This window comes from Homo sapiens, chromosome 10 (assembly GCF_000001405.40).
Source record: "Homo sapiens chromosome 10, GRCh38.p14 Primary Assembly".
NCBI classification, from domain to species: Eukaryota; Metazoa; Chordata; class Mammalia; order Primates; family Hominidae; genus Homo; species Homo sapiens.
In genome coordinates, this window is record NC_000010.11 from 131734567 (window position 1) to 131794329 (window position 59763).

At 51.3% G+C, this 59763-nt stretch overlaps 1 long non-coding RNA gene across 1 annotated transcript, besides 8 other annotated features; it reads right to left on the reverse strand.

Moving 5' to 3' along the window:
• Window positions 8634-8733: an enhancer, noted in NCBI's record as "active region_4219". NCBI's record gives its function as "activates an Ori minimal core promoter by ATAC-STARR-seq in GM12878 lymphoblastoid cells {active_cell/tissue: GM12878}" and the evidence as "EXISTENCE:reporter gene assay evidence [ECO:0000049][PMID:35858748]".
• Window positions 17419-18618: an enhancer, noted in NCBI's record as "BRD4-independent group 4 enhancer chr10:133584321-133585520 (GRCh37/hg19 assembly coordinates)". NCBI's record gives its function as "activates an origin of replication core promoter dependent on BRD2, P300/CBP, MED14 and CDK7 cofactors, and independent of BRD4, by STARR-seq in HCT116 cells {active_cell/tissue: HCT116}" and the evidence as "EXISTENCE:reporter gene assay evidence [ECO:0000049][PMID:35650434]".
• Window positions 21530-22030: an enhancer, noted in NCBI's record as "H3K4me1 hESC enhancer chr10:133588432-133588932 (GRCh37/hg19 assembly coordinates)". NCBI's record gives its function as "activates a minimal SCP1, AML or CMV promoter by ChIP-STARR-seq in primed H9 embryonic stem cells {active_cell/tissue: H9 hESC(primed)}" and the evidence as "EXISTENCE:reporter gene assay evidence [ECO:0000049][PMID:30033119]".
• Window positions 22031-22531: an enhancer, noted in NCBI's record as "H3K4me1 hESC enhancer chr10:133588933-133589433 (GRCh37/hg19 assembly coordinates)". NCBI's record gives its function as "activates a minimal SCP1, AML or CMV promoter by ChIP-STARR-seq in primed H9 embryonic stem cells {active_cell/tissue: H9 hESC(primed)}" and the evidence as "EXISTENCE:reporter gene assay evidence [ECO:0000049][PMID:30033119]".
• Window positions 35563-36062: an enhancer, noted in NCBI's record as "H3K4me1 hESC enhancer chr10:133602465-133602964 (GRCh37/hg19 assembly coordinates)". NCBI's record gives its function as "activates a minimal SCP1, AML or CMV promoter by ChIP-STARR-seq in naive H9 embryonic stem cells {active_cell/tissue: H9 hESC(naive)}" and the evidence as "EXISTENCE:reporter gene assay evidence [ECO:0000049][PMID:30033119]".
• Window positions 37832-55633, reverse strand: LINC01164 (long intergenic non-protein coding RNA 1164). Its single transcript, NR_038365.1, has 5 exons — window positions 55511-55633; window positions 55091-55300; window positions 40318-41729; window positions 39291-39639; window positions 37832-39121 (listed from the first exon to the last, which is right to left on the reverse strand). It is a non-coding gene; the product is annotated as a long intergenic non-protein coding RNA 1164 (long non-coding RNA).
• Window positions 38676-39176: an enhancer, noted in NCBI's record as "H3K4me1 hESC enhancer chr10:133605578-133606078 (GRCh37/hg19 assembly coordinates)". NCBI's record gives its function as "activates a minimal SCP1, AML or CMV promoter by ChIP-STARR-seq in naive H9 embryonic stem cells {active_cell/tissue: H9 hESC(naive)}" and the evidence as "EXISTENCE:reporter gene assay evidence [ECO:0000049][PMID:30033119]".
• Window positions 39177-39677: an enhancer, noted in NCBI's record as "H3K4me1 hESC enhancer chr10:133606079-133606579 (GRCh37/hg19 assembly coordinates)". NCBI's record gives its function as "activates a minimal SCP1, AML or CMV promoter by ChIP-STARR-seq in naive H9 embryonic stem cells {active_cell/tissue: H9 hESC(naive)}" and the evidence as "EXISTENCE:reporter gene assay evidence [ECO:0000049][PMID:30033119]".
• Window positions 42740-43939: an enhancer, noted in NCBI's record as "MED14-independent group 3 enhancer chr10:133609642-133610841 (GRCh37/hg19 assembly coordinates)". NCBI's record gives its function as "activates an origin of replication core promoter dependent on BRD2, BRD4, P300/CBP and CDK7 cofactors, and independent of MED14, by STARR-seq in HCT116 cells {active_cell/tissue: HCT116}" and the evidence as "EXISTENCE:reporter gene assay evidence [ECO:0000049][PMID:35650434]".
• Window positions 55634-59763: the final 4130 nt, after the last annotated feature.

A 59763-nucleotide genomic window follows, 5' to 3' on the forward strand; every position in this document is an offset into this window, starting at 1 on the left:
CTCTAGATTGTGGACTCTAATTATGGCATGGAAGCTCTAGATGCTGGACTCTAATTATGGCAGGGAGGCTCTAGATGCTGGACTCTAATTATGGCATGGAGGCTCTAGATGCTGGACTCTAATTATGGCATGGAGGCTCTAGATGCTGGACTCTAATTATGGCATGGAGGCTCTGGATGCTGGACATTAATTATGGCATGGAAGCTCTAGATGCTGGACTCTAATTATGGCATGGAAGCTCTAGATGCTGGACTCTAATTATGGCATGGAGGCTCTAGATGCTGGACTCTAATTATGGCATGGAGGCTCTAGATGCTGGACTCTAATTATGGCATGGAGGCTCTAGATGCTGGACTCTGATTATGGCATGGAGGCTCTAGATGCTGGACTCTAATTATGGCATGGAGGCTCTACATGCTGGACTCTAATTATGGCAGGGAGGCTCTAGATGCTGGACTCTAATTATGGCAGGGAGGCTCTAGATGCTGGACGCTAATTATGACATGGAGGCTCTAGATGCTGGACTCTAATTATGGCAGGGAGGCTCTACATGCTGGACTCTAATTATGGCATGGAAGCTCTAGATCCTGGACTCTAATTATGGCAGGGAGGCTCTAGATGCTGGACTCTAATTATGGCAGGGAGGCTCTAGATGCTATGCTCTAATTATGTCATGGAGGCTCTAACTATCATGGTTTGTTGATGTAATTACTGAATACCAAGAAAATTCCAGAAAATAAGAGGAAAATTTATGAGAATTCATGAAAGACTTCTGTGCAAAGTTGTTGAAAACATGATCATGTAAATAAATCAATAGTTTTTCTATATGGTAGCAATAATCAGTAGAGGGGAAAAAAATCCCAATACCTTTCATTATAGAGGCAGAAAACCTACCTGTCTGGTAGGATTGTTGCCATACAATGGAAAGAGTTATTTGTAGAAAATTACAAGACTGTATGGGGACATACAAAGAAAAATAATAACGGATGTGCCATGTGGAGTCAGCTGAATGACGTCAACCCTGACGGTGTCTGCGTCATCCAACTCAGGGTCCCTGTGCAGGCTGCCTCTCTTGGGTAAAGGGGCTCACAGGTGTGATAAGTGAGAGGGACCTTGAGACTTACCTGGGGGACTCAGGGTCATCGCAAGGGGCCCTGGGAGAGGGAGGCCAGAGGGTCAGGGTCAGAACACAGTGACCGAGGCCAAGATGACAGAGATTCAAAGAGGTGGCAGTGCTGGCTTTGAGGATGGAGGGCGGGGCCCCAAGCCCAGGATGCAGGTGGCCAAGAGGAGCTGGAAAGGCCGGAGGTGGACTCTCCCCGAGAGCCTCGCGAGAAACCAACCCTGCCCCAACCTCCTCCCTCCTGAACATCAAAATAATGTGTGTTATTTGTGGTAATTTGTTACAGCAACAACTGGAAAATAATACATTATGTTTCTAAGGAAAAGAAAATCATAAAACTTAATTCCAAAATTACATCTAGGTTCACCCTATTCAAATCAAAATCCATGCAAGTTTTTGTTTGATATGACAGCATGATTATAAAATAATATTGAATAAGCAGGTAGAAAGCCAGGAAGACTTTGAAAAGTTAAAAGAAAAATAAAGCAATCACGGGAAGCAATGGCCGCCTTGGGGGTGCCAGGCTCTGACCAGGAGGCAGGAAGAGGACGTGGCCCTCGGAGCTCGATCCCGTGGCTGCTCAGTGAAAAGCTCATCCGGTGATCATCGTTCCTAAAACAAAACGCCATTTTTCCTGACAAATCAGTGAAAATGTGAAAGAGAAAAGTGCGTATTTGCTGCTTTGCAGACTTCCACAAGGACTGGCTGTCCGGCCTGCCCCGCCCTAAGGTGGGTGTTGGGCACAGGGAGGGGAGAGAGTGCGAGGACAAGGAGGTGTCACTCACTGGGAGCAGCCCCCACCCCGAGCACCCAGGGAGCTGGGCTTGAGCAGAAATCCCAGGCGGCCGCCCGGCATGGCATGGGTGGGGGCAGCTGTGTTTATTCATCGGGAGCCCTCTCAGGCCAGGGAAGTGGGGCCTGCAGGCCCGGGCTCCAGGAGAGGATCTGCTGTGAACATTGAAGAAGAAATCTGAGGCTGTGGGACCCCTGGAAGCAGGTGGCCCATGAGGCAGGACTTCAGCTCTATCAGAGTCAGAGGAGGGAGAGCCAGGATGGCACCAGCCTCCCACCCTCAAGTCCGGACAGACGGGGTGTCCAGGGCCCAGCAGGGAGTCAGGCTCAGGGTTGGCCCCTGGGGCTTGGGGCAGCCCCTGGTCATCTGGGGAAAATGTGTGGGGCAGTGGGCTATGGGGGACCCATGAATGTCACAAGACAGCAGAAGCCTTGCCCAAGGGGGCTGGGTATGGGGCAAGAGAGTGGAGGCCAGAGGACAAGGATGAGGCCACACCTAAGAAGGGGACCAGGGCATCACCTGCCCTCCCGAGGCTCGGGGGCCGGGGGGGCCAACCTATAAGCAGAAATTGCGTTTCTCCAGCCTATAAGCAGAAATCAAAGAAGCTCCATTACTTATGAAAAATCCAGCTGATGCTTATGTATTTAAATATTAAGCGGGAAGGAAGCCAGATCCTTGAAGTTCAGATCAAGCTGAGCACCCGAAATGAGGAAATGTCAGCGCCGGCGGGCTGGGGGCACGTACCTCCCTCCCCACCCGCCTCATGCTTTCAGCACTTCAGGGTTTTTATATCAAAAACGTGGAACACTGTTTGAAAGCAATGAAAGGTCTGGGATTTAGTCTGTGTAGGGAATGGGTGAACCCAGGCACTGATCCCTGGAAGAGAGTGAACTTCCCACACTGCCCCCACAGGCTGGTGACCCCGACTGCCCTCCTGGTGCGAGGCTGGTCTGTCAGAGACCGGTGGCCAAAGGAAGGATGAGAGAAGTCACCTCCATTTATATTTCTGGAGCCTTTACTACAGGCCAGACCCTGTTCTCAGAGTTTGACAATAATCCTCGCCACAGCCTCACTGCATGAAAAAATCGTGGGAAGGTGAAGTCTTTTGTCCAAGGTCAACCTCCTAAGATCAGCCTCTGGAGGGTTGAACCAGTAGCCAGGCCAGTGCTGGAGCTCTTGGCCTAAACAGGGCCCCGGCCCCACGAGCTTCCCCTGGACACCCCTCTCAACCCCACCCGCACCTGGAAGAACAATGGGCGTGGGATGATCTGTGAGTGTCCCGGGCGACTCTCTGAGTCTCAGGGCATGGAATTCTTAGTGGGGTTCCCCATCCCCCATGGTGGGGAGGCTGCAGAGAGGTGCCTGTCTTTGCTAAGTGAAAGGAGACGACCAGTGACACCCCCCCATGGCACACATGGGAAGGACCTGGAAGACATCTCAACCCATCTGCCAAGTGCAAGTGCAGAGGCAGAAAGGTTGAGAGGAGACGGGATGCAGAGCCTGGGGAAAGGACGGGCTGGGGTAAAGAGGGCCCGGCCCTGCCTCTGGGGGCTGCACACAAGCCCTGTGCTGGCCGAGGACCAGGTAGGCTGGCCGGCTGCCCCATGGAGAGGGGCAAAGGGGCAAACAGAGAGCAACACCTGGCATTTGTCTTCCTCCTGAGAGTTGCCTGGGCTCCATACAGAACGTAGAGGGTGGCAGGGGCCAAGATCACCGCCCACTGGCCCCACAGGATGGACACCGTCCTTCAAGGCTGGGAGGAGGGTCTGAGTGTGAGGGCTGTGGCTTCATTACCCATCATGCACAGCAGCATGTTCATGCAGTCAATCAGCAAACATCTGTGCACCTGCGAAGTGCTGAGAACGCAGCACTGAGCAAGACACTGCCCCTCCATGGAGGAACTCACAGGTGTGGGAGTGGGCAGGCAGGAGGCCGGGCGCACATGCAGTGTGTGAGCCTGAGGCACCCTAGGGCTGAGGAAGGGACCTGGGCTGCTCTGGGAGCCCCAGAACGCAGCTGGAAGGAGGAGGCGACCTTGAGCGAGCCTTGAGGGAAATGCACAAGTTAATCTGGCTGGAGGTACCTCCCCCACCATCATAGCCCACCCTCAACACGCAAGCTCACTGCGAGTGCCACACCCGGATGGGGAACGATCCAGCTCTCACCTCACTTTCTGGTGCACAGTGTCCCTCTGCAGCCATGACCCCCACCCCATGCTGCCACGTGAGCCTGGCCATGCTCGTTTACTTTTATTTCCTTTTAAAACTCTCTACTGGAATAGAATGTGCATTTATCATAAGTGAGCAGATCATTGGATTTTCACAAACCAAATCATCCATGTAACCAGCACCTACACCAAGAGATGGAACCTAACCAGGCACCCCCACAAAACCCACGCCCCTGCCCACTCCCAACACCCCACGCTCCTGCCCCACCCCTGCAAACCTAGGCTCATATCCCACCCTGCCCACCCCATGCTCCCTCCCCACCCACCCCACGCTCGCTCCCCACCCCTGCAAACCCAGGCTCACGCCCCACCCCTGCAAACCCAGGCTCACGCCCCACCCCACCCACCCCGCGCTCCTGCCCCACCCCGCGCTCCTGCCCCACCCCCACCCCACCAGGTAACCACCTTCTTGATTTCTCGCATCAGCGTCTGGCCTGTTTTTTTAATTTTTTTTTCTTTTAACAGCTTTATTGAGACATAATTCACATACCATAAAATTCACTTTTTAAAAGTGTACAGTTCAGTGGTTTTGAGTGTAATCATGGAGTTGCAAAATCATCACGACTGTCTAATTTTAGAACATCTTCATCACCCCCAAAGATACCCGATACCCTCCTCAGTCACTCCCCGTTCCCTTCCTCAGCCCCCACGCAGCAACAGTCACTCCCCGTTCCCTTCCTCAGCCCCCACGAGGCGACAGTCACTCCCCGTTCCCTTCTTCAGCCCCCACGCAGCAACAGTCACTTCCCATTTCCTTCATCAGCCCCCAGGCTGCAACTGCTAATCTGCTTTCTGTCTCTAGGGATTGGCCTGTTCTGGACATTTCATATCCACAGTGCCACCCATGTCTCACTCCAGACCTTGGGGGTCTCCCCCAATACTCGGTCTCCCCCATCGAGTATGACATATGCTATGGGATCTTCATATATGCTGTCCATCACACATCTGTACCACCGAGTATGAAACATGCTCTGGGATCTTCATATATGCTGTCCATCACGCATCTGTGCCATCGAGTGTGACGCATGTGGCTGGATCGTCATACATCCTCTCTATCATGTATCTGCACCATTATGATGTGTGCTGTGAGATCTTCATACGTGCTCTCTGTCATGCATCTGTACCTTCGAGTGTGACACATGCTCTGAGATCTTCATACATGCTATCACACATCTGTACCATTATGACGCATGCTGTGGGGTCTCCATACATGCTCTCAATCATGCATCAGTACCCTGCTGTGGGATCTTCATACATGCTCTCTATCACACATCTGTACCATTATGACGCATGCTGTGGGGTCTTCATACATGCTATCACGCATCTGTACCATTGAGTGTGACACATGCGGCCAGATCTTCATACGTGCTGTCAATCACGCATCTGTACCATCGAGTAAGACACGTGCTGCAGGATCTTCATACATGCTCTCTTTCACGCATCTGTACCATGCTGTGGGATCTTCATACATGCTCTCAATCATGCATCGGTACCATCGAGTATGATGCGTGCTGCAGGATCTTCATACATGCTCCCTATCACACATCTGTACCATTATGACGCATGCTGTGGGGTCTTCATACATGCTCTCAATCATGCATTGGTACCATCGAGTATGACGCGTGCTGCAGGATCTTCATACATGCTCCCTATCACACTTCTGTACCATTATGGCGCGAGCTGCAGGATCTTCATACATGCTCTCTATCATGCATCTGTACCATGCTGTGGGATCTTCATACATGCTCTCTATCATGCATCTCTACCCTTGAGTATGACACATGCTGCAGGATCTTCATACATGCTCTGTATCACACTTCTGTACCATTGAGTATGACATGTGCTGCGGGATCTTTGTACATGCTCTCTATCCCGCATCTGTATCGTTGAGTTTTAAAAATTAATCTCTCTCTTTACTTGTTATAAACCTATGCCAATTTTCTATTTCTTCTTGGATCAGTTTTCATAGTTTATGTCTTTCTAGAAATTTTCCCATGTCATCCAGTTATGAAATGTAGTGACATGCAGTTGTTCGTAATATACCCTGATAATCCTTTTTATTATTTAATTTAATTTTATTTTATTTTGAGACAGAGTCTCACTCTATTTCCCAGGCTGGAGCACAGTGGGACAATCTCAGCTCACTGCAACCTCTGCCTCCTGGTTCAAGTGATTCTCCTGCTTCAGCCTCCCAAGTAGCTGGGATTACAGGTGTATGGCACCATGTCTGTTTAATTTTTGTATTTTTGTAAAGACAGGGTTTCACCTTGTTGGCCAAGCTGGTCTCGAACTCCTGACTTCAGGTGATCCACCTGCCTCGGCCACCCGAAGTGCTGGGATTACTGGATAATTCTTTTTATATCTATAAGGTTGGTTTTTTTTTTTTTCTTTTTTTTTTTTTTTTTTTTTTTTTTTGAGACGGAGTCTTGCTCTGTCGCCCAGGCTGGAAGTGCTGGAGTGCATTGGTACAATCTCGGCTCACCGCAAGCTCCACCTCCTGGGTTCACGCCATTCTCCTGCCTCAGCCTCCTGAGTAGCTGGGACTACAGGCGCCTGCCACTACGCCCGGCTAATTTTTTGTATTTTTTAGTAGAGACAGGGTTTCACTGTGTTAGCCAGGATGGTATGAGGTTGGTTTTCATGTCACCTCTTTCATCTGATTTTATTAATCTGAGCCTTCTCCTTCTTTAGGTTTTGCCCATGTAGCTAAAGGCTTGTCATTGTCGTAGATCTTTTCGAATAACCAATTTTGGTTTTGTTGATTTCCTCTACTGTTTTTATACTCTATATTTTATTTCTTTTCACGCTAATCATTATTATTTCCTCCAACTGGTCTGCTTTGGATTTATTTTGCTTTCCTTTTTTTAGTTTCTTGAGGTAAAGATTAGGTTATTGATTCGAGATCTTTTTTCTTTTTTAGTATGTGTTTGCAACTACAAACTTCCCTCAAAGCTCTGTTTTAGCTGCATCCAGTAAGTTTTTGTATGTTTTGTTTTCATTTTCATTCATCTCAAAGCATTTTCTGATTCCTTTGTGACTCATTTGACACCCGGTTATTGAGGAATACGCTGTTTAATTTGTGTATATTTTTGAATTTCCTAAATTTCCTTCTTTTGCTGATTTCTAATTCTATCCCATGGTGGTCAGAAGATACTTTGCATGAAAGCAGTCTTTTAAAATATACTGAGGACTGGTGCAGTGGCTCACGCCTGTAATCCCAACACTTTGGGAGGCTGAGGCAGGCAGAAACCACCCTGGGCAACATGGTGAAACCTGTATCTACTACAATACAAAAAACATAAGCCAGGCATGGTGACATGCACCTGTAATCCTAGCTACTTGGGAGGCTGAGGCGGGAGAATTGCATGAGCTGGTGAGGCAGAGGTTGCAGTGAGATAAGACCGTGCCACTGCACTCCAGCTTGGGTGACATAGTGAGACTCCATCATAAATAAATAAATAAATATAAATAAAATATACTGAGTTTTGTTTTATGGCTTAAGATATGGTCTATCCTGAGAATAGTCCCTCAAGATCCTTAACTTACTTACATCTACAAAGACCTTTATTCCAAATAAGGTCACATTCCCAGGTACCAGGTGGGCATATCTGGGGTCAGGGGGTTTCGGGCAAGGAGGGCATGTGAGCTAAACGCACAAACACCCAGGAGTGTGTGGGTGTGGGGCTCTGGGAAGTGTGAGGCTCTACCCCTGTCCTCGCCAGGCTGCTTCTCATGTCTCTACCCCCAGTGCCTGGAAAAGTCTCAGGCGCCCATGAGGAAGCCTCTCTCCCAGATCCTGGGCCCCAGCACCTCCCACCTGCAGCATCGCACAGGCACAGGGATCCTCGGCACTGAGTGACCCTCGGCACTGAGTGACCCTCGGCACTGAGGATCGGAGGCCGAGGGACACTTCGCAGCTGTGAGACTGAGACCCCGACGAGCAGCTTAACCTCCAGGGCCTCAGGACGTCTCCTCCAAGCTGGGTTGATGATGGCTGTGCCCAGAGGAACACTGTGCTCCCCACACCTGGCTTTCCCTGCGAGGACACGGCATCTGGGCTGGGCACGCGTCTGGGGCCCCTCCAGGCCTGGCGAACACTGTGCTCCCCCCACCTGGCTTTCCCTGTGAGGACACGGCCTCTGGGCTGGGGGCACGTCTGGGGCCCCTGTGGGCCTGGCAGGTCCTTGTGGGAGGGTCTGGGGACCAGCACCCAGTGCACTTTGGGATAAAACTTCTTTGAAAATTTTCTCGCCCTTTTCTGGCATCATGGACCCTCCCCAAAGACTGAAAGCCACCACAGTGAAGGAGAATCACCAATGATCGGGGCTCATCCTGGAGCCCCTTCCTCCCGAAGTGGCAGAACCATGTCCAGGAAGGAGCCAAGGGGTGCTGGGCTCCCCCACCACGGCCCCACCCTTGCCCTCCCTTCCTCCACAGCCTCCCCTCCACAGACAGCCAGGGACATGGCCAAAATGGGGATCCCTCTCATCTGGCAGTTTCAATTCTGTTCCCATGGAAACTGCTATCTGAATGTGGGCAAGAAAGAGGAGCCATATTCTTTAAAATAACAATCACTCGGAAACTTTCATGGGCCTGTGTTTTCAGTTACCCGTGGTTTCCATGGAAACTCAAGCCAAAAACAGAGCTAAATAAAGAAGGCACTGGGTTTCCCCTGCTACCAGCCCCCCGGGGAACTGTGGAAAGCCACAGCCCTGCCCCACAGGGAGTTGCTCACCACTGCTGTACAAGGATGCAGGACCAGCCCTCCCAAATCAGCCACGGGGCTGCCTTCCTCCTAAGCGCATATGGGTGTGGGAGACGCAGAGAGGGAGGGAAGGAGAGGGGCCACAGCTGCTTCCTGTCCCTGCAATCAGCCTCTCCTACCCCAGACTCACATGGGGAAGGCACACTGGGCTGTGGGTGCCCCAGGCCGCCCATGCCGGCAGAGGTCACTCACTGGGGGGTTAAGGGCCCATCTCAGCATAGTCAAGGCTACCTCACCGCTCCCCTTTTCTGAAAGTCGCCATGGGGCAGGGAGGGATCTGCAGCAGGCGGGGAGGCCTCTGGTGGAGGGCATGTAAGCCAGGCCAGCATCTCCCAGACAGCCCTGCACAGTGAGCCGAGCATGGGCTTGCTTTGACAGGCTCTTGCTGCTGCCCAGAGACCTTGTCCAAGAGCTCCTACACTGAGGGCTGCGGACCCCATGTCTGTTTTCCACCGAGGAAGTGCTTGGGAAATACCCAGGGAACGGACAGCACAGAAAATCCCCTGAAGATGCGACATGCAGGGGCCCCCGTTGCTTCTCCAGCTGCAGTTCCCGAGAAGAGGCTGGTTGTGCAGGAGCCAGGGCAGCTGGGGCCCCCTGGCCAACTCGCTGCCGTCCTGCGCAGAACACTGGCTCAGCAGCCAGACGCAGCCTACCCTGGCGGCCCTGCCCGGCCTGAAAGGAAAGTCATCTGCACATTCTCTCGCATCCTACCTGCTTTCTCTTTCTTCTTCCGTTTAAACAATGCTCAGGACACCGGCTAGACCGTGTTTTCTTTTGTTTTGTTTGTTTTTTCTTTTAATAATGTCTACATTCCTTAAAGCAGTGCTTTTATCTCAAAGCAACTGGACACGTGGTTACGTTACTCTCAATTTCCTGCCACCATCATCACATTTGAAAGATGCTGGAGTCATGAGCCTGTGAACTCTCGTGACACACCCACTCGGGTGCTGGAGTCATGAGCTGGTGAACCCCTGGGACACGTCCACATGGATGCTTCTCAGCTCTCACCCCTTCAGTGCCAGATCTGTGCTGGGCCCTCTTCTGCAGGGCCTCAGACTCTGCGTGGTCCAGAGAGGATGCCGTCATAGCCAAGCTCAGGCGGAGGCCTGGGGTCCGTCCCAGCTGCATCCCCCACTGGAAGGAGACAGGTGGGAAACAGGCTCGGCACCAGCCTGCCCGACTGCAGAGCAGGAATGCTTTTCCCTGCGGAGAACACTCCTCAGACCTCCACTCTTTCACTAAAATTTGAAGTAAACATCTGTATTTAACTCATCAAGCCTCGTCACAGACGCTTCACCTTCAGTCTCCCAGGAAGATACATTTTTGGGGTAATAGGATGGGAAGCACAGGAGGACAGGAGCATGGGAGGACGGGAGGATGGGAGCCTGGGGGGACAGGAGTACGGGGGCACGGGAGGACAGGAGCATGAGAGGACAGGAGTTTGGGAGGACAGGAGCCTGGGAAGATGGGAGCACAGGGGCCACGGGAGGACACTAAATGGGACAGGAGCACGAGAGGATGGGAGCACAGGAAGACGGGAGGATAGGAGCATGGGAGGACAGGAGGATAGGAGCACAGGGGGCATGGGAGGATGAGAGAATGGGAGGATGGGAGCACAGGGGGCATGGGAGGACACTAAATGGGAGGACAGGAGCATGAGAAGACAGGAGCACAGGAGGATGGGAGCACAGGAAGAAGGGAGGATAGGAGCACAGGGGGCATTGGAGGATGGGAGCATGGGAGGACAGGAGCATGGGGAATGGGAGCACAGGAGGAATGGTAGAACGGGAGGATGGGAACACAAGAGGACAGGAGCACTGCAGGACGGAAGCACAGGAGGATGGGCTCATGGGAGGACAGGAGCCCGGGAGATTGGGAGCACAGGGGCATGGGAGGACGGGAGCACAGGAGGCTGCCTGCAGTGATTTTGTTATTCCCTTAACTTAAAACCCAGGACGTGGGACCAGATGTTTGAGAGACACATTAAAACCAGTGAGAATTAAGCATAGGGAGCGTGATCAAAGCTCATGCCTCTCCCAATACCATTTTGGTTCCTAACAGTTAGAAACAAAAAGACGTCCCTATTCTGAGGCATGAAGTATGAATGTGAATTTAGATGAAACTTTTAAATTGATCTTAAAGGACAGACAAATGTCAATGAACAGCAGAGTTTACAAATTGCAAGACAGAGAAGAAGCTTCACCAGCCTGCGGGAAGATGCCTCGGCAGCGGCGGGAGTGCGTTTCCTGCACATATTCACCCATCACTCATCTTTCATCCGTGCTCCCTGAGCAGGTGCTAAGGCAGAGGGTGCTCGCTCAGGGCGAGAGGCAGGCAGAGGCTGCAGTGCCGGCGGGGCAGGGTGTGGCTCCTCTGCAGGGCCACGGTGGACAGAGGTGAGGTACCAGGAGGCTTGAAGGAGGGGTGTCTGACCCAGCCCGGGCACCACAGAGGACTGCCTGGAAGGAGCTACCACTGTGAGCCCTGACAGAAAAGAAGGCCTAGCCCAGAAAAGAGGCAGTGTCGTCGGCAGATCCCAGCCCAGTCAGGCCTGGCGTCAAGAGATGCCTTCAAGATGTAGGCAGCGTAAAGACCTATACACACACACACACACACACACGCAACACACAACACACAACACATACACAGACAACACAACACATACAGACACACACTTATAACATGCACAAACAGCACACACACAACTCCCACACACACATATGGATACATACAGAGGTGGCTCCAACAGGATGGGCTGGCCTGGATCACAGGTCTGTGTGCCCTGCGGCGGGGGGAGCCTTGGGCGGCGGACACAGGGTCTTATTCTCCAGCCACCCGGTGCAGTGGGGACTGTGTGCCCTGCGGCAGGGGGAGCGGCAGACACAGGGTCTCATTCTCCAGCCACCTGGTGCGGCGGGTTGGTCCCTGAAGGATGTGTGACCATGGGTTGGGCTTCCAGGGCTCTCTGCAGGCATCCAGAACAGATCCTCAGGAATGTTCAGCTTCGTATTCCGCCCCCCACCCCCCAAGCCAAAGAGGGGCTGCCGGCTTCACCCCACAGGCCCCCTCAGCCCTGACTTCCCACGGGGGCTGCAGCAGGGTTGCCCGGGACGTTGACTCGTGGGTGAAGAACCTGTCCCCGGAACCCCACTGGGACGCGGCCTTGGCAGAGGACCCTGGACCACTGCTGGGGACAGAGCTGGGGGGAGGGGACAGGGCCATGTGCCCACCGTGGGGGACAGAGCTGGGGGGAAGGGAAGGGGCCGTGTGCCCAAAGCTGTGGACAGGGCTTGGGGGGGATGGGACCATGTGCCCACCACTGGGGACAGAGCTTCTGGGAGGAGACAGGGCTGCTCCTCCTCCTGCTCCTCCTCCTCCTGCTCCTCCTTCTGCTCCTCCTTCTGCTCCTCCTCCTGCTCCTCCTCCTCCTGCTCCTCCTCCAGCTCCTCCTCCTCCTGCTCCTCCTTCTGCTCCTCCTTCTGCTCCTTCTTCTGCTCCTCCTCCTATACTTTCTCCTGCTCCTCCTCCTGCTCCTCCCCCTGCTCCCCCTCCTGCTTCTCCCATCCTCCTACATGCTGTGACCAAGCAGACCAGGTTTCACCTGGTCATCCCCAGCCACTGCTATTACTGAACTCACTGAGGGCCTGGAACTGCAATGAGTGGTCACGGCCCACAGAACAGAAAGGGCCCCTGATACCCACACACTTCCTAGGGATGGAGCAGGGAAAGATATCTTCTTTTACAGCCCTACAATATTAATGAGAGTTCTGAGGAACTTTCCCATTTCTCTTAAGGGACGGGCAACCGTCACCCATCAGCACTGCCTCCTCCACCGGGACAGGAGGAGCTGACTGCTGGGGGCTTTCAGAGCATCTGCCCCGACGGCCTCCGGGCCCAGCCACCACACCCACCGCCCTCAGCGGCATCCTCCAGTGTTCAACACTGTCCCCAGCTGAGGCTGAAGGTCCCATCAAAGAGAAATGGAATCCAAGGGCTGGAGAGGGAGGGAAGATGCCGCTGGGACAGCGTGTGAGTGGCCAGCCAGGGGACGCACCTCCTGATCCGGCCATACACAAGGCCACCATGGGGTGAAATGAAGGCTAACGTGGCAGTCAGAGCCACGAATGAGGAGTGGCTCAGCCACGTACAGACGGGGTGGTCAAGTTTGAATAACTTGCTAAGAAATGGTAAACCCAACTCAGGAAGTCTAAACCAGGAAGGCAGCTGACATCTAACAGGGCGCTCATGGCGGGCTCTGTGCCCTCATTTGCTCATCTGTGAAGTGGGGATGAGGATGACAAGCTTGTGGGCTTGGATGGTTGATTCACTTTCTCCAGCTCACACAGGGCACAGGTGCTGACTGGGGATTCAAGCCCCATGGTCAGGCCCCAGGGTGGGGACGCTGAACCAGGTGCCCTGTGGGTTCTCCGGACAAAGCCAGGGTCTGGGCTAGAGCAGATGTCCAGACGTGGAGTCCAATAAGACGGTCGGGCGGGGCTCTGATGGGGCCACATGGGCAAGCATCTGACCTTTCCTTCCCGGGCCTCCGTGCGCACAGGCCCCAGCCTCCCGCTTTAGCCCCTTCAACTGCCTGTCATTTCTGAAACACACTCCCCTTCCCCGGCTTCCAGCTCCACACTGCACCCCTCCCACCTTAGCTCAGAGAGAGGCTGCTCCCTCAGAGGCCTCCCTGTGAGCCTGCCTGGGGCACTGGCACTTCCCTGCTGGGCCAGAGACCACACAGGCCTTACCAGCTCCTTCCTCCCCACTGGAAGCTGATGTGGAGGACAGGGCTGCGGCCGCCTGGCCCACTGCTGACCCCAGCTCCGCAGGAGGCCTGGTGCAGACATGGCAGGTACTCAGGGAGTGCTGCAGCTGGCACTGGGTGAACCAGGGCAAAAACAGTGGGCACCATGGTGGGTAATACCTAGCAGAGGGCCCGGCACAGCAGCCACGGGGGCCAGTCAGTGGCACAGCCACCGCCATCACGAACCACAGGGCCAGTGGCACAGCCACCGCCATCACAAGACATGAAGGGGACCTGAGTCTCTGCAGAAGAAAACACTGCTCCTCACGCAGGAAATGCCAGGCTCAGCTGGTGCCTTCAGGATGCAGGCAGCGTAAAGACCTACACAAACACACACACACACACATGCAACATACAACACAAAAACACACACATAACATACAACACATGCACACAACACACACATATAACACACAACAGGCACACCCAACACACACAGACACACACACAGGGACACAAACATACCTAACACATATGTGCACACACACTGGACACACACCCTGCATTCCAGGCTGGCCCCTTCTCTGCCAACACAGCCACAGCTCCACGGAGCTCCCACAGGCAGATGGCCCAGCCGAGTCACTCCACCTGCTTCAAGCAGAGGCCGGAGCATCCTCACCAAAGGACAGGAAGGCGCAGGCTGACACCACGCCTGCAGGGCAGGAGGCTGCTCCACAGGACAGGGATTATGCAGGATCAGGAAGGGAGCTGTTTAACACCAGTGGGCGGAACTCGCCGCAGGAATGCAGGACTCTGACCCCCATAATCGGGCGGCAGGTCAGCGGTGAGGGAGCTGCCCCAGGCGTCAGCTGAGGCAGGTGGGGGACTGGGTCAGAGCTGACCTTCACCCGAGCCGAGGGCCAAGGCTTCACCGGGAGCCCAGCGCCCCTTTTGTGTGGCCAAGTCAAGGGCGGGCAGGGCTCTGTGCCTCCCCTTCCCACTCCCAGCTTCAGTGAGTTTTGGGGGAGGGGTATCATCTACAGCTCCAAGCTTCGGAGGGCACGCAGAGCAGCATGCAGAGCAGCATGCAGAGCAACACGCAGAGCAGCATGCAGAGCAACACGCAGGGCAGCATGCAGAGCAACACACAGAGCAGCATGCAGAGCAACACGCAGAGCAGCATGCAGAGCAGTGTTAGCACAAGAGTGTCCCACAGCTCCCCAGGCCATCACCTGGACCCAGGGACAGCAGGAGAAGGAAAAAGAGGCAGCCACGAGGGAGGAAGGGCCTCTGGCTCCAGGTGGCCTGGCCGTCGACCCGCAGGGAAAGCACTCAGAGTGTCACGAGTCCCCTGGGCTTCCTCCTCCGGGAGCAGCCACGGGCAACACAGCCCCGCCCGTAGGTGAACGTGCCCCCGGCTCTGCCTCAGCATCGCACGGAAGACCAGCTCGTCTGCCGCCAGGCCTGGGGAGGAGGTGGGCGCCTGCTGGGGAGGGGCCAGCATGGGGGCACGTCCCACAGCCTTCGAGTCAGGCTTGTGTTCTGTATCCCCTCCTCATCAGAGCAATCAGAGCAGCCTGCTCTGCGCACACAAACCCTGCGTGCGTGTTAGAGGAGAACGTCCCTGCCAAGTGGGAAGTGGCCACCTGCCACCACCTCCCCACAGCTGGGCATCCACTCTTGAGGATGGGCCGCTCACCAGCCTTTCCAGCAGGGCTCTGGGTTCCAGAGTGGCAGCTTGCCTGGCTGTGGGCCTGGTCTCACGTTCACAGCCTGGCGCTGCCACCCACAGGGTCCTGGGAAAGCTGGGATGGGACTCCATGGGGCCTGGGCACATAATGGCATTATACTGGGGAGCCACTTGGTAACTCAGAGCTCTGGCCACCCTCCTTGAAAGTGGACACCCGGCCTTTTCCCCTCAGCCGCTCTCTTTCCCTTTCTCCCTCTAACACACACACACACCAGATTCTGTAAGGAGGGCACACGATTTTCTTTGACTTACTCAGTCTGGTCATCATCTCCTCAAAAAAATATATAAATACCTCCCAACGGCTCCCCAGCCTGGAGCTGAGGCACGACAGGGGGCTGGGGAAGAGGGCGGCCACGTGTTGAGAGTCGCCTGCGCATGGAGAGCGCCTTGCAGCCAGCTGGGTCAATGCTGAGAGACCTCCCTGCAGACAGTGTGCCTCCCACGGCCTGCACCTGGGCTGCCCCACCTGCCCTCCGTGTGCCTGTGCACAGCGGCTCTGTCCGGTGAGGAATTCTGGTGGAACCAAAGAAATCCCTGTTGAAGCTGTGGTTTGACCTTGTGTGGAAAGAGATTGAGCAGAGATCCCAGAGGATCCCTCATTCTGCTTCACTGGGGAGGGAGCAGCCCTGCAATTGTGCAGCGAGTGCCCCACCAGGGCAGGGGCACACACCACGGACACCGACCCTCCCACTAGAGGGACCACCAAGGTGGCAGCAGAATCTGCCCCTCAGCGCACTGGGCCAGAAGCAGACAGCTGGTGGGACACAGCCTGTGTCCAGGAAGTCTGGGGCCCCGAGGCTGGCTCTGTGCCTGGTTGCAGCACTCGGCCCCTGCCATGCAGCCACAGGAGGCTGGCCACAGAGGAGGCCGGTCAAGAGGACGGAGAGAGGGCCTCTCGGTCCCGGATTCCAGGATCAAGAGGATGGAGAGGGAACATCTAGGTCGCGGATCCCACTGTCTTGAGGTCAACTTCATTCCTATCCTACATTCTTGAGACCTCTCTTATAATAAATAAAGCGTCCTTATAATACATGGCTTATTTTGCTTTAGCTGGTTTGGTTTCTAGCACCTGTAGCCAAGAGTCCCAACCAGCACCTGTAGCCAAGAGTCCCAGCCAACCTGCGCCATCCTGACGCCGCCGCCCTCTCTGGCCTGCTCGGCAGTGGCCTCCTCCCTGTCCCTGGAGCCTCAGGATGGAAAGCTGAAGTGGGCTCACCCCCCGGGACCCGGCTGCAGCCCCTCCCCGAGGCCTGCCTGGTCTCCTTCCACCAAAGCTGCACCGTCTGTCAGTGAAGCACAAACAGTTCAGGAGCAAGGCGCTGCAGGCCCATACATTTCCTTCCAAATACTTATTCACTAAAGCACATGAAACAGGAAAAACAGCATCATCCAGTATGTAAAGGTTTATGAAATGATTTTACAATCCTCAGGCAATTCCAGGGTTTCTGTCCACTCCCTAGCTGTTGCCACACGCACAGCCTCTGACCTTCCTCAGCCTCCCACTGGGGCCTAGGGACCGGAGCTGCCCGTGGAGCACCTTTCCACCCTCTCCCACCTGACCTCTGGCCTCCCGGCTCCAGGCTGGCTGACATATGCAGGACCCCAGGGGCTGGGGTGAGCCCCTACTGCCTTTGATGTCAGCCTGTCCCCCTCCAGGAGGCTGCTCTCCCTCTGGCCCTCCCCCACCATGCCCTTTTCTTCCCACATTCACTTACCCTGGGTGCCCCAAGCTGTTCAGACAGACAGCGTGACTCCAACACACCAGAAAAGACAAAGGAGTCACACAGAGCCAGAAAATCCTCCCAGAGCCTCTGCTTCTGACCTCTGGGGCCAACCCAGCCCCACGGGGCTCTGGGTTCTCAGCTGCAGACAGCGGGGCTGTGGTCACACGTGCCCTGCTTGCTAGGGTGCTGACCCTGGGCAGCGAGGCCTCCCTGGTCTCCACCAATGGTGCAAATCCCATAGCAGGGACCAACAGAGCTGGAATCACCACATCCAGGGGCCTGGGGGAACTGCAGGAGGCCCCGCCCTCCATATCAAGAAGCAAAGGAAGCAGGTAGGAGCACAGGCGCTGCGGGGGGAGGTGGAGCATCTGCGGTCGCATTCCCCTACCCGACAGTCCAGGTCCAGGTGACAGACAGGAGCTCAGAACACAGGATGTGAGTGCCCAGGTGCTGGCCAGTGGGCTCTCAAAGCTCAGGGTTACGGGGCCTCAGGGTGGGGCACTTTGGGCTGGCAGCCTCAGAGGCCGGGGGAGCTGTGGGGCTGGGGCTGGAGGTGGGAGCACATGTCGAGGAACCACAGAGGAGTCACCCCAGAAGCCCCCTTCAGTGGGTTTCTCCCGCTCACTGCAGTGGACAAGAGCTTGAACGTCTGCCCGGGGAGTCTGCAGCTTACCTGGGCCCCACCTGCCTCCTGTTTTCATATGACTCACAGCTAGGAATGGTTTTTACACGTTAAATAGTGGGAAAAAAATCAAAAGAGGAAAACTATTTCATGACACTTGAAAGTTAAATTTCAGGGGGGGTGAGTCAGCTTTCCTGGGAGCAGGGCCACAGCCGATGGGTTTTCCACCGACGGAGCGGCTTTCATGCTGCAGGCAGAGTGGAGCTGCCACAGCAGAGACCAAGTGGCCTGCAAAGCCTCCGGTATTTATTCTCAGGAATTTGAAGAAAAAGTTTGTTGACCTTTGCTGAAAACCGTCAAGACCCATTAAAGAGTTCTCATTTTAGAAGCCCAAGGAGAAAACGTGATGTGGAATGCGGCTCCACAGAGAACTCACCACTTCCTCCAAGGAGGAGCGACCAGGCAAAGGGGACCTGTCCTGGGAGTTGTTCTCCAAGTCTCTCTGTCTTTCCTTGATCATTTCAAAGGGGCTCCGGGGCTTTCTGTCTTTGCTGGTGCTCTGTCTCTGCTGTTTATCCGTCTGTCTTCTGTTTCATTTCCGGTCTTTCTCTTGGCCTTATGCATAGCTTAAGACCATAATCCACAGTTTTTACACACAATTCACATCAGGAAAAGCTTTGATATGGTCAGAAAGGTTACTGTGTGTGCTTTCAATGTAGCAGAAGGCATTGAACACTTCCAGGTTGTCTTTGGCTGGGCTGTTTTGCACCTCAGTAAAAATAGACATTTGCCTGGAGAAGGCTGATGATGGTGCCGCAGAGGACTCTTGCATGGAGATGCAGCTGAAGTGTAGACCCATAGAGATACAATTGATTCCTGCCCTACAGAAAAGCGTTTGCAAGCATTACATTGTTGTTCTACAAGATACAGCTTTGTATCTAGCAGCAAATTCATTTCCACATTCCCGATTGTATATACAGTATCTTCCTCCGGGTCTCACTGAAACTGGTTTTTATATTACTGGTTCCTTGTTAACCAATGAGTTAAATGAAAATCTTTGGCATGAATTTATTTTATATTCGACTTATGATTTTGGCTTTTAAAAAGATTATTCATGAACTTCCGTGACCTCAGGTGACGACGTGATACTTACGAGCTCAAGGATGTTGGAGCAGCTGTGTTGTGGACCAGACAGAGCAGTGTGGAGGCCCCACGAGTAGCCACACCTGGGCCACTGGCCTTGGGAAGTGCTCCTTCCTCCCCGGCAAAGATACAGCCAAGGATGCCTCAGAACCCACTGACCTGGTGTCATCTCTCCTATGGCTTCAGATGCAAATTGAAAATTGAGTGTTCTGAAGTCAAAGCAAAATTCAAAAAACTGCTTCTCAGTTCTCCTTAACTTGTTCACACATTGAGATTTGTGACTCGTATTTTACTTAATGCAAAATTGTTCTGCAGTCAGTGACAACTTCTTACAAGCATGCATGCTAATTTGTTTTACATCAACACCGAATAGATGAAATACTTTTAAAATTATAGAATACAATACAAATGCTGGATACAAGTGGATTATGAGCATAGCACCTTTCCCTGACCCTACAGAACTTTTGATACTTTTTTAAATTCAATGCTCAATCAACACACCACTTTAATTTGGCATAGGCCAGTTTGGCTGGTCAGGCTCTTTTGGTAACTATCTGAAGGTCCCAGTGGTTAGAGGCAGGTGGGAGCTGTAGTCCCCTTCTTATCAGTGACAAGGGGAATGGCACAATGAAACAAGTCTTAGACCAGATTTTGCTAAATGTTTCCAAGTATGCACAAAATCCTGTTCTTGTGGCCAGGGGTAGCCCCGCTGTCAGCCCTCAGGAATTCCGAAAAGTGCTTCGCCTGAAAACTTGACTCTGAGGCCACTGCAGTGATGTTCCGGCGGCAAGCACCAAACACGCACGAGTCAAGTCTCAGAATCCTGCCTGCAGCGCAGGGGAGAGGTGGGCAGGACTCACGGGTTCTGCCTGCAGTGCAGGGGAGAGGTGGCCAGGACTCACAGGTTCTCCCTGCAGTGCAGGGGAGAGGTGGCCAGGACTCATGGGTTCTCCTCGCAGCGCAGGGGAGAGGTGGGCAGGACTCACGGGTTCTGCCTGCAGTGCAGGGGAGAGGTGGGCAGGACTCACGGGTTTTCCCTGCAGCACAGGGGAGAGGTGGGCAGGACTCACGGGTTCTGCCTGCAGCGCAGGGGAGAGGTGGGCAGGACTCACGGGTTCTGCCTGCAGCGCAGGGGAGAGGTGGGCAGGACTCACGGGTTCTCCCTGCATCGCAGGGGAGAGGTGGGCAGGACTCACGGGTTCTCCCTGCATCGCAGGGGAGAGGTGGGCAGGACTCACGGGTTCTCCCTGCATCACAGGGGAGAGGTGGGCAGGACTCACGGGTTCTCCCTGCAGTGCAGGGGAGAGGTGGGCAGGACTCACGGGTCCTCCCTGCGTCACAGGGGAGAGGTGGGCAGGACTCACGGGTCCTCCCTGCGTCACAGGGGAGAGGTGGGCAGGACTCACGGGTTCTCCCTGCAGTGCAGGGGAGAGGTGGGCAGGACTCACAGGTTCTCCCTGCATCGCAGGGGAGAGGTGGGCAGGACTCACGGGTTCTAGGCCCCAAGGAATGCACTAAAGGTATCAGGGTGCTGGGCTCTTGAAACTCCAGCTGCTTCCAGGGACTGGCTGGGCCTGAACAATCTTTCTAAGCCTCTGCTTATATTGAATAATCCTCAGTTTACCAGTGAAAAACAATTTCTAACATCTGGTATCTGCACCAGAATTAAACCCTCTGGTATAGATTTCGATAATGACATTGAAAGTGCTAAGTAACCACCTGCACAGTGTGGATCCATGATAGAAGATTTCAAGCAGCTCCTAAGATGTAGATTATGGTTAACTTACACAAGCATTGCAATTTTTATGCATAAGTATGTTTGAAGTTAATTACCACATAGGTAATAATACTGCCTCTTTCTCAGGGGACGGAGAGGAATTCGTACACCAGCATATGAACCTCACCCGAACTCCAGGAGGGACATTGTCATTAGTCACCAGGGTTGGATCCATGCAAGGGGCCTGGCACTAGGAAGGCAAGGCCTGGTCTTAGCCTCTGTCATTGCTGTCTTCAAAGTCTCAATGGTTTTTTATTTTTGTTTTTGTGTTTTATTTTGTTTTGTGTTTTAATGTGTTGTTTTTTTGTTTTGTTTTGTTTTGTTTTCGCAACGTGTGGCAGGCCAGGTCTCACTAACAACTGTTTTAGTACTGACTGAGTGGTTAAGTTAAATATTAAAAGCCAGTGCCCTTATACAAAGGCTAGGCCTTTCCTGGACTTTAAAGGATGACAAAATGACAAAGAAATTTTTAACAGAACCCATTTAGGATTAAATAAGTTTTATTGTGGGTCTGAAGAAACTCTCCAGACCTCCACAAACAAGTTGATTGGGGATCTGAAGGAAATCCCCAAACCTCTGTGATCTCACAGGAGACAAGAATAGACTTACACAGGCATTGTAATTTTTATGCATAAGTATGCTTGAAGTTAATTACCACATAGCTAATAATACTGCCTCTTTTTTAGAGGACAGAGAGGAATTCGTACACCAGCATATGAACCTCACCAGAACTCCAGGAGGGACGTTGGCACTAGGACGTTGGCATCACCCCTGCACCTGGACCCATCTAGATGAAGTAAACTTACTGAGGCTCCAGAAGAAGGTCTTCAGGACTCAGACGTCAGTTATAGATTAGAAGAAGTTAATCACTTATGTCTGTAGACGAATGTACACTTACATGTAGACATAGAGCTTAGAAGGTACATAAGCTCTGGAAGACTTTGTAATTTTGAGTTAGTCTGGCGATAATTTCCAGGCCTTCTCCCTGTAACCGGTTGCAGAAATAAACACCCTCTTCCTCCTCAGTTTTTCTGCGTCTCATTATTGGGCCATGAGAAATAGAAATAGCAGCCCGACCTTTAGTGTGGTCTGGAAACAAAGGGGCCTCCCATTTTCATTTTGCACTGAGCTGTGCAAATTCCGTAGCTGGTCCTGCTAACTACTGTTTCAGCCCAGGAGCTCTGAGCTGACCCCTTCTGCAGCGGCTCCTCGCCACCACCTGCCTGGAGCCAGGGGATTCTGGAATCTCATCAGGGAGGGGCTCATATGGCACAGTGTGGGGTGGCTAGGACCACCCAGCAAAGTCTGAGGCAGTCACACGTACACGTGAGGGGCGGGCACTGGCTGAGGAAAGTCCCCAGAAGGAAAACTGTCTCTGAGGCCTGAGGTGGTGACGGCCGGCTCCCACTTCCCCACCATGCCCAGGGTCTTCCCAACATGTCAGGCAGAGTTCCCCGGGATCAGCTTCTGCTTCTGTAGCTTCTTCTGGAAACCTCTCCCCATGCCTTCTTTCCTCATCCTCTCAAGTCTCCTGCTTTATCTTCTCTTTATTCCCCCACACAAAGGAAAGGCTCTGCTCCCCGTTCACCACCAGCCGTGATGGTGCAACCAGCCCAGAGCTCTGAACCCAGGCAGAGGACCCTTCCCCGAGGCCTGGAAGTGCTTGGTCCTCCAAAGACACAGCAAGGGGAGGAAACTGTTTAATTCTATTCTTCTAATGCAACAAAGAAAAGGAAGAAACACCAACAGGCTGCCATGTTAAACCCACATGGAGGTCTAACTTTTATGTATGGGCACTAGAATCATTCAGACACCTGCTACGAGCACTGGGGAAGTAGTCAGCTTTTTAATTTATTTTTTTTTCTGTTTATCATGTTATCCCTGATCTTCCCTTGGATAGTACATGCTAAAGACCGATCATGTGCATTTAAGAAATGGGGGTGGCCGTACAGGACAGGTGCCACTTGTGAGTCCTTCTCAGAACACTTAGTTAACAGTTTACATTTCTTTGAGGGGGACGATGAATCACAAAAACAACAACATTCTCACTTGCATGTCCTTAAAGGATACGACGTTCATAAAATGGTTACATAAAAACACGTGGCAGAGATTTTATTTAACTTATTAACAAGTGAAGAAATCATAAATTATTACAATTGGTTAAAAAAAGAATTAAACATCTCTACCCACACACAGGCAACCAGGGATGATGACATAGTGTGTGAGTAAATCAAAAACTGGTCATTGTCCAAGGTCAACTGTATGACCCGGATAAAATGTATTTGCAGTTCTACGGGCCACAGTCATTTACATGCCTGTAAGTTTCTATGCCATAAAATAAAATGAAATAGCCCACAGACAGTGAAAGACACTGGCCCCTCCAGAATCAGGCGGCACAGGGTGTGGTAGACCAGACGTGTGGTGACCGCTATTCCTGCATGTCAAAGTCTTGCCATTTTTCCCAACAATATATTAAAAAGCTAAAAGTTCTAAGCCCGTAGGACACCAAGGCCTTCTCTACTCTGCCTTGTGTGTTTTTCGGGGAACTGCACAGCGCTGAATGCCCGGTCAATAACACGGCTGATTGGGTGCTTGCAGGCACTCAGGGTGAGAAGGAGCGGCAACGTCACACATTCCACTCGATATCCGCAGCTCAAGCACACAGAACAGCAGCTCCACACGAGCACTCACTGGAACCCGGAGCAAAGGAAGAGCCCCTGGGAACCCCCCAGCCTGGGAGCTCCACTGAGGAGGGTGTGAGACATCACCAGCTGTGCCTGCATCCCCATCACAATCTCATAGAGAGCGGGAACAGCTTCCCAGGGAACAGCTCCGCACCCTGGGCATGAACACGAGTGCGTGTGTGTGACTATGAGAGTGTGTGAGGGTGTATTTGGGCATGAGTGTGCTGTGTGCATGTGTATATGTGTGTGCGCACATGTGCATGTGTGCATATGTGTGCATGCATGTGCATATGTGTGTATGTGTGCATGTGCATGTGTGTGCATGTCTGCATGTGTATGTGTGTGCGTATGTGTGCATGTGAGTGCATGTGCATGTGTGTGCATGTCTGCATGTGTGAATGTGTGTGCATGTCTGCGTGTGTGCATGTGTGTGCATGTGCATGTGTGTGTGCATGCATGTATGCATGTGTGTGCAAGTCTGCTTGTGTGCGTGTGTGTGCATGCGTGTGTGTATGCATGTGCGTGTGTGTGAATGCACGTGTGTGCGTATGTGTAAGACTTTGGAGGACAAGGGGTTGACATGAGAGTCATGAGAAACCAGCCTGCTGGGGCCAGCGGAGCCCATGAGGGAGCTAAGAGGGAGCTCCCTCCCCACACAGGCCGATGGGCAGAGGCCCAAGCCCTGGTCAGCCCCTTGGCTTCCTCCCCTCACTCCAGGGAGCCAGTCTTTCCACCCAGGAAGGCTGTCAGCTCCACAACAACCCCAGGGCTGTGTACCCAACAAGCTCCACCCAGGTGGCCTCCCAGGAGCCCACAGAGCAGATGAGATTCTCCCTGGAGCGGAACACATGAGCAGAGTGGCCAGCACCTGCTCCTCCACAGAGCAAAAGGGACATGCTGCTTCCGGAGGCCCAGCCCTGGCCCCGGAGAGCAGAGAGGGACGTATGGAAAGAATGAGGCCTCGGCTTGCCTGCTGGGGCATGAAAAGAAATCACAAGGCAACAAAACAAAAGAAACAAGGCTGGGGTGCTGCTTCCATTTCACAGGAAGAGGCCTCAGAGGAGCCGTGACCCAGGGGCCCCACGTCAGGGTCACCTTCAGTGCGCAGGTGGCTTTGCTCCCGCCCACCCTCCCCCAGCCCTGGAGACTCCCATCCAGGAAAGAGGCGGCCGGACTTCAGGAGCCCCACAGCCAGCGCCAGCCCTCTCTGCTTAACTGGGACATGCCCAGCTTCCCTCAGCAGCTGGCTCGCCCTGCGCTGACCTGCAGGGCCATCTTTAAGTCCACATCCCTCTACTGAAGAGGGACAAGTGGCTCCCTGCCCTCAGTGAAATCCAAAGTCATCAGTGTTGAGACCACAGGGCTGTGAATGGCAGCTGCCCTGTCAAAAGCATTCGAAGCAAGCGGCTGCGGAGAATCCTCCCTGAAAAATCTGTGGGAAAACCATGGCCGCAAAGTCTCACCACCCCGCACGGCACCATAAAAATACACCTAGGGTATTTTTCAACGTGAATGAATCAGAAGTGGTCCCTGCGGCTGCCTATCAATTACTGTCTGGCTGGGACCAGGCATCTGTGCTCCCCTTAGTAGTCGCTGCGTGGCTGGTGGTAGGACCCGGAGACCGGAGGCTGCGGGAGGAAGCCCAAGGCCCTTAACCTGGTCAGGACATCAGGGTGTTAGACGCCCTCTGCCCTGACAGGGAATCACTTCCCAAGCCAGTCACCGTGTATGGCTGTATTCGTACCTTACAGCCGCTGTGACAAATCCTCACAAACGGGGAGGCTCTAGCAGCACAGTTACCATCCAACAGCTCTGGAGATCCCACACCTGGCCTGGACCTCACTGGACTAAAATCAGGGTCTCAGAAAAGCTGTGTTCCTTTCCGAGGCTCCAGGACACATCCGCTTCCTCACCCTTTCCGGCTTCCGTGGGCATCTGCCTTCCCTGGCTGGTGGCCCCTAGGCCGTCTCAGAGCTGGCGGTGCAGCACCACTCTGGCCTCCACTGGCTCTGGCCTCCTCTCCTGCCTCCCTCTTCTGTGTTCATGGGCCCTGCGAAGACATCAGCTTCCCTGGGTAACCAGGAGGCTCTCCCCACACGCAGGTCAGCAGTGAGCAGCTGTAACTCTCCTTGATCATGTAACCCTCATACCCCCAGGCCCTGGGGCATTCAATGGGGACATCTTTGGGGCATTCTCCTGCCTGCATGTCGGAGCCTGGCATGTAGAGATGCTTGGGAAATAGTCATCCATGAGATGAATTTGCAGAGTTGTACCAATGAGGATAAAGGCTCAGAGGAGCCACGTGATGGCTGGTGATTACAGCTATCAGGTGAGACAACCAGGACTTGCACAGACATTGCAAGCTCACGTTATCAATTGCAGGATGTCTCTTCAGGAAGAAATGAACCCACATAAAGAAAACTTGTCACTTTTTAATTGGGAGATTATTCTGTCCACAAAATAATCGCTACCAGAGTATAGGCTTCAAAGTTACATCTTGAACTTGTGGTCAGGAGGGGGCAGGGCATTCACACTTCATTTTCTTCTCTGCTCCAGACACATGGCAGGCGCTGAAAAAAGCCATGAAGGATGTAGCCTGGTGTCCGCTAATGACAAGCACAGCACTACGGGTGGCCAAAGACCCCGGCCTGTGGACCTCAGGTCTGGTAATGGGCAGCAGGGCCAGCGGGCTGCTTCTGAACGGTGGAGAGACTGAAACTGCCCATACAGGGTGGAGGAACCCCAGCCAGGTGCCCAGCATGAAGGGACCCTGCCCCCCCAATAAAGCTGCCAGACCTCCATGAGGACTTCAGCACCCTGAACCCACAAGCCAGGGTAGGCAGGAGGCCCTGAACCTCAGGGTTCAGTAGTGAGTCAATCCCCTGACAACCATGGCTCCATCTGGGAGACACCCCATGCTCCAGTGGGACAGAAGCCCAACCACTGCCATGAGACAGGGCCTTTAGGCAGGAGGCAACTGCAAAGCCGCTAGAAAGAAGTGCAGCAGGAATGGAGGGAGGGCAAGAAAGAGAAACGGACTAACAACAAAACAAAACAGAGCAAAACTCCTCCCACTGACAATGAGTCTGCAAACAATAAGACTCCAGCTGAGAGGAAACCTGATGCTGAGACCCTGAGGACAGCTTATCCTTCAGCAGCATCCTGGCACCCACCACCGAAACAGAGAAGCACTGAAGCACTGAAACACCAAAACACTGAACAGAGAAACACCGAAACACTGAAACACCGAAACAGAGAAACACTGAAACACCAAAACACCAAACAGAGAAACACCAAAACACTGAAACACCGAAACAGAGAAACATCGAACAGAGAAACACCAAAACACTGAAACACTGAAACAGAGAAACACCGAAACAGAGAAACACCAAACAGAGAAACACCGAAACAGAGAAACACCGAACAGAGAAACACCGAAACAGAGAAAAGGTGAGATATTTTGAACCTATTTCAAATCCATGGGCCAGCACAGTGGCAATGCCTGGACAGGCCCTGAAAGGGAGGTGAAAGCAGAGCCTGGGGGTGCACCCAGCCAACAGCACTTACCCCACAGGTACACGCCACACCTCAGAGCCCCCGAGCACTGTGGGGAGAAGAAGATGGGGCCCAGCACTCACCCACAGCAGGGAAACACAGGAGACCCCTAGATGAATCTGGGACCATCTGTGGGCTATGCCCAGTGTAAGAGTGAACAACAAATAAACCGATCACTCAGAAGGGGGCAGAAAGAAAATTTACCTGTCTCAACCCTGGAATTATGTAAAGGGAAAAACGTAATCTCATCTTGTAGTCGTAACAGCAAATGGGTCCTCAAACAGGTTTGTGATCAATGAGGCTACCCTGTGTGACCCCGAAAACCTCAGGATAAACTTTAAAGTAGTTCCAGATATAGATGGCCCAAGTAACCTCAAAAGTTGAAAGAGAGAGAAAGGAAGAAGAAGGAGGAAGAGGAATAAGAAGAAATGGAAAGAAGGAGGAAGGAAAGGGAAGGGAAGGGGAGAGAAGGGGAGGGGAGGGGAGGAAAGGAAAGGGGAGGGGAGGGGAGGGGATGGGAGGGGAGGGAAAAGGAGGGAGAAATGGAGAAAAAGTCCTCTCAACTTCAACCCAGGTCTCAAAGAACTCCCAATTCAAAGGAAGATGAGTTCCCCACACAACATACACAAGGAACAAAGGTGCCATGAGTGTAAGTGAGTGGGAAAAACAGAAAAGCAAAAATAGATTCAGTAAGACCATAGATATTGGAAACACCAGACATATAACATTAATATAATATTAACATTTTAACATGTTTTAAAAATTGGAAGGAAGTTTCAAAAGGAAGATTAAATGTATTAGTAAGAAACAAGATATTTGAAAAATAAAACTTCTGGTAAAATATGAGTGAAAAGCAGCAGACTAGCTGGAGTTTGAGAGAAACTTGGTAAGATGTGTCAGAAGATGTTATCAGGGATGCAGTCCAGAGACAAAGAGATGGAAAGTATGAAAGTGATGGAAAACATTAAGACATGGAAGATAAGATGAATTAGGTCTCACATTAATCTATTTGAATTTCAAAAGGGAGTAGAGAGAAAAATGAGAAGGAGGCAGTATTTAAAGAGATAACAGCTAATAATGTTCGAAAAACAAAAAGACACTAAACCTCAGATCCTAAAATCCGCCCCCTCAACTTTCAAGCAGGATGAATATTATAAAATCCACACCAAAATGCATTATTTGAAACTAAAAAACATCAAAGACAATGAAAACAATCTTAAAAGCATCTAGAAATAGCTGGGGGTGGCGGGGGAGGGACTGTTGCGTACAAAAGAAAAACAGATTAACTGCTGACTTCTCAATAGCAAAATGCAAGTTAAGACAGTTGAACATCTTCAAAGTTCCAAGACAAATAGTTTTCAACCTAGAATTCTACACCAATGCTAGAAGTCTCTAGAATGAAGATGAAACAAAGATATTTCAGGAAGATAGCACTAAGTTTGTCACCATGCAAATTAGCTTTGCTACAGCACAAACCACCCCAGAGCTTCACGGTGTAAACCCTCATGCTCCTGAGAGTTCACTGGGCTGTGGACAGAGGGGCCAAGCTGACTTCTGCTCTCCCCTGCACCTGCTCCTGAGAGTTCGCTGGGCTGCGGATGGAGGGGCCAAGCTGACTTTTGCTCTCCCCTGTTCCTGCGGTCAGCTGGCATCTGGTCAGCTGCTGGGTGACCCAGGATGGCCCCCTTTCCACACCCGCTGCTGCCTGGGACCTGAACGCTCCTGTTCAGGTTCATGCACAAGGTGGCCCAGGGTCCAAAGCAGGAGGAGAGCAAGCCCCCCTCCACCGCCACAGGCAAGCACCTCACACACATCTGCCAGTATCCCCTTTCCAAGCCAGCTCCAAGGGGTGGAGAAGCAGGCTTGGTAGGGAAAGAATGTATGGGCAGTTTTGCAGCCTACCACACACCAAGAGACCCCAGGCAAAGGAAATTCTAAAGAATGCAGTTTGGGCAGAAGGGAAGGACCTCAGACGGAAGGTCCGTGATGCAAGAAGAGTGAAGATGGTGGGAACTCATGGCATTGAAACAAACATTGACTCATTACAAACAAGGCCTGCTCTGCGGGAGTCGGTGGGGAAAGAATCCCGGACAAAGATGCAAGAGGTTCAGAAATAGACGATCAGAATTTCAGCACTGAAAGATCTACGGTTGTTCAAAAAGGAGAATGAAAGCATTGGCACTCCGGGACTAGATGAATTATATATATGTTAAAATATCTAGGACATCTGCTAAGAATAGGTGTTTAATGTCTACCATCCAAACGAGTAGAGAGAAAGAAGTGGAAAAAGAAAAAGAACACTTGCGGAGAACCAAAAGCATTTTTACTCCCATGTGACTCTTGGTGAGTGAGGCTGCATCTCTGAACAACAGAAACCTCTTCCTCAGAATGGCTGTGGCAGCCCTGCCCCCTCAGGGTGCAAAGAAGAGGAAAGGGAACTCATCCCGGGGGCTGGCAGGAGTGCACACATAGCAAACAGGGGCAGGATGAGGCTCTCTTCAAAAAGAAGAAGACAGCACACAAAACCATCAGTCTGAACATAAATGTTAGAAAACTGTCTAACAAACACTTTAAAACCCCACCATCTTAGCCATAGCTTTTCATATTTCAACATCTCTGAAGTCTGGACATATCTTTCCATAAACAACATGACCTTGTTTAATCGGCAGCATTGTTTCTTTCTAAAGAGCACACAAATGGCTGGTGCATCATATAAGCAATGGAATTTTAGAGTAAATGAAAGGCAGTAGATATCATGATGAATAGGAAGTGCTCGGCATCCCAGCTGCTGCGGAATGACAGCAGGGAGCCCCTCACTTCTCTTGCTGCCCCTGCTCTCCCCAGTGCCCCCAGTCAGCAGAGTCCGACACGGAGCTGCTGGCGATGACCACTGGGGAAGTCTCGTGCAGACCCTAGCCCTGGCATCAAAGGGCTTGTACTGAAGTGTAAGTAAATGTCAAAGAAATAAGTCAAGGCCCAGTGAGGAATTTTGAAACAGAACAGGCAGAAATAAAACAAGAAGAGGTAAATGTGAAAAAAAAAAATCCAACCACAAATCTCGGAGATTGCAAAATGCAGTTCCTGAAATAAAGAAATAATCCAACCAATATGATATATCCCAGACTGGAAAGAGTTGAGAGGAGAGTTTGTGAATTGGAAAATGTTGATGAGGAATTCGTTCACAACACGGTACAGAAAAACCGTAAAATTAGAAGTGTGAAAGAAACTTGGAAGAGAGATCGAAATGATCCAGTGTTCACCTACTAGGAGTTCCAGAAGAAGAGAATTATGAAAACTCAGCATCTGAACAGATAGTGGCAATATTTTTCAAAAACTGAAGGAATGCAAGTCTAAGTTGAAAGCAGGTTACATAAAAAATAAATTTAAAGGTAAACACAAGGAGTGAAACCGAGGGTTAGCTGTACACGAAATATTTTACAGCTGTGGGCTGAGGTTGGATTCCGCAGGAGCAGGCCCCGAGAGAATTAAATGCTGGTCCAGGAGGGGACAGAGGCTGTGCAGGAGTGTGATGTGGACAAATCGCATGGTTCTGAAGACAGTGCGGGTGACACCTCTGGGCGGTCCTAACTGGGGCTGCCCCTGCAGCACATGCCTTCTCAGGCCTTTGTGGACATCTGTGTGCTGCAGAGCGGGCTCCTGCAACCTGACAGCAGCCATCCAGCAAGGAGGTTCAGTTCCTGCCTGCCGGGAGCTTGAGAGCAGGAGCATAGAAAAGAAGTCAAGGGAACATAGACAGATGGCATCAGCTCTGCCACCAAAGAGCCAAGCAGGGCCTGTGATGGGACAGCAGCTGGACAGGCTGCAGACCCCATCGAAGTAGCAACGGTCACCATGGAACTTTCCTCCTACCCACTGCAGCATAGGGAGCATAAAGAAGACAGTTCCACCACTCACCCTCACAAGAGAACCACCAAAGGATGTGCTTCAACAAGAAAAGTGGTGACTGTAGGAACAGTAATGAAGCATTGCTAAATTAAGAAGTAGAATCAGAGTTCCAAATCAACAATGATAAAATTGGAGGAACCTGTGGCCATGGTCAGGGAAGAGACATTGAGTAGCCAGGACCTTGGTCTGAGCCACGAGAGGGACGGGTTCCCAGACATGCCTTCTCTCCAGTGGTCCTCAGAACCCACTACACATCTAACATTTATTGAGCACCTCTCTCTGGCAGGATCTGCACCAGATTCTGGGCTACCAAGACCAATGAGGCATTGCCTCGCGCTCAAGCCGGTTACCATCCCTGCTGTGGGAAGAAGGATTGATAGGCAAGCCTTACAGCCTCAGGTAAGAATTCTAACCTAAGTTATGATGAAAGTATCCACACAAAAAGATCGACCTTGCAGACATCCCTTTTACCTCTTGCAACCCCCTTCAGGTAGGCTTGACCCTTCCTGGTGGCAGGCAGGGCCCTCCTCCGATCAGTGGCCAGCAGGATCATGATGAAGCCATTTCGCACCCCCGCTCTGCCTCTCACAGCTGAGCAACATTGGACCCGTTACTTACCCTGTCTGTACCTCAGTTTCTTCACCTATTAAACCAAACTGTCATACCCCATACGGTTGAGGGGAGGATTAAAGTGCAGTCATGAGTCGCTTAATGATGAGGATACATTCCAAGAAATGCATCCCTGGGTGACCTCATCGCTTTGTGAACAATGCAGAGTGCACCTGTGCACACCTGGACAGCACGGCCCACAACACAGCAGCCTGCATGACACAGCCCACGGCACACCAGCCTGCACGATACGGCCCACGGCACAGCATCCTGCACGACGCAGCCCACGGCACAGCAGCCTGCAAGACGCGGTCCACGACACAGCAGCCTGCACGACACGGTCCATGGCACACCAGCCTGCATGACACGGCCCACAGCTCCTAAAACAGCAACAAACCTGTCCAGCAGAGGACTGTACTGAGTACCGTAGGCAATTGTAACGCAGTGTTGTTTGTGTGTTTAAGCATATCTAAATATAGAAAAGGGACAGTTAAAATAAGGTTAAAAACCTTTTTTTAAAAGGGCATACCTCGGGTGTGGTGGCTTACGCCTGTAATCCCAGCACTTTGGGAGGCCAAAGCGAGTGGATCACCTGAGGTCAGGAGTTCGAGACCAGCCTGAACACGGTGAAACCCCACCTCTACTAAAAATACAAAAATTAGCTGGGTGTGGTGGCACATGCCTGTAGTCCCAGCTACTTAGAAGGCTGAGGCAGGAGAATTTGCTTGAGTCCATGAGGCGGAGGTTGCAGTGAGCCAAGATTGCACCACTGCACTCCAGCTTGGGTGACCGAGCCAGAGTCTATCTCAAAAAAAAAACAAAATTTAAAAGGTCAGACCTGTATAGGGCACTTATCATGAATGAAGTTCACAGGACTGGAAGCCACTCTGGGTGAGTCGGTGAGTGTGTGGTGCATGAATGCGGAAGGCCTAGGACATTCCTGTACACCACAGCAGGCTTTCTAAATACTGTGCTGCTGAATTTATTTTAAAGTCTTTTTCTTTCCTCAATAATAAATTAACCTTAGCTTACTGTCACTTCTTGATGTATAAACTTTTAATTGTTTTAAGCTTTTTTACTCCTTTGTAATAACACTTAGCTGAAAACGCACATTGTACAGCTGTACAAAAATATGCCTTCTTTATATCCTTATTCTATAAGCTTTCTTCTACTTTTATTTATTTATTTATTTATTACTCTTTCAACTTTTTTGCTTAAAACGAAGACACAAACACACACATTAGTTTAGACTACACAGGGTCAGGAGCATCCCAGTGTCACGAGGTCATAGGAACAGTTCAGCTGCACTGGGGTCTCATGGGAGCCCCACCGTACATGCCATCCGAGGGACAGAAGCACCTTTATGTGGGGCGTGACTGTAACTCATATACGTGAAGCTCTCACGACAGTGCCTGTAAGCACATAAGGTGCTTATTTTTCATGTGTTTCATCATTATTATTAGACTATTAGAATATGCCGTGACTATTAGAACATCATAGATAAAACGCTGCTGGCCTGGAAACGCTGCTTCTGTCCAGCTCTCATCTAACGTTCGACCTACTCCATTGGGCTCTAATACACTCCTAGCTCATGGCACTCAGAATCACTAGTGAAGGAATGTGATTTAGACAACTTCCCCTTTCTCCTGCCCCTCCTGCCAAATATCCAAGTCCTTGTCTTTATCTTGATGATCAAGGCAGCTGTGCAACCCCTACATACATGGGCTGTGGGCCCTTCCCCAAACACAATCGTTATTTGTATGGAACTATATATACATATATGTGTTTCACAGCACACTACTATTGACCTTGTCATAATAAAGTCCTTGTTTTGCTTCAGGTCCCATCGGATCCATCCATCAATAATCTATTGTCTTTTTAAAGGTTCACACTCCAGCATTATAAAGTGCTCATCTGGAAATTAGTCATTTCAATCATCTGATTTCATTCAGATCCACGCCTTAGGCCCCTGACGGAACTCGTGCCCAGCACTTCACATGGCAGAAACAAGGTCACTCGTAAATTACAGACGTTCCCTCTTGCCCCTAGCTCTGCTCTGCCAGTCTTCCACCCTCAGAAGGCCTCAGGCTTGTGACCAAATAAAAAAATAAATGCAAATGCATTCCTAGCTCTTTTGACTGTCAAGGGTTAGATTACCTTTGGAATTCTCCTGTAGCTTGGGCGAGCTCCCTGGGGTGCAGCCTCAGCTCTTCTGACTCAAGTCATAGAGGGTGCCCCAAATCCATCTGCACTCCATCCTAACTTTAGCGTGCTTCTTACTTTTTGGTAAATATACTAAACGGCAAGAAAGATATCCAACGCTGGAGATGACAAAAGCCAACATCTGATATCAAAATCATCTTTTTAAAAAAACAAACTGTATTTGGTTCTTCTTTAAGAAAATCATTGTGATAGACCAATGCTGCAACTGTTCACATATACAGGGATCCTCCATGTCCCCACTGCCTACTGGGGACCGCCAGCCCTGCTGGCTGACTCCTGGTGATAGGAGGGGGCTCTCTGGAGGCCACCTCCCTCCACAGCACTGCACAGTCGCTGGGAGGACCCCTTCCTGCTAACTGGACCCTGTCCCTTTGACCAATCTTGACCACCCTTGACTACCCTTGACCACTCTAGACCACTCTTGAATGCCCTTGACCATTATTGACCACCCTTAACTACCCTTGACCACTCTAGACCACCCTTGAACACCCTTTATTATTATTGACCACGCTTGACTGCCCTTAACTACCCTTGACCACCCTTGACTACCTTTGACCCCTCTGGACCATCCTTGAACAACCTTGACTATTATTAACCACCCTTAACTACCCTTGATCACCCTTGATCATCAATGAAAACTCACCCTAGTCCTGGGATTGGGCTGGTTTAATTTCATTTTTGAAGTCAATTCAGTTTTACATGCACTTATTGAGTGATTCCTGTGTCCCTCCCACATTAATCCTGCTCTGAGCCCAGGGTCAGCCACTCAAGTCTCACTGGAGGGGGGCAAGCAGAGGAGACCTTTGGCCAAGGACAGTCCCCCACACAAGGTAAGGCTGAGGTGAGCACCCATCAATAGTTCCCTACTGCTTAATACCCTGAGGGGGCTCAGCTTTGCATAGGAGCTAAGCATATGTAATGATCTGTGCATATGTAATGACCTGCACATATGTAAATGACACACCATACAGAAGTAAATGAGCTCAGTCCCACCTCCTCTACAACCTCTCCCTTAGAGACCATCATCGGAGCCTCACGGTAGAACCTATTTGTACAAAAACTTACTCTGGTAATATTATTTGATGCTAGAGGAAGCCTCTCTGGTGAAAATGTGAAACCTTTTGCCGGCTGGTTTGCAATGTGTTTCAAGTTGATTGCTGCCATCTGACATAGCAAGTTCATTAGACACATTTCATCTCTCTAAGTAAATGGATATTGGCGACTTCGTCTCACCCCAGTAACAAATGCACTGGAGGCATGAGAAGCCCGCACCTGCGGCAGTTCCATCCTGGCTTCCATAAAACGCCCTGGGAGAGGCTGTGTCTTCCTCGGGGCGGCCCAGAGGGCCCAAAGCGATCCTGGCACATGCTCCGGAACCTGTGTAAAGTGGCTCATTTTCATGCACAAAAATGAGAGGAGAAAAAGGTTTTTTAATATTAATGAAACCGTTGCTATAACATCTACAGCGCGCCAGTATGAGTATCATGATTAAAAATTGACTTCAACTTAGAGCCAGCTGTAAGCCTCATTGAATTTTTATGGGTGTGTTGACTAAGTCACCCCGGGCTAAGTCTTCTGGTGTTGATGATAATATCCTGGTCTCCTCTCCAAAAATCCATTGGAACTGACCGAGCGTCTAGCACCGCCGCCCACTGGCCAAGTCAGCTGGGTCGATACCTGCCAGGCTGCTGGCTGGGCTCTGCTCCATGGACACACTGATCCGCTGACATGAATGATTTGTCTGTAAAACCCAAATTACCGTTTCACTCAAAGTAACACTTATAATTTTTGTCTCCCTGATGATGCTGGCCTGATCCATAATAGCCCCTTGGGGGACACCAAGCCTGGTGGTGCAAGGGACTAGGAGGGAAGCCAGAGACGGCTGGGGTTTGTGGCCCCAAAGCCTGAGGGCTGGGGCCAGGGACATGACGACCCAGCAGCTCCTGGAAAGGCAGCAGGCATCCACAGGATTCCAGAGGCAACATTCTTACCCCCTTCTGTTATTGCTGACGCAGTCCATCTGCCACGCGTTTGAAGGGACAATTCTCTCCTCCATATGAGAATAGGATCTGCATTGCTTTGCGTCTTAAATGTTAGAATGTGTTTCCCATAATATTGTTTTCTCTTTCCATCACTCAGCACCAGGCTGGCAAGGCCAGCTCCTTGCCCTCAGGAGCTCACAGGGAGAGGAGAGATCACCGTGAGGTGCAGGCTGAGCCATGGAAGAGGGTTGTGAACACAGACAGAGTCGTGAAAGCCCAGGGAGGAGGCTGTCCCAAAGGAGACTTTTTAGAGGAGAAAACCTTTGTTACGGGTTTGAATACTAGAAGCTGGCCAAGCCAAGGACTCAACATCTAAAAGGCATGCAGGGAGAAGAGGCCTGTGTTTCTGAAAAGTGGGAGATAGAGTAACTGGATGAGGCACGATGGGGAAAGGGGGATGGGGGACAGTGAAACTGTGGGGCCTCAGCTGCCAGGCCCATGAGTGCGAAGCCCACCCTTCCACCTCCCCGGAGGGGAAGCCAGCAGAGGGCTCCTGGCCCAGGGAAAAACTGCCAGCCTCTGGGGTGACGTGGGGACCAGGGCAGGAGGGCAGCGAACAGCTGACACCTGGGCCCAGGGGAGCACAGAGGTGGGGCGGGGAGGGGTGAGGAGGGGAGGAGTGGGGAGATGCAGGACAGGGAGGGGCAGTGTGGGGGAGGTGGGGCAGGAGGTAGGAGAGGGGCGGGGCCCCCGACCACCCTTTCCAGGTAGCTCCTTGGCAGGGTCCGAAGCACCTGTACCTGGCATGGAGGCCGCAGTCTATGGGGGGCTGGGGCTTATCGGGTCCCAAGGCCTCAAGGGTCACTGAGCTAGAGGCTGTCTGGCTTCTCCCTGGAGCTGGCACTGGGGCTTCTGGAATTCTGGAGGTTCAGCTGCAAGCCGTGGGCCCCCTGTCTCCCTCCCGCTGCCGGGAAGCCCAGGAGCTGGTGACGGTGCAGGAAGGTCGCCACCTCCTTGCTCTGGAACTGAGCAGCGCTGGCCCCACCTGGATGTCGCCTGGGTGTGGCACTCATCTGGAAATTCCACTTTAAGCAGCGTGAGGAACGGGCTGTGGAGGGAGACTTGTGACCAGGGCTGGACCATGCTGTCATTCTGCCCCTTCGCTCCTTCCAGAGCTCTGCCGTGGAGCAGGTGTGATCTGAGGAACTGTGTAGCCCCAGGTGGCTCCACCAGGCCCCTGGAGAGCTCAGCTGCAGAAACTGGAAGAATGAACCAAGGGCCGTAGGGGCAGAGGCCTGCAGCCTGGGTGTTCTGACATGGACAGCGCCTGGGACAGCTGGGAAGGCCTGCGTGTGTCTCAGGAAGGCTGTTTCTGGGCTGAGATCCTGACCCCGAGGGCACGTACATGAGCAGGGACACAGGCGCCCACCTGCTCCACTCTGCAGGAACGCAGGTCAAACCCTGGGATGGATGTGGTGATGGGTGCAGTGACAGGTGCAATGACAGGTGTGTTGCTGAAGTGACATGAGAGCCGGGGCCGGTCTGGACCTACTTGGTGAGGCCCAAGAGCAGGGCGTCCCCTGGGCCGGAGCCACTGGTGCCATCTGAGTCAGAACCAGAGTGGGTGGAGCGGCAGACGGGTTGGCAGCCAGCTCAGCGTCCTGCTGCCTCCTCAGTGCTCACCCCACGGGCTGGAAATGGTGCCCAGCAGGAACCTGCGGGGCCAGACGGACACAGAAGGAAGGACAGCAAGAGGTGGGATGGTGGCCTTGGGGAAGGTGCAGCTGGGGGCACAGAGCCTGGCCCCTCAGGACAGGGAGGCCACAGATGAACCCACCTGCCTCTATCCAGGCCCTCACAAAGGTCCCCCACTGTGCAAAGGCTGCACTAGCCATCAGAACAGCAGTGGGTGGGTGAGAAAGGGGCTGAGAGGAGGCCAGGCCACCTGCCTGAGTCTGGCCAGCCCCCAGGCCTGAGTGAAGGAGGCTGGGTCTGAGCGCCAGGTGTGGAGGGCACAGGGCTGAGCGGGCTTACTCAGGGCCTCCGTGGTGCAGGCACTTGCCAGAGGCACCCACACAGCTCTGGACACCACAAAGCCGTTTTCCACAAAGCCAAAGGCCTTTGAAACCCCAACCGGCTCCCTCAGTAGAAGACTCACTCACGAAACCTAGACTTGAAAAACATCAGGAAGGAACTTTGGCTGCTGATTTTCTTTTAATTTGTGATTTTAGGGCAATTATTTTATACAGCTGTTGATTGCTCTGTGTTAGGGAGGAAGAGAGAGGCCATTCGAAGGAGGTGCCCTGGGTCCAGCCTCAGCCCTGGGCAGGAGGGAGGGCGTCAGCCTGGGGGTGGTCAGGCATCAGAAGTCGTCGTTTCCCCAGGAGCCCCCACGCCTGGAGTTAAAACAGATGCGCCATGTCAGGTGCCAAGGCTGAACTTTAAACAGCCTCAAGAACAGCACGTTGAAGTGCAGTGGTGACGTGATGTGGAAACTCTGGCATGTTGAAATAAAATCCATCTGGTTACTGTAAAGATCAAATCTGAGTTTTAAAAACCCCCTTCACATTTTTGTTCATGCGAAGGCAGAAGGACTTCAAATTCTTCCAACCTGCCTTACAGATCTCCTTAAGGAAAAGTTGAAGGGATGTGTTCTTTCCCTCTTGGTATCGTTTAGAAGTAACAATGGTTGTTGCCTCCAGGACTTCAGCACGACCATAGCAGGTGCCATGACCTGCCTGGCCCTGCCACCTGGGTGGGACCCCAGCGCCCCCTAACTCCCAGCCCGGCCCCTGAGACCTCAGCTTGCCATGAGAATGGCCCTCCTGCCTCTTCCCTCTTCTCTCCCCAACACAAAAAATCCACCAGACCCAAAGATCAATGAGTCAAAACAGCGGCAGAGGAGGAAGGCAAAAGCTACTGTGGATGCAGTTCCTTGCTCTGTGATTTGGAGCCTCTGAATGTGCCATCTCTGTTTATTTCGTAGGCTTTTAAAATATTTTGCTGCCAAAATCTTCTATAGAAGATTTGTAATTTTAACACAGGCCCCTAAATCATTCCACGTATTGATCACAAAGAAAAGCGAACTGTGACATCTCTTTGGTCACACCTCCGCTGGCTCACTCGTAATCCCGGGGATGCGGCTGTTTTGTAAGTAAACAGGGAGGGAGGGAACTGACTGCTTGGAGCCAGGAACAGCACTGTCCATTTAAACGATCATCATCCGTCTAAAGCAGTGATTCTCAGCCAAAGACAGTTCCCCCCAGGGGACATCTGGCAGTGTCTGGAGGACACTCTGGTTGTCACCCCTGAGGAGGGGGTTGCTGCTGGCTTCGCATGAGTGGAAGCCGGCCATGCAGCTCAACATTCTGCCACTGCAGCCTGGCATCCCCTGCTGCCAGGAACCACGCAGAGAGGCACTGCTCCACGTGGAAACCTGGAAGGAAGGCTTCCTTCGTCTCTCAGAAACACAACTCGCTGGCATCACCCTGGAACCCAAAACGTGAGGTTTTTGTTTAGCCATGAAGAATGTCTGCTTCTGCAGATGCCCACAGGCAGCTCACACGCACACACGCACGTGCACAGACGCCCACGTGGGTGTAAACGTCACGCACTTTCACACCCCAACCTTGGCCTCGCCCATATTTGGCCACATACCGGGCAGGCAGGCCGGCTGCCGTCGTCTGATTTGTCAAGCGGCTCCCCTGTGCCTTATTCTACCTGGTACATCGTCTCGACTCCCTTGGGGCTGTGTTTTTCGGAAGACATCAGTCTCACACAAACCCATCCCAGGAGGACAAGTGATCCCAATGATTGCATCGTTGTTTGAGAAAGAAGAAAAATTCACAGCCGCCCTTCACAGTGTGCTCAGAGTAAGTTGCTGGCTCAGGCGTCAGGACCCATGGCCTCTGTTTCTCCAGGAGGTTCTCTGCTCACAGTGTGCTCAGAGTCGTCGCCGGCTCGGGCATCAGGACCCATGGCTTCTGTTTCTCCAGGAGGTTCTCTGCTGAGGGAGGAGATATACATGCGTGATTCCCAGCACTGTAAAAACATCAACATTCAACTTCATTTTTTTAGGAAAGAGAATTTTTTTAAGCCTATTGGAAGTTTGAGATAAATTTCAGGAACGCCTCCAGAACTGGATACATCTGTGTCTGGTGCTTCTGGAAGAATCTGACTGTCACAGGGCACGGGGCACATTTGGGGTGGAGCGTAATTAAATTAGCCCTGTCTGGGGACTGTTCTGAGGATGTCTGAGGGATAAGCTGTACAGATGAAATGTCAATATTTTAATAACTTTCCTTGAAAAAAATATTGCCGTGTAATTCTCTCTTGGTGCGCTCTCAGTGGCTCGTTCTGTCCCTGCGGAAGTCGGCCTGGAGGAGTTATGGTTTTAGCTATTGATTCCCTCCCTGCCCCCTGCCCCCAACACCATGGGTTGGGACGAGAAGCAAAGTTAAACCGGGGTCAGACACATGGGAGGCTCCAAAAGCCATTCGCAGTCCGGTCTATTTTCCACCTCGGTGACGAGAAGATCACCAGGCTTCTGCCGCTCCACTGGATTTAAAATAGCTGTGGCAGCAAAGCAAGTCTCCTCCCACAACACACCCCACCGAGAACCCGCTGCAGTGAACTGAAAGAATCAGAGCAAACCCCCAGTGTCTCCCCAGCCTCAAGAGCTCACCAGTCAGGACGTGGCAGCGCCCGCCTCCTGAATCACTCCCGCTGGGGTTCTCTCTGGCAACGCAAAGCACAGCACAGAAGCAGGACGAGGCCCCAGCCTCAGCGGTCAGCGAAGAAAAGACCAGCCTGCAGCCCCCACACTCTGTGGGGCCTCCCTGAGCTCGCTCCAGACCCCGAGGCCCCAGGTGTCATGAAGGCAGAAGCACACCCACTCCCCAACGCCCCAGTGGGCTGAGCTCAGTGGCCCGTGCAGGGCCTGCTCCCAGCCTGGGATTCTTGCCTCTTCTGTTTCACCCCCACTCCCAACAAGGTGTTCCTGAGACCACCCCACAGACACTGATCCTTGTCTGGAATCTGCTTGTGGAGAAGCAAACCAGCAAAAGATATCACAGGGTGGGCAGCAGGCTCAATAAAACTCACCACATCTTTAATGGCTTAAGGACAAGGTCCCACAGCTCCTACTTACTCCCACGTGAGCAACCGAGAGACTAGAAGGAGAATATGATCCACAGCATGTGCCCTTCCACTCAGATTCCAAAACTAAGAAAGAAAAAACCCTTTTGTGCCTGAGTCAGCAGAGGGGGGACCTAAAGGCTTTGCCTTCTGGGGATGGGCAGACAGGAAGCCTGGTCCCACCTACAAACAGGCAAGCAGAAAGGAAACGGACGTGGGCTTCTGTGTCACCGCCTCAGGGCCAGGACGCGGCTGCAAAGGACCCGTGGAGAGCATCGGAGCGGCTGCGAAGGACCGGTGGAGAGCGGCAGAGAGGCAGGCCCCGGCATGGAAGCCGCTCCTCGCTCAGCTGGGGGCTGAACCTGTGTCTGCAGCTGGGAGCTCTGGCCTGAGGAGGGAGCACTTGGCTTCTCGATGGGACTGGGTGAAAACGAGGGTTCAAAGTTCCTAGAAAAAAAGGTGGGAGTGGAGAGGAGAAGGAGGGAGAGAGAGCAAATGAGGCAGCAGGACCCTCCTAGGAGCAGGGCTGGCCCAGGGCACAGGCTGCATTTCCACAGGCCCCTCCGCAGAGAGGCGAGGGTCCCACAGGCACCCACTTCCTTCTCGGTGCTGGCTGGGCTTCTGCACAGTGACGGCCCGCCTCCCCTCTCTGGCAGAAGAGAGGACAATTCCAGGAGCCTCCCGTTCCTGCCTCCATCCAGCATGGGGGCCACCAACCCTCCAGTGCAGGCATTTCCCACTCAGCCCAGGCCGCTGCCTTCCTCCTCAACTCTCTCCAGCCGGAGTTGGGGGCGAATTGAAACCAGCCTCTCCGGTGGCCACGACTTTGAGGACCATGGAATGGTTGCTGCAGACAGGCTTTCTTGAGATGGCAGTTGTGATTTCCTTGGGACAGTCAAGTTCAGTGTTGCAGAATCATTACTGTGGTGCTGTGATTCAGTCATTCGGATTGTTCCATAACTATAATGCAAAAAGCAATCATAGACGGATATGTAGGAGACTAAAAATAACCAGGAACACACGCCAGCCTTATCTGAAGGCGGATGACAAGAGCTGTGCTGATAGGATTTCCCCTGCATTTATTGATTTGTCTCAAAAACAAAGGCATAAACATTGCAAATACCTGACATTATGCCCTTAGAGAGGGAAGGAGAATCACACCTGAGCAGAGGTGTCATGACGGCAGAAGCACATGCACTCCCCAGCTCCCACGCTCGTGCCAGACCCTGCAGAAGCTGCCAATGCAACCGCATTTCTCATTGATTCTTAGGCCTCTCCTGTGACACAGCACAGCTCTTCCTCCGCCGGACTCACAGGTATGGAACGTGGCCATACGCACCCCCTCTGACCTTGCATGCTCCAGTTCCACGAGAGCCACTCCAGCACAAAGACTCCTCCAGGGGGAGACTTGAGAGAGGCCAAGACAGGATGGGAGAGGGTTGGGGGCAGGGACAGAGACAGTCTGGAAACAAACAAAGACTTCCCCTCCAAACGAGAACAGACAAATGCTATTTGTTCAGAGCCAGCTAGCAAGAAGTGGGTTTGATGGAGACTCGGGGCAGCAGAGGACTGGGAGAGCCTCATAGTGGAGACACAGGAAGGTCTCGGGCATGGACGGAGGGAGGCTGATGGCCAGAAGATAGGAGAGTGGAAAACAAGCAAGCCTCCACCTGACCAGCTAGGGGGACACAAGGGGCTTTCTCTAGTTGGCCCCAAGTTGGAAGCAGAGACTATGGAAGTTGTCAGTTATTGATCAAGACCTGGCCATTTTGAGCCTACTATTACAGAAGATACTGTTGAGCTTCCTGCACTGGTTGTTAGAGACATTGGTCTGACTTCCTACCAGACTGATTGGTACGTAGCAGGCAGGCTCCTGGGCTGATCACTGTAGACAGCAGGCTGGCTTCCTAGGTTGGTTAGTGTAGATGGCGGGCTGGCTTCCTGGTGTTGGAAACAAATGCTCGGTGCCACAAAGAAGAACCTGCACTCAGACAAAAAGTTTTCTCGGCAAGGCAATTTACTTCTGCAGAAGGATGCTGCCTGCATCAGCCACGATTGCAAGAGTACAATGAACAAAGGAGAGAAGGGTTTTTATCCCTAACACAGTTCCTGTTTCTGTGTCCTTTCTCCATTGGCTGGAGTCAGACCACACAATCCAAACTAACCAGATTGGCTAAGACTTAAACTTTTCCAAATATGACTAAGACTTTAACTTTTCTAAATATGGTAAACGTGCAGCTTGCTAAGAGAGGAGGAGAAGGAGAGACTGTCTGTTGCTAAGGTGGGAAGGGTTGTCTACAAACAAGTTCAAGGCATGTCTGGGCATGTCCAGGTATGGTAAAGGGTTGTTTATAGAATAAGAGGTTTGCTAGTTATAGATCAAGCTGAGGAACAAGGGTTTGTTACAGTTCAAGCAGAAGGGGGGCCAAGGAGTCTTTGAAGAGGAATGTATTGTCCTTAACATTGGGCTGGTTAGTGTAGATGGTAGATTGGCTTCCTGGGCTGGTTAGTGTAGATGGTATACTGACTTCCTGGGCTGGTTAATGTGGTAGACTGGCTTTCTGGGCTGGTTACTGTAGAAGACAGACTGGCTTCCTGGGCTGTTTAATGTAGAAGACAGACTGGCTTCCTAGGCTGGTTAGTGTAGATGGCAGGCTGGCTTCATGGGGTGGTTAATGTAGACGGTGGACTGGCTTCCTGAGTAGGTTAGTGTAGATGACGAGCTGACTTCCTGGGCTAGTTAGTGTAGAAGACAGTCTGGCTACCTGGGCTGGTTAGTGTAGATGGTGGGCTGGTTTCCTGGGCTGGTTAGTGTAGATGGTGGACTGGCTTCCTGGGCTGATTAGTGCAGATGGCAGGCTGGTTTCCTCAGCTGGTTAACATAGATGGTGTGCTGGCTTCCTGGGCTGGCTGTTGTAGATACTTTGCTGACTTTCTTGGTTGGGTACCATAGACAGTGGGCTTCCTTTCTCCAAGAGGTACCTTTGCTGCCCACAGTGGCAAGTCCAGGGTGGGCAGGGAGGAGAGATGGAGGGAGACAAGTTCCTCTTCTGACTCTCTGAACCCCAACCCAGTCATCTCTGAGTCCACAGGACCCCACCTGTGGAGCCAGTGGTCTCCTCCTTTTGTCTAAGTTACCACTGGGCTCCTGGTTGCCAGCAGGGGGCCCTCTGCGAGAGACAAGAGAGACGTGCTTGTCCCCAGGCTGGTGGCCCCGGGCTGTGTGATGATTGCAGCATTTGGGAGAGCGTGTGTCGCCTTCCACAGGTTTCCATCTTAAACAACCAGAGGGGCCCTGCAGTGGGGGCCAGTGCAGCTGGTGGTGGAGTGCAGACGAGGGGGCAGATCACCGCTGGGGAGCAGCAGCTGCCCTCTCAGTCCCAGCCTGCCCCGCACCCTGGTGAGGTTTCTGCACAGCGACATTTCTTCTTGACAATTCTGGCATTCAGTTTCAGATCCACAGTCGTCCCTGGAGATCTCAGTTTTCTCTGGGACTGGCTGCCCCAACCACGCCAACAATGCAGGTGTTTCAGCCTCGGGTCTGAGACACAAAACCAAACGCAGTGAGGAGGAGAGTGAGATGCCAAAGTCCTTCCTAAGGAGTACCTGACCCCAGCCCTACCCCTGCCTGACCCCACAGAGAGCACACGCAGCTCAGCCTGCAGGAAGGGCCCAAGGCCTGTGGGAGTTCCAGGCGTCCAGCTTCGGCCTCCTGACCTCTGCTCCACTTGTCCTCCACCACCTGACCCTTCAACAGGGCAGGCAAGAGGGCACTGCGGGGGTCCCACAAAGGCAAAGCTTCTGTGAAACCACAGAGCCTCCAGAGCTGAGAGTCGTCCAGGTCAGGAATCCTAACCAGTGTATCTTCTCCCAGGGATTGCTGCCTTTCTGTTGCTATTTGGTTTTGTTTGGTTTGGATTTTTGTCTCCTCCTGAGAATCACTGTTATAAATATCCAGGAATTTCTACAAAACCTCTGGGATGAGAATGCCAAACACCTATGTGCTATTGCTAGGCCATAGAGGAGAGGCAGCCAAATTCCTGGAGTGCATGAATGAATGAATGAATGAATGAATGAATGAATGAATGAAGGCATTATCTGTGTCCCTGTGAGGTGGAAAGGGGACAGTACTTTGCTCCTCCATTAGCCTGGAGGGGCTGGATGTCCACTAGCCTGCAGGGTCCTGGGAAGCCTGGCCAGCCTTGTCATCTTCATGGTCCCCACATGCATTCACCCTCCATTGACTGCCTCCCTTTCCTCCCCAAACCGCTCCCTCCCCAGAACAAGATACACTTCGGGTACTGACAAGCAACCATACACTTTTTATTTAAAATAATGAGAAGATGTTGTTATTCTGGGGGGTTATAAATGGTGCTACCTCAGCAGCCCCAGAGCTGCTCTTGGAGCTGAGCTCTCCCTGTGACGTCCCAGCCCCCCACCAGCTTCCAAGGCCTCTCCATCTCCACGACTGTCACCATCACTGCCCCCAGCACAGAGGGCTCCTGGGGCTCTCTGCTGACCACTCAGAAGCACAACCTAAGTGCTCTTGACTGCCCCTCTGACTGAATCCACTGAGGTTCTCTGTGGGGGCTTCACGTTCTACCTGGTAGAGGGGCCTCCCCACAGCACGGAGCTCACTCACCAGGACAACACTCTGGGTGACCACTGCAGCCTCAGTGGAGCCACACCTTCCCCACAAGGATGTCCAGGGAGGCCTGGCCACTGAGGCAGCACACAGGACCCAGACGGTCTTCCCTAAGTGGGAGGGTCGGGGCAGGGAGCTGTGCTCCAGGGAGTGACCAACCAACCATCCAAGTTCCAGAGGCACTGAGGGGCTTCCCAGGACTTCAGACCCACAGTGCAAAAACGGAGACAGTCCCAGGCAAATGGGACAGTGGGTCACCTTAGCAGGTCCTCTCCCATCTCGCCTGGGTCAAGGCTGAGGGACCCTGAACTAATCCTAAAGCCGGAGGGGGTCACCCCAGGTCCCCCACCATACACATCCATTCACACACACCTCTCCCAGCAACCTTATTCCTCCAGCCTCAATCGAAAGGCCGTAGATGTGGAGCTGGGGCCAAAGACACCCCTGCTGCCACTGAGCCTCACAGCCACAGCCCCAAATCCGTGGCCATTCAGAGCCAGGCACTGTCCACAGAACAAAGACCTGTGCATTCCTTGCTAATTAGTCCACCTTTCAGTGTGCAGAGTGCAGCATCTTTAACTTCCCAAGGAGCAAATGGAGCCAATTAATTCAGCAGGAGGAGACCAAATCAATTTCCCAAACAGCTTGTTATAGGACTTGCAACTTCACAGACAAATCTCATGCCTCCACCTAACCCACCAATCATCCTCGTGTCCAAACAGCCTCGCCATTAACATCAGAGCCACTTGCCTCTTTTTGTGCATAACCCACTACCTCAGACGCTGGGAAGAACTCAAACTAGGACTGACTGGTGAGTTCTTCCCAAGACTCACTCTCTAGAGACCTAAATCCTGGCCCTGTCCAACCAGGGGATGAGGAGAAGCCTTCTTCAGGAAGTAATGACCTGGACCGGCCAATCTCAGTTGACCTTGTCTTCTTTAGAGAGAATTGTCTCCAAGTCCAAATCCCATGTAAGACTTTTGTCCTCCCCAGGGGAGTACGCTGTGCCCAGAGCAGTGGATCCCAGATGTCCACAGGCTCAGGTTAAAATCCAAGCGGAATCACTCAATGTCAGAACTACTGACATTTGGGCCGCATTGTTCTGCACTGGGAGAGCTGCCCTTACACTGTTGAGTGGCATCCCTGGCTCCACCCACCACATGGCAGGAGCACCCCCCACTAGTAACAGCCAAAACCACCCAGAGGCATTGCCCGATGTCTCCCAGGGGCAGAATCGTGCCACTGAATTGGACTGAGTAGATATCATGCATCAGACATCTTCGTGGGCCCTCTGGGCTAGGAAGGGTTCAGAGGGTGGGGTCCAGCAATCCCAGCTGTCCTGCTCAGGGGCCTTCAGTAGCAGGCACAACAGAGGGATGCAGGCATCTGGGGGACAGGGCTGCCTACCAGTGAGTGTGGTCACCAGAAGGAAGGGAAGAGGCAGGGCCGGAAGCGCCCTGAATGCCCATTTTGACCGTGGCCTTGGATAGAGACAAGACTAACATGGCCGAATTGTTGCTCCACCCCCCTTCCACACACATTCAACAGACTCCTTTTCAAAGAAACCCTGAGATTCAGACTTTCTTGGAGACAGAGGTGAGCTGAAAAGGTCTCCAGCTGCTAGGAGCTGCTGGCTTGGTTGAGTGTTCAAGATACAAACAAATGAAAACTATAATGTTCAAATTCCAAGGCAGAGGTCTGGCAGCCCCTGATGGCTTTGAAGAGTTTGGATGACTTCAAAAGATGCTACATTTCTGCCCAGAGTGTCCCCAGCCACATGCCTGTCTTTGGTCTTAGGTATGAGTGGATTCTTCATGTGGACACGTGGCTTTAGGTGATATAGGAAGGGGCCACTGTATTAAAGTGAAAAAGAATGAATTACCCATGGACAAAAAACTCTGCCTAGCTTGATCTTGTCCAAGGCTTTGTCTCCAAGTGTCTGGGCACCAGCCCAGGTGCTGGAGTTCACTGGGAACCATGGCCTTGGCCTGGCCCTGGGAGCTGTGAGTTGGTGTGAGTAGCTATGGCCTCTGTCTCAGCGATGTGACATTTCTGCATAATTCTGTGCTGTGGCACTCTGTCTTGGGCCCAGCGTTCCCGCTTCTTCTTCCTAAGCCATGGTGTCCTCCAGTTGTGATGGGGCTTAGCCATCAGGAGTGGGATAACTCACTCTCTAGAGGTGACTTCAATCCCACAGAGAAGTGAGTGATGGAAGTCTTTGCTGTGCTGTTTGTTTCTGAAGACTTGGAAGTATTTGCTTGGGGGGACAAGACAATATCATTATTCATCTTTCTCTTGTATTTGCCAAACCAACACTTTTTGTGCTTTACTTTTTCATCTATAATAACAGGATAGTGGTGCAGCTATTTCTGGAACTGGAAACAACAGCTGTCGTTTTTCCTGTGGAGAATTTGAGTTTAATCTAAATGGCCAGTGTGCACATTCACTTTCCCAGTGTGAAGGAAATACGTATTTATGAACATCAGGTTCTTGGAGGATTCCCATCAAATAAGAAACTCAGTGGCCTTCCCTCAGAGCTCTTAGAGGAAATGGTAATACTGGCACCCTTCTTTCCTCCTAAAGCCTCTTGGCTACAGCGACACTGTGCCCACCCAACTCTCCTCCAACTTTCCTACAACACTTCTCTAATCTGGTTCCTTGTCCTCCTCCTGAACCCTAAATCAGGAAAAGGGGTGCTAGATGGTGAAGATCTGTCTGTATTGGGGGTGGGGAACAGGAGAGGAAAGCAGCCCTTCCCCATGAGCCTCACCCCGTGAGGACACTGAGAACACAGGTTACCATGTGCACTGCTTCTTTGGGTCTGTGTTACTCTGAGTCCTCCAGAGAAAGAACCAATAGGATAGATTAGATAGACAGATAATCAATAGGTGGGTAGACAGATAATAGATAATCAATAGATAGGTAGGTAGAGAGATATTGATATGGTTTGGCTGGGTCCTCACCCAAAATCTCATCTTGAATTGTAACCCCCATAATCCCCATGTGTTAAGGGTGGGACCAGGTGAAGGGAATTGGATCTCGGGGGCAGTTTCCCCAATGCTGTTCTCATGATAGTGAGTGAGTCTCACAAGATCTGATGGTTTTATAAGCACCTGGCATTTCCCCTGCTAGTTGTTATTCTCTCTCCTGCCGCCCTGTGAAGAGGTGCCTGCTTCTCCTCTGCTTTCCACCATGATTGTAAGTTTCCTGGGGCCTCCCCAGCAATGTGGAAGTGTGAGTCAACCCTCTTTCCTTTATAAATTATCTAGTCTCAGGCAGTTATTTATAGCAGCATGAGAACGAACTAATACAGATAGATAATAGATAATCAATAGGTAGAGACAGATCTGTTAGAATAGGCAGATAGCGGCCAGGTGGGGTGGCTCATGCCTGTAATCTCAGCACTTTGGGAGGCCAACACAGGCAGATCACTTGAGGTCAGAAGTTTGAGACCACCCTGGCCAACATGGTGAAACTCCATCTCTACTAAATAAAATAAAATAATGGGCAGATGGCTAGACATGAGCAGGAGAGGGAGCCCCTGAGAAAAGGGAGGTCTGGAAAAGTCTCACACCCCAGGGACCACCAGAAACATGCATGCTGGAAATGAGCAGAGGAGGGGATATACTGATGCAGGAAGGAACACCCCTTAGAGACACCCAGTCATCACTCCCTCCACAGTCAACCTGTCAGAGCAGAGCTGTCTGCGTGCTGATAAAGAGGAAAGAAAACAAAGGAGAAACTCAGAGACAAGCAGTCGCAGTAAGTGCAGATCTGGCCATGATACAACCTTCCCGAGTGGAGGTAATGAGCAACACAGCCATTAGGTAGAATTTGCATCCAACACTGGCCTGGCATGGGTACCGCCTGATAGTAAAGGAGGGTCCCAGAAGCCCAGGGTGAGAACTAGGTGAGGAGAAGGTGGGGACTTAAGACAGGAATGACAAAACTAGACCCTCCCAAAAAAGGCAGAGCCTTAAGACAGAGGTGGGAACTTCAGGAAAAAATACAAAGTCATAAAAACCCAGCGTAGAACCCTCAGGGGCTGTAGCTCATTCTCCTTCAGCTGCCCCCTCTGTCTCATCTTTCAGAGTGCACTGTCCCTTTAAATAAACCCTCTGCTCCCAATTTTCCTTCCATAAATTATCTTCTTGGATAAGAGAATAAACTCCATAAACTGTCTCTTGGCCAAATTCTTTCTCCCAAGATGACAAAGGACTGAGGATTCCCACACTTCCTGATGAGAGAGAGAGAGAGAGATTGATTGTAAGGAGTTGCTCACACAGTTATGGAGGCTGACAAGTCCCAGTTCTGCCATTTGCAAGCTGGAGACCCAGGAGACCAAACAGTGTAAGTTCCAGTCCAAAATCCAGCAGGCTCAAAACCAGAAAAAGGTTCATGATTCAGTTCTAGTCCAAAAGCAGGGAAAACCAATGTCCCCTCTCAAGGCGATTAGACAGGAGGAAAGCAGGAGACCCACCCTTTCGTTCTACTCAAGCCTTCGCCTGATTGCAGGGGCTGCCCTAACCAGGGAGCACCATCTGCCCTACTCAGTCTACAGGTTCCAATGCTGGTCCCATCCAGAAACATCCTCACAGACACACCCAAAAAATGTCTGGGTGCGCGGCCCAGTCAAGTTAAAGCATGAAATTCACCATCCCATGATGTGCACCCATCTCGGTGTATTGACCACCCACTCTTGCCTGACATCTTCAGAAATAAAATAGACCTTGTGCCTGGAGCCACTGAGAGTCAGAGGTTGTTGGTGAAGCAACTGGTCACATGTCTCTGACTGCTGAAGTGGACAGTGCCCCCGCCCACGGGACCCCAGCCTTGCCCTCGCCACAATGTGGCCACTGTAGACTTCCTCAGTGGGACCCATTTCCACAGCACATCTAGTCAATCCTGCCATGTCAGCCAGAGGTCCCCAATCTCAACCCCAGCAGACCAGAGGAGCTCCCCTCCCCCACCGCCTCGAAGCCAGTCTCTCCTCTGGGCCTCCCATCCTGTGCAGGTGGACACCCTGTCATCACCTCTGGCTCCTCCCCTCACCTACGTGCAGTGGAGGGGCCCATCCCTCCACGTCCGTGTCAATGTGACTGATGATTCCTCCTGCCTTTGCGGGGCTGACTCTGGGCCCAACGTTGCTCTAAGTGTCATAAATGGTGTCTTCTCACAACAACTAGAGGTTGTCATCGCTGTGACCGCCATTTACAGATGCAGCAGCTGTGACCCAGCGAGGTTGAGTGGCTTGCCCACACTCACCGCCTCCGTGCATACCGACCCCGGCCTGGAACCAGACACCCTGGCCCGAGCCGAGAGGCCCCTTGCTTCCTGCTCCACACCTTCCCGGGAAAAACAAGCACTCTGAGTTGGGGTCACCAAAGCCACAGAGTGCAGCTCAACTTCAGCTTGGTGTCTTGCAAAATCTCTTATTCTCTCTCCTTGGTTCTCCCCTACAGCAGCAGAAACTGCCCAGCAGTCCTGTTCTATAGACTTTCCCCTTCCCCTGCCATTGCCCTGCTGAGACACTCCCCACGGCACTCCTGACTCCTTCCTCCAGAGCCCAGAATATTCCAGGCCCAGGGCTGGACCCAATCCCCCAAAAGGCCACTGATGCCACCATGGCCTGTTTCTTCTCGGTGACACCTTGCAGCTCACTGAATTCAGTGGAAACTTTATACCCAAGAGCATATAGAAAATCAATTGTGATAATTCAGAAGCCATCTGGCCTCCACTGGCTACTACTCAAAAGAATACCGAAATAAGCCACTTCAAAACCCTATTTACTATTCATTGACCACCTACTATGCACCAGACGTGCCCCTGGGCCTTTTGTGTCAATTACCTGGTTTAATTCTCACCACCGTCCATGAGGCAGACACCATTGCTATCCCCATTTAACAGAAGGAAAAAATGAGATGCAGAGAAGCAACTTGCCAGACATTACCCAGAGAATAAATGGCAGAACCAGCTCCCAGCCCGGGCGTTACTCCAAAGCCAATCCCCCTAACTCCTACAGGGCTGCTGAGCCAACGTTACACAAAAGCAGCGACTGTAGAAATGAGGAGAAAGGTGAGCATCAGAGTTCATCCGGTTGACCTTGCGGAGCTGCCCTAGGGGACGGAGAGCTGCTGTGCTCCCTGCTTCTGCACACCAGGCAGGAGTCAGGCCACCACGAGCCCCTTCCCCTCTATCACCTGCCGCATTCCCAGCCCACGGCTCTGCTCAGGGTGGACTGGGCTCCTCTGGCCGCCCAGCTCCCCTGCAGGGTGGCTGACAGGCCCTTGCCTACCCTTCACTTCTAACATTGCTATCCCCATTTCCCAAAATTCAGCAAGGTTAGTTCCCTTCTCTTTTCCCCTAATTCTTGCTTTTTAAGATCAATCCTGAGCAAGAGGAGCTTTCTCAAGAAGGAATTATGTGCATCTGTAGCCCCACTGAAGCTTCAACAAACTGATTCCCCCAGATGTGCTCAATGGAAGAAGTCAGGTCCTTTGTTGTGTATCAGATCCACTTGGCCAAGGAGAAGGGTTCTGCGCTGATTCATTCATAAAATCTTCATCAAGCTCTTACTGCATTTATCATCCTGCGCAGGAACTAATGGGTACGTGCATGCACCTGACAAGGAAAAATGGGCCTAAGAAACATCACCGTAAATGTCATGTCTTTAAGACATAAGCGTCAACATTTTAAGGATAACATTGAATTTTTTTCAAAAGAATATTATCTTTTTCAATAGAAAATACACAAATCTGTACCAGTGTGAATGTCCTAGGTCATTGATCACAATGGAACTGGTTCCACTGAGTTATGACCTGCTGTAAGAAGAGGCATGGAGACTTGTTCTGTTCTGAGGATCCCGGCAGTTCTGAGTTTAAGTGCTTGTCGGCTGGGAACTTTGGTTATGCACAGGCAAACCTCTGGAACCTATGTTCCCAGGCCAAGGAGACTAAGGTAACAGTGTTGTCAGTGCACACCGTACAGTCCTTGGAGCTGGGCTCGCCTTTTCCTGTGCCACCTGAAAGCTCTGGCCAACGCAGTGGAAAAAACAAAAACAAAACGAAACAGCAATAACAAAAAAAACCACACTGGGTTTTGACTGAAGTGACATCTATCGCCGGCATTATATAGATTCGAATTTATTGACTTGACTCTTTTTTTTAATTCTAATTTATTCACCATTTCAAAAACCAAGTATGTGATTAAAATCTGCTGCCACCTGGTGGTGGTCACAGTGTCACATGTCATGTTCCAAAAAGTGAAGTCCACGCTACAACTGTGTTTTGGTAAAGGTAGCAATGAACATATTTTTCTCATCTATTTAGGGGAAAATGGTAAAATATGTGAACTTATTCATTGTTAATCCTACATGTGACAAGTATAATCCGAGCACAAGCCTTGAGGCAGCATTTCTTAACTGGTCATAGATGCTTTTGAAACCCTGATAAAATGTGGGAGGATCTCCCTGGGAAAATGAACACACGTGCACATTCACAAAGTTACACATGCAACTTTGAAAGAACACAGTACAGAGTGAAGATGCTTGCTTTAAAGAAAATACCTAGAATTCGATCTCACTGAGATGGTTGCAAATTAAAAGGCTCTAATCACAGTGAAAAGGAACCGGTAGCTATGAGCCACTGTGAGTTTTCTAAGAAGTCAAACCAAGTGCACCCTGATTCCATTTTGTTGTTATGATATGTAAAGGTAAATATATAGGAGATATACGTGTTTTATATATGTGTATATAAAACATAAACATTTATATATTTTTGTACTTATTCATATAAAACATATTTATATATAATTATTGTACAAGATAATTTAATTCCATGCAATAGTTATTTATCACATGGCTGGACTGGTCACTGGGCCGGGTGCTGAATGCTCAGAAAATTAAGACACAATTTCTGCCTTCAAAAGACCCACAGCCTGGCAAGGAAAATGAGCAGACATATATACACATATATAAGAATTATAATCTGATATGACAAGTGTTCGTCCAAAGGCACTACGGGAGCAAGAGGAAGAAGCAATTTCTTCTATCTGATTTGAGGGGTGGCAGGGAGAAAAAGTTGCCATTTCAGCTAAGGAAAGAGATGGGTAACCCCAACCCCAATGTGAAAGACACATATTCAAAGCAGGGAACTGCATGGGGGAAAGCTCAGCAGCATCAAAGTTCACAGGACCAGCACGTGCTCTGGGGTCAGGTCGCCAAAGCCACAGAGTGAAGCTAAACTTCAGCTTGGTGTTTTGCAAAATCTTTTATTCTTTCTCCTTGATTGTCCCCTACAGTGAACCTTCCCACCAGTCCTATTCTATAAAATGTTCCCTTCCCTCACACTCCAGGGATTATCCAGGGTGCAGAACAGGGAGGAGTATGCCCCATCTCGTGTGCAAAACCTCATTATGTAAGGTAATTCTATGGGATACCTTTTATACCCCACATGAAAACCCTCCCAGCCTCACCTCGCACTTCACCCAGTACCTCCCAGGCTCTGATCCACTTTGCATAGGTGTCACCTGACACCACCTGGGCTCGGAGATCTGCTCACCTCTTACTTCCTGCCTTGGCCCCGGGGTCACCTGCAGGAGGCTGCTCAGCAATCACAGTTATGCAAGTCTCCAAAGACAGGGCCTCCACGGCCAGGACAGAAGCAGATAATAAGTTCTCTTTCCTTTACTGTCCCAAGGAGACTGTGCTGAGATGCATTTCATAAAGGGCCTCAGAAGGTCTCAAAAAGCCCAGCATCAGCCACTCCAAGCGGCTGTCGATTGGATAAGCCATCTGGTATTCCCATTCACTCCTTCCCTCCCTCGCTCAACTCACTCCTGCTCGCCTGAGCCCTGAGACCCCTGCCCAAAGAAACAGCCTGAACTCAAGCCTTTGTCCCTAGCTCTGCTGGAGAAGCTCCATCTAAGACCACTGATACCACACCTGAAAGCTCTAGATAGCAGACCTTCAGGATAGAATTTGGGGGCTAGTCCCCTCGCCAATCCAGCACACAGAGGAACCCCATTGCCAGTGGCAATTGGGGAAGTAATAAGCCCCTGGCCTCAGCTGCCTCATCATCACCAAGAAGGGCACTGGAATAGGGCTAGAGAGAGGTGCAGGGAGGTGCGGGGGAGGTACAGGGGAGGCACAGGGGAGACAGGCTTTGCACTGGCATCCATGACACCTTAGAGACTCCCCATCCAGCAGGGTAGGGGTCCCCAACTCCCAGCCATGAACCAGTACCAGTCTGTGGCCTGTTAGGAGCCAGGCCACACAGCAGGTGAGCAGCAGGCTGAGGAGCACTGCTACCCAAGCTCACCCTCCTGTCAGATCAGCAGCGGCATTAGATTCTCATAGGAGCACAATCCCTATTGTGAACCGTGCTTTTGAGGGATCTCGGTTGCCCACTGCTTATGAGAATCTAATACCTGATGATCTGAGATGGAACAGTTTCATCCCCAAACCATCCCCACCCCCAGTCTGTGGAGAAATTGTCTTCCACAAAACGTGTCCCTGGTGCCAAAAAGGTTGAGGACCACTGCGCCAGGGCGTTGGATTCAGAAGGTCTTGCAGAGGGTGCATCAGCAATATGCATTTCTAACTGGCAGCAAAAGTCCTCTTACAAAACGTTCATCTACTGTAGAAAGATTTAGGATGTAGAAACAAAAGAAATGTCACCTGTAACTCTGCCATGGGTCAGTGTGCACCATCTCAGGCTCTTCTGCACGCCCATGTGGGTGGGGTCGGGGTTGGGTGTCTCGGCCAGGTGGAGGCTGGGCCAGGCCCCAAAGCTGTGGGCGGCAGATGCTGCATCCACCTCCTCTGGCTTGGATCTAGAAGCTTCCTCCTCTCTCTTCCTCTTGCCTGAATTGACACAGGAGATGAAGCCTGGGGAAAATGGACCAGAACTCAGACCCCAACCCCCAACCTACAATGACATTCAAGGATGTAAGACGCACATGATAGATTTGTTAGCACAGTGTTATCTGTAAATCAGAGCTGTGTTCACTGTCAGTTAGAACAGGCTGGGTTATACCGAGTAACAAATGTCCTGCAATCACAGAGGCTTCCCTCCACAAAGATCTGCCTGTCACTCACCACGTGCCCAGGGCTTGGCTCAGCCCTTCACAGGTGGATGGGCATTCGCAAACTGGAGCACGGCAGCCTGTCATAGAGACAGGAAATGAGCACATGGTGAACAAGTGCTGGCTCTTAGCTTCTGCCCAGCAGAGCCCCATGACACTTCTGCTCACATTTCATTGGCCAAGGCAAGTCACATGGCCCTACTGCCACATGACACTTGTACTTGAATTTCATTGGCCAAGGCAAGTCCCCTTGCTTTGCCTGCTTCAGAGGAGCAGGGATGTTCAGTGAGCAAATCACCCTGAGAACTTGATGACTGTCCTTGCTCCATTCTTTCTTTTATCACGGTCCTTTGTCCACCGACACATCACCAGCTCTGGACTGGAGCTCCAGTAGAGAGGGCACCAGGCACACTCATCCTTGTATCCCACAGGGACTGCCATCATTGGCAGACAGGCAGTCTACTTCTCTTTTTCCTGCCAAGAGTCGGAGAGAGCAGTGACTTCCACAACACTGGCCCTGCAGACTTTGTAACCTAAGTTCCCAAAAATGGACTAAAAAGTAATGAGTTCTTATCCTGACTATTCACTCAGCAATACTTAGTTATTAAACATCTTCTATGTGCCAGGTACATAATGTGGAGAATAAATAGAAGTAGAAAATAAGAAAATGAAAATATCCTACAGGTTATCTCTTATTCAAAATGGTTGGGACCAGAAAGGTTTTGAGTTTTGGATTTTGGAATATTTACATTACACTTAATGGTTGAGCATTTTGAATCCAAAAGTCTAAAATCTAAAATGCTCCAGTGAGCATTTCCTTTGAGCATCATGTCAGCACTCAGAAAGTTTCAGATTTTGGAGCATTTCAGATTTCAGATTTTTAGATTCAAGATGCTCAACCTGTATAATTTCACCACTCTGGGGGACCTACTTAACATTTTTTATATATTTCCTTTCCGTTTTTTTCTATGGATTTTTTTGGTCATGCCGACTTAAATAATTTTCTCTTTTTTTTCACTTAAAGTTATAACTACAACAGTCTTAAGAACTCTTTGAAAATTTAATTTTAAAGACTGAATCATATTGCCTTTAATGTGGATTACATCAGTGCAGGTTATTTATTGGGCCATCTTATTATCATTAAACACTTTGGGTCATTTCACTTTTTTATTTTTTAAAATGCTATGATTAGTATCATTTTTAAAATTATACCTCAAAAAGTCTTTGTAAGAAGATTATTCATAAGGCGTAAGCATAAGGAAACCTTCTTATGAGATCATTTGTTCCACAACAATTTATCTCAGCCTAATTGCCTTTTATTGGCCATAGAGCTGTTCACTTCCTCAGCAACCCAGGGTTCAAGTCCTGTAAAACACAACACTGGGCAGTTCTAGAAGAGAGAAGCGTTTCTGGAGCTTGGCTCTAAAATCTTCAGATCACAACAATTTTCACAATGAAATAAAATTTAATTTTTGGCTCACATAGTAAAAGATTATATCAGATTTCTCATTCCTCGGAAAATCAGAGAGAACTTAATAACAAATACCATAATTATCTGCAAAGACTGAACGGTGATTAAATTATCAGGAGGCCGTTACTCCTAAAACTATTTCTTTAATTAGCTAAAGCTGGCAGTATATATTAATATTTCCTGAGATATTTGCATACATTCACAACAGGCTAACCAGACATTAGCTGAAATATAATTTTTCTAATATTATGTTAGAAATATTTTAAGATTAAATCATATTATCATGTTTTTTCCTGTGATTATTAGAGCAGACACTCTTGATTTATCACCATAAATTCTCTAATTTAGGAGCTGAAAATGCTTCTCGTTTTCCATGATGAGCTTTTTCAATTCCATTTACACAATAGAAGGTGCTCTTTGAAGCCCAGATCTGCTGGTAGAACGTGGTTTTTGATAATCCACATCTGCACACTGCTCCCAGACAAACACAAGGAAGCCCACCCTAATATGTAGCTGGCAGGACCCCGGCCATTCAGATTCCGTGGCCACAGCAGGAAAAGCGTCTGGGTAGCAGTGGGTGCAGGGACAGGGTGAGGGGAGCTGGTCCTGGCTGGCCACAGCACCAAAGAGCGGAGGACATGTCAGCAAGCAGGATTTGAATGAGGGTCGAACAGGTCTTTCTCAACTCCATCCCAGCCTGCATAGAGGACAGGACACTCAATTGAATTGGGCAACTCACAGAAGGTCCCAAAAGGGGGTCAGTACAGAGGTGTGGGGATGGTCAGGGAGGCCACACCTGGGAATCACAGCAAGGCTCTGTCACCACCACTGGGGACAGGAAACTGGGGAGTCCTGTGGTGAGCCCCAGAGCAGAGGACCGCCCAACAGGAACCAAGCCCTCAGGGGAGGGGCGCAGCCAGCTCCAGGCTGCCCCGGGGGAGGGAGCAGAAAATAAAGGTTCTGACCACTCTCCATTCTCTTTCTCCACACCCCTGCCCAGGTCCCTTTGGCCAAACCCAGCAGAAGCCAGAGGGGAAGGAGACTCACAGATGTAGCCCCGCAGGTCGGCGTCCAGGACCTAAGAGGGGTAGGACACGAGGAGAACCTGGGAGACATGTGGAAGTTGCTGGGCACAAATGACGGGGGACACCCTGAGGGACCCCATTTGGATGTGCTGAAGCCAGCATGCTCACCCTCACAATATGTGTTCACTCTCAGCCTGGAGGACTTTTGACTCTTGCCATGTCTGTGCCTTTAAAAAATAACCAACTGTCAGCAACAAGGGATACACTTTGAAAACCAAAACAGAAATTCCCAAAGAAGCCAGGAGCCCAGAGACTGTGATAAGGGGCAGCTGGGCAGGCCTGCAGCCCTCTGGCCATGACGCCCAGCACTCCTCCTTGAGCAAGCGGGGTTTGGTACTGGGGTCAGTGATGAGCAAGACTCGGCCCCTGCCCCAGGGACACCTAAGCTAGCGGGGCTGCTGACCACATCACCTCAGGGACACCTAAGCTAGCGGGGCTGCCAGCCACATCACCAAAGCACTCTCTACTTGAAAGCATGCAGCAGATGAAGGTGTGCGCAGGTGCAGGGCAGCATGAGAAGGGACCCAACGTGGTCTGTTGGATCAGAGGAGGCTTGGGAAGTGGTGATAACAGGACAAGCTGGTGAATGGTTTTGTTTTTTGTTTTTGTTTTTGTTTTTTTTAAGAAGGAGTTTCACTCTTGTTGCCCAGGCTGGAGTGCAGTGGCCCAATCTCAGCTCACCGCAACCTCCACCTCCCGGGCCCAAGTGATTCACCTGCCTCGGCCTCCTGAGTAGCTGGGATTACAGGCGTGTGCCACCACACCTGGCCAATTTTGTATCTTTAGCAGACTCGGGGTCTCTCCATGTTGGTCAGTCTGGTCTCGAACTCCCAACCTCAGGTGATCCACCTGCCTCGGCCTCCCAAAGTGCTGGGATTACAGGCTTGAGCCACCGCGCCCTGCTCTGGTGCATGTTTCGAGAGCTGCTCCCCACCCAGGGCATCATCACTGGACAAGGTCATTCACTCAAGGCTGATTCTGGCCAGATGCCGGGTTTGATTTTGTTAGTTTAGTCCAGTTGGACATCCTGGACCAGATGGGGCAAGAACTCAGAGGATAAAATTCATCTTGTCCCTTGGGCAGAACCATAGCAAGGAAACATCTTCATCTTAACCTCACCATCTGACGATTGCCTTTATCATCTTAACCTCACCGTCTGAAGATTGCCGTTAGATGGTGTTCGGACGGCATCACTATGAACAGAGATAGAGGTAAAGGCACGTGAGACTCCAAAGCTTCTACCGCAAGGACCCTTTTCCACCTTTTTTTCCAGACAAACTTCATTGAAAACACCATGGCCTCTGACTTCCGTGGTGGAAAGGAATCATTCCCATGACTCTTGTTGAAACCTCAAAAAGCATTTGAAGATGCCCATTCGCCTTCTGGAAGCCCTGGGTTGGGGGCCAGGTCTGTGTCCAGGCCTGAAGGCTGACCACTCTGTCACATTTTTTTCCTGTAGGAAGGGGTGACCGAGCTCAGGAAACAGCAAAGAGAAGGCACAGTAGTTGCATGAGTTGGGGCTGCTGAGCACCTGGGTGCATCTAGAGGTTTCCTCCCCACACTCCTTGGGAGCCTTTACCAAGACAGAAAGTCCACTTGCCTAAAGCAAAATGTGTCCCGAAAACATTCTTTTCTCCTCGCCCCAAATACTGAATAGGTATTTTAGGAATTAAAATGCAGTAAATTCAAATTACAGTCTCTCCAAATCAC